At 39.0% G+C, this 72,089-nt stretch overlaps 3 protein-coding genes and 1 long non-coding RNA gene across 6 annotated transcripts in view; 1 reads left to right on the forward strand and 3 right to left on the reverse strand.

Moving 5' to 3' along the window:
• The window catches only part of LOC129724709 (translocation protein SEC63 homolog), a 3,869-nt gene extending 1,082 nt beyond the window's left edge, over positions 1 to 2,787 (reverse strand). The window contains exons 1-5 of the mRNA XM_055679835.1: positions 2,426 to 2,787; positions 1,131 to 1,840; positions 848 to 1,076; positions 365 to 785; positions 80 to 305 (exon numbers count right to left, since the gene is read on the reverse strand). Coding sequence (XP_055535810.1) covers positions 80 to 305; positions 365 to 785; positions 848 to 1,076; positions 1,131 to 1,840; positions 2,426 to 2,549 — 1,710 coding nt within the window. The 5' untranslated portion in view covers positions 2,550 to 2,787. The remainder of the gene's footprint in view (positions 1 to 79; positions 306 to 364; positions 786 to 847; positions 1,077 to 1,130; positions 1,841 to 2,425) is intronic.
• A 22,591-nt stretch (positions 2,788 to 25,378) lies between these two features.
• LOC129725996 (uncharacterized) lies at positions 25,379 to 26,022 on the reverse strand. The gene is made up of 3 exons (XR_008728225.1): positions 25,902 to 26,022; positions 25,781 to 25,836; positions 25,379 to 25,720 (listed from the first exon to the last, which is right to left on the reverse strand). It is a non-coding gene; the product is annotated as an uncharacterized LOC129725996 (long non-coding RNA).
• Positions 26,023 to 34,377: 8,355 nt separating this feature from the next.
• LOC129722588 (mucin-2-like) lies at positions 34,378 to 57,414 on the forward strand. Of its 2 annotated transcripts, XM_055676173.1 has the most exons (3): positions 34,378 to 34,645; positions 53,256 to 53,394; positions 53,575 to 57,414. In XM_055676173.1, the coding sequence occupies exon 3, from the start codon at positions 53,575 to 53,577 to the stop codon at positions 55,855 to 55,857; it is 2,283 nt and encodes a 760-aa protein (XP_055532148.1). In that variant the 5' UTR covers positions 34,378 to 34,645; positions 53,256 to 53,394; the 3' UTR covers positions 55,858 to 57,414. The 2 variants fall into 2 exon arrangements, with proteins under 2 accessions (XP_055532148.1, XP_055532149.1); XM_055676174.1 differs by lacking the exon at positions 53,256 to 53,394.
• Positions 57,415 to 70,891: 13,477 nt separating this feature from the next.
• Positions 70,892 to 72,089, reverse strand: part of LOC129724182 (clavesin-1-like) — a 7,458-nt gene continuing 6,260 nt past the window's right edge. For both annotated transcript variants that reach the window (XM_055678866.1, XM_055678867.1), the window contains exon 2: positions 70,892 to 72,089. This exon is cut by the window's right edge and continues 370 nt beyond it. In XM_055678866.1, the coding sequence (XP_055534841.1) occupies positions 71,486 to 72,089 (604 nt within the window). In that variant the 3' untranslated portion in view covers positions 70,892 to 71,485.

The following is a 72,089-nucleotide window of genomic DNA, read 5'->3' on the forward strand; positions in this document are numbered from 1 at the left end:
GGCATAATATATAAAAATTATTTGATAATTTAGAAATTCTCACACAAAAAAAAAAACAAAAATCAAAGGATATCTGTACCTTATCAGTTTTGTTGGACTGATTTTGAGCCGCAGCGGCAGCTGCTGCTGCAGCCACGGCTTGCCGATGCTGTTTGCTTTTATTGGCGCCGCCTTTACTTTTACTTTTGTGACCACCCTTGCTTGGTTTCGGCTGCCAGGCGGGTTTTTTAGCTTTGGCATTTTCCTTTTCATCCTTGACTGGTTCCCCATCTTCTGCTCCTTCGGCTCCTTCTTCAGTACCCTCACTGGAAAAGATGAACGTGCTTTAGTCAACCCCTCACAAGTAATACCTTAGAAAACTCACGTAATGCCTTGCTTCTCCTTTGCGTTGGTGTCTCCGAATAGCTCACTCATGCTACGCCTAACCAGTTCGACTGTCACGGTGACAATTGCTCCCGCAGTGACAACATTCGAATTTTCATCATCCACCACCTCACACTTAACACTAAAATCGATCAGTGGCATTTTTCCCAAAACTTTCATAACATTCTCAAACTCAAAGTCGCTGAGACTCCGCAAAACCGCGCGACTTTCGTCCGGCGGAAGCTGTGCAAATTGTTGCAGATTTCGAACCGGGCGCTTCTTTGACACGAAGTAACGCAAATGATCGTCAGTAACGTGCGGGAGTTGTAAAAGAGGATTTTTAAACTCCCATAAGCCTTGGATGATCATTGGCGATAGTTTCATGCAGTTTTCAATAGTTTCGATGGTCGGTAACTTAGAAACTGAAATGATAGTATCAAAGTAGTTGATTTGGGCTATCTGCAAACTTTATCTCGATACTTACTTCGCCGGGCGTAAGCTAGCATGATCAACTGATTTACACAGCTGACCATTTCCTGGATAAGATGTGGACATTTTTTCACAATAAACTGGCGATCCTTATCTAAGGTTTGCGGATTGAGCGTCATGCGACTTAAATGTGCGTGCAGGATTGCACGGGCTTTAATAGAATACATGCGGCAAAGAGGTAGTTCTTTGCATTTCTCGTTCAGATTCGGCAATTGTTTGATAAGCTTGAAGTAAAAATAATTGGTGAAATATTATTTTTTTATTTATACTACACTTACCATTGGAACTTCCTCGTTGTCAGACTGTCGTTCTACCACCTGTGCATTGTGTCTCTTATCAAACTCTAAACTGGCGGCCAAAATCATAACCACACGTTTCAGTGCCATGTGCGGAGTTTTATGGAAGAAGTAAAAGTACATTTGTGTTGTGTCAAGCAGTACTTTATCGCCACTGTAACGAATTGATCGGTACCACCATGTGCCCACCACAGTCGGTAGGGCCACCATAAATACTAATGCATACAGGCCAAGTACCCAAACAGAGTTTTCCTTCTCGACGATCCAGGACGGAAGCGCAATACCGAACGACGTTGCTCCTGGACCGTCTGGATTCCCGTATTTCTCCCAATTTTTTCGCGCCTCGTCATCCGTCAGTGCCTGATACGCTTTGGTGAGCTTCATAAATGCCTTCTCGTCTCCGGTTTCTTTGTCCGGATGCAATATGACGGACAGAGTGCGGTACGCTTTCTTGATATCCTTCTGGGAAGAACCCAACGGTACACCCAAGATTTCGTATGGATCGAAGTTCGACATTTCATAATCGAACTGAGAAACCTTGTACGTCAAAAATGCCAGCAACGCCCAGCCACCAATTATAGCGACCTTGGTAAAGAATGCTTTTACGCCCTTGTACGGGTCGGAATGTGATATCAGGATACGTTTCTGCAGACATGGTTTACATTGACACTCTGCTTTGTGCCGCTCGGAATCTGTGAAAATATTGAATATGTAGCAATAATAAACATATTGAAAACGTCATTTAAAAGATAACTGTTTTTTATTTTCCATTACTCACAAGCTTTTAGGTACCTTTAAGGAATATTATTCTGAGCAAAACTTGGATACGAACGAAGAAAGGCTACATTGACACAAAAGGGGAATGTGCTAACGAATTGTACTGATAGTGCGGCAATTTATTCAATCTAAAAGCCACGTTTGGTATGTTTACTTAGTTGATATACTTTTAAAATACATCAACGTTTTATCAACAATCCTAAACTAATGCAAATCTAATTGCTTTGGCGTTGCAAAGTAAATGGTTGCTGTAAGAAAACAAGCATGAAACAATACAGGGCTCTTCGAAACGACCAAATCACGCTTAAGCCACTTACTAAAGCCCACGACAGCTGAAGTTCGCGGTTGGATGACAAACGTCAGTCACGAGCCGAAGCAAGAAAGAAGTGAAAACATAACTGTTAATTTCTCTTTGCAACCATACCCAAAATAGAGCTATTTTTAATTCTGTCCCTATGGGATAGCCTTGGGTCGCAGGTATAATCTATAATGTTACAAACCGTCTTTCTTTTTGCGGGGCCAAAAGTAGAATGTAGCTGGAATTAACACTAGCGCCAGGAACGATAGTATGAAGTAGAAAAACGTTGCTCCGCTTTCATCGTACTGGAATTTTTGTCCACCCATTTTCACTGTAGTTACTTAGCTCTGCCACGGAACAGTATTCTACAATTATGCAGAATAAAACTTGCACTCCAGGCACTACCGATTTACGGACAATTAAATAGAGCAGTCACAATTACAAGAGAAATAAACTTATTTTCTGCTTCTTTTTCGAGTTTCACGCGATATGCAAACTAATCCGGACGGCCGAAGAAATGACTGAAAGCGAACACATCAAGAAAAATAATTTGACACGTTCAACTAACAGCCCTGCGGAGCAGCGAAAGGACGTTTGAAACTTGGCTTGTTAGTTGAATCGATACAATGAGCCAATAGGGATGGCGCAAAACATATCAATCAGAAATGGGCGATACTGACAAAATATGTAACCGTGGTATAATTTGGAAACCAAGTATTGCCCCTCGCATTACTATTTAGACTTTTGTGATAATCAATAATTGCTTGGGGCAAGACACTATTGATATGTTTCCAATATTCGATATTGCAAAGTATTCATCGTTGCATATGATACAGTGATGAGTCGCTCGTTGGATGTTCGTTAGTTGGGGGTTCGTTAGTTGAGTGTTCGTTAGTTGGGCTGTCATCCAACTAAAAAGCACTCTAATGTCAGAGTTCAACCTCATTCAAATGCATTTCAGGAGTCCGAAAAATGAAAAAAAAATTACTAAAATAACTGTATTTAAAAATTTTTTTAAACATGTTTAATTACTACGCTTAATCCATTCAGCATTGATAAGTTTGTTTCTCAGCGCTATTGGACTCTTCTGACATAATCAATCGTGTAATTTAAAAAGTACATGTTATACATTTACAACATTTTGTGTGTAATTTAGAGGTTTATTGTTCGGTTGTTTGTTCTATTATTTCTTCAACGCCTTCACCGGAAATATCCAGCGTAGCGATCGTCCATTTTTTAAGCAAGAAGTAGAGTGATGTGCTTGCGCTTTATCATTTGGCTTCTTGTTGGATTTTTTGTATGAAAAAGTAATGACCAAATACATAAAATATTTACTACAGCAGCAAGACAGATGAGCAAAGTTCATTTTCTTTGACATAGTTTTACCGCAATGAAATTAGAAAAACTTTTCAAAGCAGGAAGATAAACAATCGGTGCTCCCCTTTGAAAAATTTGCCCAGTTGTCAGTTCATCCAACTAACGAACACGATTCGCTAGTTGGGTGGCAGTCGTGTTCCAACCAACGAATTTCGGCTGTATTTATTGTTGATTTGTCACATTGATATCACTCTGACCTATTGAGAAGAGTAAGAAGTCACTCCTCATACTCCGTCAATATTGGGAATTCAACATTAAAAATATTTTTCACGTTATTGTTACGTGAAATTTCCTGTACTTATTCATTTTCTGTCATTTTGCATGATTTATGTGACAAACATAACATCTACGTGAAAATCACATGCATACTATGTTTTATCACGTAGCATCTACGTCAACTTGGCAACGTCAAACAGAATGAAGTATCGCGTGAACTCTCCGTGCGAAAATACACAGAAATCAAAATGGCGAAGCTGTTGTCGGATGTTGTCTTCGAACATGGAAGGAATTCCTCGATAACTTCCCAATAAGTAAGCTTTAAAAAAACCATGAGAATCCGGCATCGAGATTTCACACAGATTCAGTTCAAATTGCGTGGAATTTCCTGAACATAAACAGTTGCAGCTAACAGTGATTATCACCAGCGAATGTCGCAATATCATTTTGCCATTTTGTATGTCGTTTAATTCATTTACGAATTGGCGATTTTGCATGCCCGTGCGACATATATGGATATTTTCTGAAAACTATTCCTAGTCTCTCAAGAATTTGGGAAACCACAATTGAAAATTATACGTTGTATAAAACGTAGAACCTATCAGACAATCAAATGCTTTTCACTTTACCGGTAGTTAAATTCTACGTGAAACTCACATGAAATGCATGTCTACTGAATAAGATTCACAGGATAAATCATCTCACCAGTTCATGATGAACCTAAATGACAATCACGTAAAATCTACATGAAAATGACAGTGGAAAATATTCACATAACTTTTCCGGTAGTTATAACGTAAAAAATATTTTGAGTGAAGGTGTTGTGATATAGGTAAAGGGGTGCCTAAAAATGCAACGATAAATATTCTGTTATATCGAATATTGGAAATACAGTCGCCGTTCGTGACTGCAAGACTTTTAACTGCAACGCTTCTTAACTGCAAGACCGATAACTGCAACAACTTTGCAGTTATCGGACCGCAATCGGTCAAATCTAATGTCAAAGTCATATCTGACATTAAGGTGATAGATCTCGCGGGGGGATTCTAAATGCATTCGAAAATGAAAATTGTTGAATCTTTGTAAACATTCCTTTTCTTTCGATTTTTTTTCGATTTCGTTTACTTGTTGTCTCTTCATTCTAGATGGGAGATTATAGATCTCCCCTATTAATCAATAAGGCAAAATCACCATGTTATGTGGTTCACTTTCCGTCTTTGTTATAAGAGTTTTCTCTTATAGTAATATCCCTTGTGCATTGTTTGGCTAGCTTTCACTACTCAGTGAGGCAGTGCATAGTAGATCACAAACAATATTTTGTGACCATGCGTTAAATAGACCATTTTACGAACCGACAGGTGTCAGGGATCCTGCTGACATTGATGTTGCTTTTACTTGCGTTATGTCAGCGATTCCGTGCTTTCTTTCTAAATTTCAAACATGAATTGAGTTCAGAAACGTCTCGTAAAATAGTTTATTGTAGTAATGAACTTTATTTTCGCCTTTATATTGGTTATGTGAAGAAGTTACTAAAACGCAATAAATTATGATGCGGAAATATGAATATCAAATTGATTAATCGAAAAGCTTGCCTATTTTAGTTTTCTGCTATTTTTGCCACTATTCCATTGAAAAAATACATTTCGACATCATTGAAAACAACAATGGTAGTGACGGACCCCCCTCTAAATTTTGGCATGTGTCAAGTGTTGCAGTTATCGAACGGCATAAGGCAATCCACGGGTGACGTTTTTTTTTGCTTGTACGTTTGTTATTGTTGCTGTTTTTCAAGCTGTAAAATCAAAACACGGCCAAAACCGAAATCTTTTAATGTCGGCAATAATATCAAAAGTGATTTTATATTGTTGTATTTAGGATTGGCACTCGCGATACTAGAGCTACCACTCGGATAACATTTGTTTTTCACGATTCTGGATCCGGATTGCATCCAAGTTGAGACCGATCGAACATACATAAAGCTGTCATAAGTTGAAAACAGACTGAAATCAGCGGATCGCAATTGTCTCGTGGATTGCCTTATTCGATAACTGCAATGTAAACATGTTGCAGTTATCGAACGACGACTGTATTTCGCAAAATACCAATAGTGTCTTGCCCCTAGTATCAGCGGACTTCGATTATTTAACTTGCATTTTCTGAATCTTTATTTTCAATTTAAGGAATATTTAACCATTTTTTTGTTCCATGTAGCAACAAATTTGCAGTAGTACCGGTAAAGTCATCCGTGGACTTATCCGAAAAACACTCTTCAAAATAAAATACATACACGCAATGAAATTAACATTATTTTCTAAAACATATTATTTCTGTCTATTGGTAAGTTACCAGCTTTGAAAGTTTGCCGATTTTTTCAAATGCATTTCGGTTGTTCAAACGTGTAAGCAATATTTGCAAGTAAAATCTTTTCCTCCGTACGTTATTATTACTCGGGTATCGAAAAAAATGTCGTTTGGTAACAATGTCGAACTATACACTTCAATGTTCATTTTCGTTTCACAAAATAGTTAGGTATAAAATTGTAAAATTTTTGCAACAGCTTCTTACCCCGGAAAATCTGCCTCGCAGGTTACGCTTTTGTACAAATTTTCAGAAAGTCTCCGCAAATATATGTAAATCTGTTAAATGTTAAAATCGAGACTAAAAATTTAATTTCTTTTCTCTGTAACTGGATTTAACGGAATAATTTGAACTTTTAAAAATACTACTGAATTTTACTACAAATTCACTAGTCAACACCAGGAGAGTGCTGTCTAAAGCCCTAGAGTTAAAGTTTGGACGACTGTCACTGAAAAGTTCCAATCGAACTGTCAAAACTCGTTCCAATCGAACATAAGAATGTTTGACATGTCAAGTTTGTCTTAGTAGATGGGAAGTATTGTGATTTAGCAATAACAAAATGCAATAAATCTGGAGATGAAACTTGATTGTAACGAAAAAAAAAACATTAAATTCCAAAAATTTTTACGATATTTTATTTTTTAAATGGGTACAAAAATCATAACGCTATAGACCTCTTTTCTACTCTCTCTGATCTTTTGCTCATCTTCTGATCATCTGATTAATTTTGACGTGGGACTACGTCTTTGTTTTCTATACTGGTATTTTTTACAGTATTTTACAGAATATTTGGAAATGAAACTGGCAAATGTTGCGTCAGATTTCAAACGATAAAAACATCATTACCCCATGATGAATAACAATAACAAATATGTTGTTGGATAGATGAAATGTTGAACAATTTTGTAATACGCTAGTTATCATAACTTTTTCATTGCTGAGCGGTTAAAATCGATAAAAAGTGCTAAGGACAAATTTACGCGAACAATGACCCAACCACATGCGGGCATTCCTAGCACAGACGACATGAATAGACACCAACCATTCCCTGTGATAATCTCTGTATCAGTATCAAAAAAAAAAAAAAAAATTGACAGAGTCTCCCCATCCCAATAGGTCAATTTATGTTTGCTTCAATGAACCTAGACTAATTTGATGTCTCGAAGGTAAAAGTTTTTCGAGAAGTTTGAAACAACCCCTTTCCTTGAACAATTTCTAAACCTGCTGTTAGAGCGTAATAAAAACTGATGTCTTGGAAAAAAACATGCTGGTCAAAGCAACAGTACCGTCAGTTTATGTGGAGCAGAGCGCCGCTAGTTTCTCGTCGTCTATCATTTCAGCGGGCACGGCTTCTGATCGCGTGCAATGAAAACAGCAATGCTGCCACTGGTGGTGATTGAAAGTTTATCTCATGAATATGATTACCATAAAAACCATAAACTATTCAACAAGAATTGAACATTTTTGCAACGGTTATAAGATATTTTTATTTATTTTTTATCTTCGATATTACTAAATAATCGTGACCGACATAATATCGAACGAGTAAGTTTCCAAAAATACTAATTTATAGAAGAGTAAGAGCCGGCGAGTGCTTGTGAATTTTTTTGTCCATTCACTAGGATCTATCACAGAGAACAGACATTCAGGTTCATATAAAGAAGTTTGAAAATCGTGTGTAAATATTTGAATCAAAATACGTTAATACACTAATGACATCTGTCTTGTGGTGCCCCAGTTACACTGCATAAATATTGCCGTATCGATATTTCATCGATATTAATGCTCGGTTTGTAAGTGACGAGAGCGCCACATAGCGGGAGCATTAACATTTACTGGTAAATGACGGTTGCAAGTTTCTTCTGGTTCTGTGGATCTATTCAGATTTTTTTTACCATTTCAACATTGTTAGATTTTTTTTTATTTTTAACTTTTTTTTTTTTTATTCTCGCTTATTTACCGTCGGTCTAGTTCCGCCACTGTTGTTGTGCCAACCACCGACGCCCGGGGAGGCGACTCCACCCAGGACCCTAACTCACGACCCGTTGATTAACGGACCGGCGCCAACGGCTTTACTTCCTCATGCGATGGAAGGCGTGATCCCAGAGATTTTTCGCCTCAGAAAATCTCCCGGTGTCGGCTAGAATTGAATCTAGACCAGTTGGGTTGGTTGTGAGTGGATCACGCCACCTCACAACCATCGACACCTATGTCGGCGGTGGGATTCGAACCCAGGCGTCGAGCGTGGTTGGCGGAGACGTTACCAACTACGCTAGGCCCCCGCTCATATTTTTAACTTAACAAATAAACTAATATTCTTATATTAGCTGTCTTCGTGGTACAGTGAATGTAATTGTTGGCAAATGAAACAATTTATGAAGCAAAAAACAAAAATGAATTTTTCTAAACTTTAACTTCGTTGTACCTAATTGTTGAATGTTGCTTGCACAAAAAAACACTACAGGCACAACATCACCATGTGTAAATAAAGTTCTTTCGAGTGTAATTAAATATAATTCTAAAAAAATGAAAGGGAGGCTGAGAATTAAAAAATTAAAAAATCACTAAACAAACGAATTCATTGTGTCTGTAATTACAGTAATTACAGTGTTTAGTCCCACGTCACCATTTCATACAACCCTAGGGCTGTATACCTTGTTGTATTTAATTTTGTTTTTTCTCACTGTTGACAACTGGATGAGATTCTTAGTTACTACGGCTGTTGGTGATACATGGAATTTCGAACGGACATTGGGTAGCTTGTTCGGAGTGACCGTAATCAATTGATATATGTATTATCCGGTGTCTCCAACGTGAATAAAGTGGAACTGCAAGCTCCAAACTTACGCTACAAGCAAAATAGAAAACAGCACTTCATTTTTTCACTACTATATATAGCAATACAAACTGAAATAAAAAACTATGAACTTAAAATACGAGTAGTCATGTAATGGCTTTTATTTTTGCAATGTTGCTAGTTCTCTGAAATTCTAGAATGGCTGCCAGATCGACGGAAATTTAGTGCTGCCGTCAAAATTTTGCCTATCATTCATAAATTCATCATGGAATTTCATTTCAAATGCTTACACACAATATAAGGTATTCATTGAAAGTGCACATTCTACTGAAAATAAATTAATGGCAATTATGGGACGTTTACTCTACGCCAGTTGTTTTATAGCATACCAACCAAAAAGTGGGTTCCAGAATCAAAGAGTGGTAGATGGAAAATGAGGAGTTTGACAGCCATACCAATCCCCTGGTCAACAAAGCTGTGGTGACACTCTCACGTAAGGTGACGCATTTCTACACTGGCTAGAGGCACCAAATTTCACAGGAATGGTTAAAAAGCTATAATCTTTCTAGGGCAGCTATTTCAAGCATCAGGGCAGCATTTTTTCGCTTTTGTCGACCATCGACCAAAAATAAAATGTGTAAAACAATAGACCAAGAAATAAAATTCCACTAATATTTTCTTGAACAGTAAGAAGTTCTCAAGAATCAAAAACCATATAGACTGTTCCGAAAATTATAAATACATCTTCTTTCTTGAATAAAACAAAAAAAAAACAGGATTTTTCGGGTCATTTTATTCTGAAATATAGATAATAAGTGTTTTCTTTCCAGTTTCAATTCAAGTTGGGATTATTTTTCGTAGGATACGCGAGTTTTCTAACTTTTCTCTTAACACTACTAATGAGCTTTTGCACAGTGTGTTCTCCGACCATTTTTACCACTTTAAGCCAATCTCTTTTAAATTTTTCAACATTGTTCGCTGGTTTGACATATTTCCTTCCTCAGCTTTGCCTTGGTCAAAGTCCAAAAAGTTTCAATAGGGCGAATTTCAGGGCAGTTTGGAGGATTCATCTCCTTTGGGACACATGTGACATTATTTGTTTTATACCACCCTAGTGCATCCTTAGAGTAATGGCAGGAAGCAAGATCGGGCCAAAAGATTGGAGGATTGTTATGCTGCTTAACCATGGGTAACAACCTTTTCTGCAAACACTCTTTCACGTAAATTTTACCATTCATTGTGTCATTCGTAATGAATGGACGAGATATTTTCCCACATTCACAAATGGCCTGCCAAACCATTACCTTCTTGCTGAATTTTTCGGTGTAAATGGCTTTTACTGGTCCAGGGACATCCTTTCCCTTCGGTGATGTATAAAATTGCGTTACTGGCAGAGTCTTATAGTCCAGTTTTATGTAGGTTTCGTCATCCATGATTACATACCCCATTTTTTTGGTCAGAAGTTTGTCATAAAGCTTTCGAGCTCTCGGTTTCACAGATTCAGCTTGTTTTGGATTTCGTTTTGGCTGCTTCTGCTTCCGACGGGTCTGCAGACCCATTCTTCTCTTGGCACGCATAACGTTGCTCGCCGAGGTTCCAAGCTTTCTCGCCACATCTCGTACTGATACTGAAGGATGCCGCTTATAATATTCCTTAACCTTTTTGTCCATTGTGGGATCAACAGGCCCGGGTACAACGTCTTGGGGCATCAGTAAATGTGCACTCTTCACAATACTTCCGCAATGCGGTTTGAACTGCTCCGACACTTATACCTTCTTCTCTGGCTGATTTTCTTATAGAAAGACCGCTCACGGTGCCCCATTTGTGCACAATTCACTTTCTTTGCTCGGGAGAAAGGCCACGTATTTTCAAAATTTCGCACTAAATGTTAGAAAAAATGAGAGCATCTGTTTCTTTTGGATGTAAACAAAAGGACGCAGCCAACGTTTGGTTGAATACTGCACGTTATTTGAAATGACGGCTGATCGTAAGTGTATTTATAATTATCGGAACGGTCTATATGGTTTTATAATTCTCCAGATCAAGTAGCAAACGAAGCTGTAGCGCTTGATATCAGATAGGAAAAGAATACATCCAAATACAATACAATACAAATATACATTCAAACAAAAATATTGAATTTTCTGCTCAATACTATGAAAAAGACGATAAACTCTAAAAGTAAATTCCCACGTTTCTAAAAGGGCTCTCTTTCAGGGTTCTTATCACGCCACCTAGTGCGATGAAACCCTATCGGAAACGTGGGAGGGAACACGGTGTGCCGTTGCAAAGGTACTTCCTTTGTGCTCCAAGGTGTATACCACAGAGCACAGACGTTCACTGAAGATCAAAGTCTTCCAAACTCTTGTGTAACTAGTTCAAATCTTTCAAAAAATCAGGCACTGTCCAATAGAATTTAATATCATTGAAAATAGGAGCCTCTATATATAAGTGTTGATAGTGTAGATAATTGTGAGGATGTAAAAAGATACTAACGTTGTCTTATATATCCCAAATAGATTCAACGCTCACAAGTTAATAAAACCACATCTAAGAATGTCTGTTCTCTGTGCCTATAAATCGTAGGCTTCTGTGGATTGCGTCGCTCGCACCGCACGCGGGGTTAACTAATAGTTATAGAACCCGAATGAACTTTACAAACTGTTTGTATGATTCCACGGATCCCGTTATGGACAAAAAATGTCTAGTCCTATGCGCTAGAGCTTGATGAATGCAATTAGTTTAATGAGTGTGTTCCCTTGCGGGGTCCATCCCTTGTAGTTCCACTACTAAGTAAAGAAAAACGATTAATCATTTTCCAAATTAATTGCACATGCGTGGGTGTTTTGGAGGTCGAGGTTCAGTGTGAAACTACGAGCTCGCGACGGAGTAATGAGCATTTAAACAATGATTAGGCGATCGATTGTCTTTAATTAAATTTTCTTCAGATAGGATGTTGGTAGTTTGAATATTTAAGCAGCTATTTCAGTTGTATGAAATGAATCATCAAACCTGCAACGTGTCAAAAAGCATATAGCATGTAGTTGATGTAAGGTATGTAAAAACATCAATTATTGAATACTTCTGCAAAAAAACTCAAACCGATGATCAGAGTGCTTTGTACTAAATAATTGATTGGTTCAGGAACTTTATTTGAAGGTTTCTAATTCGAAAATGCCATAGTAGGGTCATGGTAGGATATGTTTTTCTTGTTGTTTTCGCGAAACGAATATGCGTTTGCAATAATGCAGATATATCAGGTATGTTGGAGTAAATGAGATGATCTTTTGATTTGTTTTGTACGTGACTAATTGCCAACTTCAGATAATCGCTAGGCACAGATTTTCCACTGCTCGTGCTCAACAGAAAATGCTGTTACCGCATGTGCTGTTGGTATGCCATGCCATCTTTATTTACCTTCTGCAGCAGTTAGTTGCCCGTCTTCAAAAACTCGCAGATCGTTGGGAAATTCTCTGATAGTTATAAGGCACAACTGATCAGACAATCGGTTGGTCATGTTTTGGCAATGACCCTTCATACTTACTTTGTTTCCATATTGCCTGCGCGTGAAAGTATGTGACGTGCAACAAAGACGTTAACCTGGCGTAACTCTACTTTACTCGAAGTCGTAACACCAAGCCTGTGCTCTGCTCGGAATCGTATTGTTACTTAGACGGAACTGCAGAATGAGAATCGAGTTGTAAAAATTTACAATTTGGTGGATGAGAGAATAATATCAAGCATATTTTAGATGATCCCCGATAAAAACAAAGGCATCCTCGTTTTTATTTGGTATTGTTGTTTGTTACTGAATAGATGGCAACTATATTTCTCAAAAGACCGTTTTTAAATGTCGAGCCTTCAGTTTTTTGACCCGAGAAAATAAATAAAAATACCCCAAGTTCAAGCTTTAGTTATTGTTATTGTAGTTTTGAAACACATCTTTCAACAATACAAATTATAGGAAAATATCCTAGAAATATCAAAATTTCAACGGAGTAATAAAAACGTATTTTGGACCATCAAGTCTGTAGTTTAGCCCACCTCTATATATATATATATATATATATATATATATATATATATATATATATATATATATATATATATATATATATATATATATATATATATATATATATATATATATATATATATATATATATATATATATATATATATATATATATATATATATATATATATATTTAGAATGGTGTGTGGAAATATTTTAAGCTAATCTTATTTTAGATCATCATTCATATTCTTAGAGTAATCAGTAGATTTGAAGAAGACATCCCTCTGTCGTTAAGTTCTCGTTACTTGAGGCATTTCTCCTAATGCGTCTAAATCAGAACCCAAGTAACAAAGCTGGTTATATTGAAGTTTTTTAGCGCTTTTTGGCTGTTTTGAGCACTATAAACCTTTGATAAAACCAATATTGTTACTTGGGAATTGATTCTATTTCCTCAAAAAACTAATCCAACCAAACCTTTCAAAACCAACAACACTAAGGATGTCATATTCAATGGTTTTGTCTTATTTGGCTCTAATTAAATCAAATTAAATGATTCTTACTCTGAAAATAGTTTCGAAACCGTTACATAAGCTCACTAATAGGGAAACATTAGAAAATATGTCAAACAAAATTATCAATTAGTTCCTTCAATTAAACGTAGCAATCAACAATGATGCCGAAGTTAAAGCTTGAAAATTGTGTTTATTTTTGTTTTGTTTCGTGTTTTAGGAAGCCAGCTGATATACGTATATTAACGACTGGGTGACACCCGGGGCGGAAAATTCCAGTGTCACCCTCACATGTTGTAATAAAATTATCTGGCAACTAATAATTGTAGGTAGTAATACTTAAGCAATCAGAATGAAACCTTCTGAACATCATCAAAAGAAGTTGTTTAATGATGCTACTACATATTTGATATAGTATTTAATTCACTAGTTGAGAAATCTCCCATAACGTTTGCGGTAAAAAATGGACTTTTTTCAGATAGTGATGAAAAAAAAAACTAAGGTAGATAGTTGAGTTGAATAAATTTCCCATTAATGGTAATTATATTATCTTATTTCCAAAAAAAATTCTACGCCCTTGCGAGCGGCTTTCCGTCACTTAACCGGAACGTTCGCCATGGCGGACGAAAACATGCGTGTATTTTTAATTAATTCCTCCTCCGTTTTCACGTCAAAATTGTTGGAATAGATCTTGCGCTTCAAGTTTGCCCAGATTTTCTCAATGGGACGCAGTTGGGGGACGTTGGGCGGATTCGCCGCCTTCGGTACCACATCGATATTCAGCCACTCCATATCCTCCAACAATCGCTTCGAGTAGTGGGCCGACACCAAATCTGGCCAGAACACCGTGTCTTCGCCCTTATGGTATTTTTTGATGAACGACGCAACTTCTGGCAGGCACTTCGTACGATAAATTTCCCCGTTCACGGCCAGCCCGGAGCGAAAAAAGAGTGGCTTTGACATCCCCTTCTCGCTGATTGTCAGCCATAGTAGCACCTTCTTGAAAAATTTGGTGTGTGAAATAAATTTCACCTCGGAGCTCACTTCCTTCGTGGGAGAAGTGAAATACGAAGTACCCTGCCAGTCGTTGCCATCCAGGGTAAGATAGGTCTCGTCGTCCATCACCACTGCCACGTCGCGATTCGCCGAGAAAATCGACTTTACCATCTTATTCAACCGCTGTTGCTGCGTCATTGCCTGCAGCTCCGAGACCAGTGAACGGGACTGCCGCTTCCTGACATGTATGTCCATGTTCTCCAGATACTTTTTCACTGTTTTACCGCATGCACCAACCTCCCGGCCAAGTGCACGCAGCAATTTAGCCACTTTTCCCTCGGTCTTCCTCTCCAGCATCCTTTGAAGCTTCTTGTCGCTCAGGGTCGTTGGCCGTCCGGAACCGGGTTTTCTTTCGATGCTCTGATCGTTGTTCAATTGTGTCAAGATGTTGTAGATGCCGGAACGGGCATACCCGGCGTCCACAAAGTGCCGCACGATGTCCGTTTTTGACGCGGCGGGGTACCGTTCTTTGAACGCGCACACTTCTGAACGGAGTAGCTTCATTTTGTAACCTTCGGTTACATTGCGTGTGCTGGCTCCGCCACAATTGAAACTTCATCCAGACTTGCCCGGTTAAAATCCCCACCTCCCAGATCCTACCCTGGATTCAGAGCACATCTACATGAGTGATATCCCTCCAAGTCTGTCGTTTAACGTCTAGGACGGAGGGGTCTCCCATATAGGAAAGCTTGTCAATAGTATCACCATTACTACTTCAACAGGGTTGAGTGATATCCCTCCAAGTCTGTCGCGTCGCGTCTGGGACGGAGGGGTCACTCATAAGGGTTCGTTCACAGATGCATTGAGGAGACAACCTAGGTATTCGGATCCACAGGGTGGGTCAAAAGGAATGAGTGGCCTACTGAACAGTTCATTACGACTCGGGAGTGTTCGTGGCACTCCCGATTCGGAAATGACAGTTCACATATAAACGACGAGGCAATTCTAAGGGGGTGCTCTTTCGGCTAAAACAGCTAACGATTCAGAGGTGCGCGTATAAAGTTTTTTTCCGTACTTAAGGTTTACGCTATGTGTGAAATACGGGGAGTTTTCGCAGTGATTAATTAGAAAATTGTACTATTAGGTGATTAAAATGTTTTAAAATTGTTATTGTCAAGTTGTTAAAATACTGAAGATGTCAAAAATGTGAATTTGTAAAAAAGACCTAACTGATGTCAAACTTACTATTATAGTGCTAAACGGTTTAAAAAGGTCAGAAGACAAGATTGACAGAAAAACTATACGTATATCTATTAAAACAAGGGAAAAAAGGTCCTCGAGGGGCCTTTTATTCTTGGTTCTAGCTCTACGCTTGAGGCGGTGCCATCCATTGTCAGAGGACAAAGAGTCTGAACCCGCCATTTTTTGGAACGCCAATCCCTCGCATATATATCTTCGAAGGTGCTGTCTGGACGCTATTGGCCCGGCACAACGGTCGAGCACTGCCATTGAACGGAAAATCGTCCAACGCCACGATGTTCGGGACGCCGACTCGTGTTTAGTTATACGGATCCGGAGGAACAAGAACAGTAAACCAAGTAACTTAGGTTAAGAAACAACATGTCGGGACAGGGGAAATAAATTAGTTATGTAAGCTATTTATCTATTGTTTTAAAGCGCGATTTCCCTTGGTTTCACACCTGGTTTTTTATTTCGTTTCGACGTTTTCAAATTTAGTCGTCGCTTAGGTGTTTTACAAAAGTCTCTCAGTTTGTCGGAGTCGTGTGGCAGCATATTGGCCTGGTGGTTCACCCCTGTAAGTTGGTTTGTTTCCCGATGTGTTTTGTGTCGAATGAACTATAAAGTGGTGAATGAAGGCAAGCTGTGGGCTCGTTTCCAAACGTTGCATGACTCTTCCCTCACCCAACACCCACTGAGCAAGCTAGAGGTTATCAATTGGCGCCCAACATACAAAACCCACGAGAATTAACAGAGCTGCGTAAGTAAAAGGGGGAGGGTAAAATCAGATTCCTGATTACGCTTACTTCGTCCTCCAAACGAAGATTTTAATGATGGACATTGAATTTGATTTACAGTATAAGAACCTTTTGGTTCACCATTTGGAAAGAGAGGAAGTGGTATATGAATTAAAAATTCGGGGCATTGAGTTTACAGAGCAGGAAACACGTTCGACGATTGCGAGACGTCTGAAGGAGAGACTAAAAGTCGAGAAATGTAATAACAATGCGAATATAGATTTTGATCGGTTAGAAACGACGGTCGAAGAGGAGATTGCGAATGTAGACAGAAATCTTAAGCAAATTAAAGATTTTCTTTTACATAAAAAAAAATATGAAGGCGCGCGCGTTGGGTTGAAAACGCGGCTCGTACATTACTTTGCGCGTGTGAAACGATTAACGGATAATACGGATAGTGAGGAGGATCTCAGGGTCGTTGGCCGTCCGGAACCGGGTTTTCTTTCGATGCTCTGATCGTTGTTCAATTGTGTCAAGATGTTGTAGATGCCGGAACGGGCATACCCGGCGTCCACAAAGTGCCGCACGATGTCCGTTTTTGACGCGGCGGGGTACCGTTCTTTGAACGCGCACACTTCTGAACGGAGTAGCTTCATTTTGTAACCTTCGGTTACATTGCGTGTGCTGGCTCCGCCACAATTGAAACTTCATCCAGACTTGCCCGGTTAAAATCCCCACCTCCCAGATCCTACCCTGGATTCAGAGCACATCTACATGAGTGATATCCCTCCAAGTCTGTCGTTTAACGTCTAGGACGGAGGGGTCTCCCATATAGGAAAGCTTGTCAATAGTATCACCATTACTACTTCAACAGGGTTGAGTGATATCCCTCCAAGTCTGTCGCGTCGCGTCTGGGACGGAGGGGTCACTCATAAGGGTTCGTTCACAGATGCATTGAGGAGACAACCTAGGTATTCGGATCCACAGGGTGGGTCAAAAGGAATGAGTGGCCTACTGAACAGTTCATTACGACTCGGGAGTGTTCGTGGCACTCCCGATTCGGAAATGACAGTTCACATATAAACGACGAGGCAATTCTAAGGGGGTGCTCTTTCGGCTAAAACAGCTAACGATTCAGAGGTGCGCGTATAAAGTTTTTTTCCGTACTTAAGGTTTACGCTATGTGTGAAATACGGGGAGTTTTCGCAGTGATTAATTAGAAAATTGTACTATTAGGTGATTAAAATGTTTTAAAATTGTTATTGTCAAGTTGTTAAAATACTGAAGATGTCAAAAATGTGAATTTGTAAAAAAGACCTAACTGATGTCAAACTTACTATTATAGTGCTAAACGGTTTAAAAAGGTCAGAAGACAAGATTGACAGAAAAACTATACGTATATCTATTAAAACAAGGGAAAAAAGGTCCTCGAGGGGCCTTTTATTCTTGGTTCTAGCTCTACGCTTGAGGCGGTGCCATCCATTGTCAGAGGACAAAGAGTCTGAACCCGCCATTTTTTGGAACGCCAATCCCTCGCATATATATCTTCGAAGGTGCTGTCTGGACGCTATTGGCCCGGCACAACGGTCGAGCACTGCCATTGAACGGAAAATCGTCCAACGCCACGATGTTCGGGACGCCGACTCGTGTTTAGTTATACGGATCCGGAGGAACAAGAACAGTAAACCAAGTAACTTAGGTTAAGAAACAACATGTCGGGACAGGGGAAATAAATTAGTTATGTAAGCTATTTATCTATTGTTTTAAAGCGCGATTTCCCTTGGTTTCACACCTGGTTTTTTATTTCGTTTCGACGTTTTCAAATTTAGTCGTCGCTTAGGTGTTTTACAAAAGTCTCTCAGTTTGTCGGAGTCGTGTGGCAGCATATTGGCCTGGTGGTTCACCCCTGTAAGTTGGTTTGTTTCCCGATGTGTTTTGTGTCGAATGAACTATAAAGTGGTGAATGAAGGCAAGCTGTGGGCTCGTTTCCAAACGTTGCATGACTCTTCCCTCACCCAACACCCACTGAGCAAGCTAGAGGTTATCAATTGGCGCCCAACATACAAAACCCACGAGAATTAACAGAGCTGCGTAAGTAAAAGGGGGAGGGTAAAATCAGATTCCTGATTACGCTTACTTCGTCCTCCAAACGAAGATTTTAATGATGGACATTGAATTTGATTTACAGAATAAGAACCTTTTGGTTCACCATTTGGAAAGAGAGGAAGTGGTATATGAATTAAAAATTCGGGGCATTGAGTTTACAGAGCAGGAAACACGTTCGACGATTGCGAGACGTCTGAAGGAGAGACTAAAAGTCGAGAAATGTAATAACAATGCGAATATAGATTTTGATCGGTTAGAAACGACGGTCGAAGAGGAGATTGCGAATGTAGACAGAAATCTTAAGCAAATTAAAGATTTTCTTTTACATAAAAAAAAATATGAAGGCGCGCGCGTTGGGTTGAAAACGCGGCTCGTACATTACTTTGCGCGTGTGAAACGATTAACGGATAATACGGATAGTGAGGAGGATCTCAGGGTCGTTGGCCGTCCGGAACCGGGTTTTCTTTCGATGCTCTGATCGTTGTTCAATTGTGTCAAGATGTTGTAGATGCCGGAACGGGCATACCCGGCGTCCACAAAGTGCCGCACGATGTCCGTTTTTGACGCGGCGGGGTACCGTTCTTTGAACGCGCACACTTCTGAACGGAGTAGCTTCATTTTGTAACCTTCGGTTACATTGCGTGTGCTGGCTCCGCCACAATTGAAACTTCATCCAGACTTGCCCGGTTAAAATCCCCACCTCCCAGATCCTACCCTGGATTCAGAGCACATCTACATGAGTGATATCCCTCCAAGTCTGTCGTTTAACGTCTAGGACGGAGGGGTCTCCCATATAGGAAAGCTTGTCAATAGTATCACCATTACTACTTCAACAGGGTTGAGTGATATCCCTCCAAGTCTGTCGCGTCGCGTCTGGGACGGAGGGGTCACTCATAAGGGTTCGTTCACAGATGCATTGAGGAGACAACCTAGGTATTCGGATCCACAGGGTGGGTCAAAAGGAATGAGTGGCCTACTGAACAGTTCATTACGACTCGGGAGTGTTCGTGGCACTCCCGATTCGGAAATGACAGTTCACATATAAACGACGAGGCAATTCTAAGGGGGTGCTCTTTCGGCTAAAACAGCTAACGATTCAGAGGTGCGCGTATAAAGTTTTTTTCCGTACTTAAGGTTTACGCTATGTGTGAAATACGGGGAGTTTTCGCAGTGATTAATTAGAAAATTGTACTATTAGGTGATTAAAATGTTTTAAAATTGTTATTGTCAAGTTGTTAAAATACTGAAGATGTCAAAAATGTGAATTTGTAAAAAAGACCTAACTGATGTCAAACTTACTATTATAGTGCTAAACGGTTTAAAAAGGTCAGAAGACAAGATTGACAGAAAAACTATACGTATATCTATTAAAACAAGGGAAAAAAGGTCCTCGAGGGGCCTTTTATTCTTGGTTCTAGCTCTACGCTTGAGGCGGTGCCATCCATTGTCAGAGGACAAAGAGTCTGAACCCGCCATTTTTTGGAACGCCAATCCCTCGCATATATATCTTCGAAGGTGCTGTCTGGACGCTATTGGCCCGGCACAACGGTCGAGCACTGCCATTGAACGGAAAATCGTCCAACGCCACGATGTTCGGGACGCCGACTCGTGTTTAGTTATACGGATCCGGAGGAACAAGAACAGTAAACCAAGTAACTTAGGTTAAGAAACAACATGTCGGGACAGGGGAAATAAATTAGTTATGTAAGCTATTTATCTATTGTTTTAAAGCGCGATTTCCCTTGGTTTCACACCTGGTTTTTTATTTCGTTTCGACGTTTTCAAATTTAGTCGTCGCTTAGGTGTTTTACAAAAGTCTCTCAGTTTGTCGGAGTCGTGTGGCAGCATATTGGCCTGGTGGTTCACCCCTGTAAGTTGGTTTGTTTCCCGATGTGTTTTGTGTCGAATGAACTATAAAGTGGTGAATGAAGGCAAGCTGTGGGCTCGTTTCCAAACGTTGCATGACTCTTCCCTCACCCAACACCCACTGAGCAAGCTAGAGGTTATCAATTGGCGCCCAACATACAAAACCCACGAGAATTAACAGAGCTGCGTAAGTAAAAGGGGGAGGGTAAAATCAGATTCCTGATTACGCTTACTTCGTCCTCCAAACGAAGATTTTAATGATGGACATTGAATTTGATTTACAGTATAAGAACCTTTTGGTTCACCATTTGGAAAGAGAGGAAGTGGTATATGAATTAAAAATTCGGGGCATTGAGTTTACAGAGCAGGAAACACGTTCGACGATTGCGAGACGTCTGAAGGAGAGACTAAAAGTCGAGAAATGTAATAACAATGCGAATATAGATTTTGATCGGTTAGAAACGACGGTCGAAGAGGAGATTGCGAATGTAGACAGAAATCTTAAGCAAATTAAAGATTTTCTTTTACATAAAAAAAAATATGAAGGCGCGCGCGTTGGGTTGAAAACGCGGCTCGTACATTACTTTGCGCGTGTGAAACGATTAACGGATAATACGGATAGTGAGGAGGATCTCAACGATATCGACACGATTGAAACGTGTATTCGCGGAACGTACAATAATTTCTTTTCCATTTTTTCACCTGAGGGTCAGCAAGAAATAGTGAATCAGATTAATCAATCCATGTCTAACATACAAATTAGTTCAGCAGATCCGAATAGCGGAAATAACGCGTCGGGGTCTAGCCATGATACAGATTTACCATTCGTAACGCCTGGGAGACAAGTGAGAAGACAATTACAATCGGTAGAAAATTCAGCTTTTGTCCAAAATCAGGGACCAAACCAGAATATGTTGCAATCCTTCATGCAGGCATGTGCATATCCGTGGATGTTCGGCCCACCACCTATGCAAATGTGGGCAGCACAGCGGATGTTACATTTTAATTCCGCAGAAAATTTAAATTCAAAACTCACTTCTTTGGGAGATCAGGGTGGTAGAAAGCAAAGTTCTCTCGAAGAAAATGTTATAGACGACGCTCCGCATAGAGGTCGTAATGCTACACGTCCGCGTAACTTAGATGAAACAGATTCTGAATCGGGTTGGTCATCAGATAGGTCGCGCCGCGAAACAAAATATAAAAATCGTTTGCATCGATCGAGCAAAGGTAGGCCAGTATCCGACTGGAGATTAAGGTACGATGGCGCGGACAATGGCCAGTCGCTGATGAAATTTATTAAAGAAGTTGAGTTTTACGCGAAATCCGAGAAAATGTCTAACAAAGAACTATTTCGATCGGCAATTCACTTATTCGGTGGGCCCGCTAAAACCTGGTTTATGACAGGAGTGGAAAACGACGATTTCACTTCCTGGGATCAGTTAAAAAAAGAACTAAAGCGCGAATTTTTAAGTCCGGACCACGATCACTTTTGTGAGACACGTGCTATTAATCGGAAACAAGGCCCACGCGAAAGATTCCAAGATTATTACATGGACATGCAAACGCTTTTCAACTCCCTTACCAAACCTATAACCGAGCGGAAGAAGTTCGACATAGTGTACCGTAACATGCGCGCTGATTACAAAGGACACGTGATCTCGAAAGATATCGACAATCTCGCGGATCTCAAACATTTCGGTAGGCGTCTAGATGCTACTTATTGGTATAAATTTCAAACACCCGCGAACGATAGCAACTACCGCGGGAAAGCTGCCCAAGTGAACGAGGTTCACACCGGGACAAAACCTAAATCGTATCGTAAAACAGAAAATGAACCGCAAAAAACGCGTCATTATTACAACTCCAATTTACAGTCGCGTAGTTCGGATGAAGAAGTTAAAAGAAACGGAAATAATAGTATACCGAAAACAAACCAAACCGGATTAGAAGCTTTGCTTAATGCATACCAACCTCCCAAAGAGGGGTATTGTTTCAACTGCAGACTTAAGGGGCATCATGCCCGAGATTGTGAAAGACCGAAACATAAATATTGCATCAGATGTGGGTTTCCCAATGTGGATACGACCACATGCCCGTTCTGTGAAAAAAACGCGATCAAGACTGTCCCCGAGGGCCGACAAGTCGAGCGTTCGTAAAGACCCTCACTACCAAGGAGCAAATGGCTGCTTTACAATCTTTAGGATTTGATAAAGTATCCCCAAACGATTATTTTGATACCAATAATTTTGAACTGAATGAAGTTATAATTTATCCTGAAAGTGATAATAGGCCTTTCGTAGAAGTATCCGTTTTCGGTAACGTACTGGTGGGTCTTCTTGATAGTGGGGCCCATTTAAGTATACTGGGAATCGGGGCGCTGAAATTGCTTGGAAAGTTGGATTTACGTATATTTCCATCAGACATGTGCTTAAAAACTGCCAATGGACAGGATTTGGAAGTTAGAGGAACAGTGTACCTTCCAATCACTTTTAATGAGGAGACTAAGATTATTGAAACCTTAGTGGTCCCGTCGCTGAAAAGAAAATTGTTGTTAGGAATGAATTTTTGGAATAACTTCCATATTACCCCCACCGTTCAAAAAGCTAAAATCGAAAGCATAGAAAGTAACGAAGATGTAGAACCAGCTATTGATCACGAGGAAACTCGGCTTAGTAACCGACAAAAAGAACAACTTGAAAAAGTCAAAAAAAAATTTAAAATTGCAGATGAAGAGACGTTAGAAACTACGGACTGGATCAGTCATCGAATCGAACTGACCGAGGAAGCAAAAAAACTTCCACCAGTCCGTATTAATCCATTTCCGACCTCCCCGTCCAGGCAACAACAAATCAATGCTGAGCTAGACAAAATGTTAAAGTTTAAAATAATTGAAAAATCCTACAGCGACTGGGCACTGCGCCTTGTCCCAGTAGATAAACCGGACGATACAGTGCGCCTATGTTTAGATGCCCGTAAAATAAACGAACGCACTGTGCGAGATTCGTATCCTCTCCCACATGCGGACCGCATATTAAGCAGACTTGGAGGGTCCGAGTATATTACAACTATAGACTTGTCTAAAGCTTTCCTTCAGGTTCCTTTGCACCCTAGGTCTCGAAAATATACCGCTTTTTCCGTGTTAGGACGTGGGCTATATCAATTTACTAGAATGCCCTTTGGGCTGGTAAATAGTCCGCCTACGCTGTCACGATTGATGGACAGAGTGCTCGGCAGCGGTGAATTGGAACCTAAGGTATTTGTGTATCTGGACGATATCATTATTGTCAGCGACACCTTCGAAGAACATTTGGCGCTGCTTGAAGAAGTGGCCGCTAGACTCAAAGCCGCCAACCTGTCTATTAATATTTCTAAATCGCGGTTTGGCGTGACTGAAGTACCTTACCTGGGGTATATTCTAGGACGTGGGGGTCTTCGACCAAATCCAGATCGGGTATCCGCCATCGTCAATTATGAGCGACCAAAATCCCTACGAGCATTAAGGAGGTTTCTAGGGATGTGTAACTACTATAGGAGGTTTTTGGCTAACTATAGTGAAGTTACACAGCCATTAACAGACTTACTACGGAATAAGCCTAAAACGATTCACTGGAATGAACGGGCCGAAGCCTCCTTTATCAATATTAAAACCCACTTGATAAGCGCTCCCATACTTACTAATCCGAATTTCAAACTACCTTTTGCGATTCACTGCGATGCCAGCGACGTCGCAATTGCCTCGATTCTGACACAAAGTCACGATGGGGTAGAAAAACCGGTTGCCTACTTTTCACAAAAGTTATCGACTACTCAGCAACGATATTGTGCAACGGAGAAGGAAGGACTAGCAGTTCTTAAATCCATAGAAAAATTTAGATGTTACGTCGAAGGTACTAAATTCACGGTCTACACTGATGCCTCGGCCCTAACTTATATTATGCGCAGTAGCTGGCGTACATCATCTCGGTTATGCCGATGGAGTATTGACCTCCAACGGCATGATATGACAATTTTACACCGGAAAGGTTCTGAAAATATAGTGGCAGATGCCTTATCACGTTCTGTGGAAGCAATGGAGGCTACTACTGGCTGGTACGCTGACATGGTCAAGAAAGTAAATACTTACCCTGAAAAATATAAAGATTATAGAATCGAAAACTCTACTCTTAAAAAAATCAGTTCCGCTCCAAGCGACTCATTAGATTATCACTTTACCTGGAAAACCTGTGTACCAGAACAAATGATAGAAAAAATTCTTGTTGAAGAACACGACGACAGTCTACATTTGGGGATGGAGAAAACCTTAGCAAAAATTAAAAGAAAATATTTTTGGCCTAAAATGGGAACACATGTAAGAGAATACATTGCTCGCTGCTCCTTGTGCCGCAAAATAAAACCTGCTAATCGTTCTCAAACTCCAGAACCAGGCAACCAACGAATTACCACCAAGCCCTTTCAAATCATCGCGATAGATTTTATTCAGTCACTTCCTAGGAGCAAAACTGGACATGCACACTTGCTTGCGATTATGGATTTATTTTCAAAGTGGTGCTTATTGGTCCCCGTAAAACGGATCAATGCATCCCAGGTGGTTAACATTTTGGAAGAAAGTTGGTTTCGACGATATTCAGTCCCAGAGTTCCTGATCTCGGACAATGCTACGACTTTCCTCTCCAAAGAGTTCAAGGCTCTACTAACAAAGTATGGTGTACAACACTGGACCAATTCTCGACACCATAGTCAAGCCAATCCTGTGGAACGGTTGAACCGTACTATAAACTCATGCATAAGGTCCTACGTGACACAGGATCAAAAGCTATGGGATACACGGGTATCGCAAATTGAATTTTGCCTAAATAGCACCCCGCACTCTGCTACGGGATTTTCTCCATACAGGATCCTTTTCGGACATGAAATAATAGAAAAGGGGGACGAACACCGGGTAGATCGGGACATGGAAGAGATTGCAGATGACGAGAGGGTAAGGAGAAAGGGGCAGGTGGATGAAAAAATTTACTCTATGGTAATGAAAAATTTGAGGAAAGCACACGAGAAAAATATTAAAAATTATCACCTGCGTTCAAAACAAGCCGCCCCTATTTACTCGGTGGGGCAAAAAGTTTGGCGCAGAAATTTTCGTCAATCTTCCGCGGTGGACAATTATAACTCCAAGCTCGATGCATTATATATCCCTTGCGTCATTCGGGCTCGGGTAGGAACTAGCTCATATGAGCTCGCAAATGAAGAAGGGAAGCCTATCGGCGTCTTTTCGGCAGCCGACCTGAAACCGGAGAGATAAAATAAAATTTGTGACTACTTTCTTGATTGTAATTGTCCATACTTATCGTAGCCAAAATTTATTTATGCGATTCACGTCTTGTTTTGATTGCATGATGGCTGTAATGATGGAAATACTTTGTTGCGGGAGTTCATCTATATATATATATTTTGTTTAACTTTACCTGTTGTAGCAGTCAAAAAGCGATCTCTTAGTGGGCGTTAAATTCGGAAAAATCCAGAGGCCCTTGATAGGCGCGAAAACTACTTTTTTTCCCGTACATAATTGTTCGCGATAGTTGAACGAGAGGGTCTAAGATGCTGACAGTCGGTAACTGAAACTGGATCACTCGCGAGGCGAGATATGCGTTTGACAGTTAAAGCATTAGTGTTAGTGGAGGTGAGTTCTTTCGCTTCTCCGGTTGAAGAAGGGAAGTGAGCTTACAAACACAACGGCACCGATAGGCAGCAAAGGGAGACGAGAATAGTTTGTAACGCAAATTGTTTCTCAGTGTCAAGATAGGGGACTAATGAACTGGCGGAAATCAGGTTAGGAGATTTTTAGACAACTACGAGAGGGGATACGATGGGGTATTGTAACCTTCGGTTACATTGCGTGTGCTGGCTCCGCCACAATTGAAACTTCATCCAGACTTGCCCGGTTAAAATCCCCACCTCCCAGATCCTACCCTGGATTCAGAGCACATCTACATGAGTGATATCCCTCCAAGTCTGTCGTTTAACGTCTAGGACGGAGGGGTCTCCCATATAGGAAAGCTTGTCAATAGTATCACCATTACTACTTCAACAGGGTTGAGTGATATCCCTCCAAGTCTGTCGCGTCGCGTCTGGGACGGAGGGGTCACTCATAAGGGTTCGTTCACAGATGCATTGAGGAGACAACCTAGGTATTCGGATCCACAGGGTGGGTCAAAAGGAATGAGTGGCCTACTGAACAGTTCATTACGACTCGGGAGTGTTCGTGGCACTCCCGATTCGGAAATGACAGTTCACATATAAACGACGAGGCAATTCTAAGGGGGTGCTCTTTCGGCTAAAACAGCTAACGATTCAGAGGTGCGCGTATAAAGTTTTTTTCCGTACTTAAGGTTTACGCTATGTGTGAAATACGGGGAGTTTTCGCAGTGATTAATTAGAAAATTGTACTATTAGGTGATTAAAATGTTTTAAAATTGTTATTGTCAAGTTGTTAAAATACTGAAGATGTCAAAAATGTGAATTTGTAAAAAAGACCTAACTGATGTCAAACTTACTATTATAGTGCTAAACGGTTTAAAAAGGTCAGAAGACAAGATTGACAGAAAAACTATACGTATATCTATTAAAACAAGGGAAAAAAGGTCCTCGAGGGGCCTTTTATTCTTGGTTCTAGCTCTACGCTTGAGGCGGTGCCATCCATTGTCAGAGGACAAAGAGTCTGAACCCGCCATTTTTTGGAACGCCAATCCCTCGCATATATATCTTCGAAGGTGCTGTCTGGACGCTATTGGCCCGGCACAACGGTCGAGCACTGCCATTGAACGGAAAATCGTCCAACGCCACGATGTTCGGGACGCCGACTCGTGTTTAGTTATACGGATCCGGAGGAACAAGAACAGTAAACCAAGTAACTTAGGTTAAGAAACAACATGTCGGGACAGGGGAAATAAATTAGTTATGTAAGCTATTTATCTATTGTTTTAAAGCGCGATTTCCCTTGGTTTCACACCTGGTTTTTTATTTCGTTTCGACGTTTTCAAATTTAGTCGTCGCTTAGGTGTTTTACAAAAGTCTCTCAGTTTGTCGGAGTCGTGTGGCAGCATATTGGCCTGGTGGTTCACCCCTGTAAGTTGGTTTGTTTCCCGATGTGTTTTGTGTCGAATGAACTATAAAGTGGTGAATGAAGGCAAGCTGTGGGCTCGTTTCCAAACGTTGCATGACTCTTCCCTCACCCAACACCCACTGAGCAAGCTAGAGGTTATCAATTTTTTTCGCCATCACAGTTAGAGTTTGACTGATAGAGCTGTCAATTTATTTTGTAACTCATGGGTTACTATGATTAATGATGCATGAGTAGTTTCGTCAATGCGATTAAAGGTAAACGAGGTAAACCCATGAAAAATCGGCAACGTTTTGTCCATTTTTTTACCGTAAACATTATAAAATTATGGTCTGATCATGGTACATTTTTGAGTGGTCCGATCATGATACAACACTCCAGTTTATAATATTTGAAACAAAGCTTATCACATCAAAAACAACAGCATTTGTTTAGTTCAGTTCAGAGACGCATGATTCATAACACTGGTCAAAACAGGTGCACTCCAGAAGCTCAAATCGGAGAAAATGAAAGATTCCTATAGCTATTCAACCATTCCTGTGAATTTTGGTGTCCCTAGCCACTAACTTTCTCGAAAACATAACATTGAAGCGATGCGTTTTGGTAATGGCTTCCGGTTTGGAATACACTTTTTCCGGTTTGAGCTTTTGGAGTGCACTTTTTTTCTATTTTATCGACCAGTGTAATTTTTCTCGTGAAAGGGTGACATTTGAAGATAAAACTCACATAAATTATTCTCATGGATGTTACCCCTTTGAGGGTGACACCCGGGGCGGACCGCCACGTGAAACGGCAGCAAAAGGCGATTACAACCGAGAGGATTTCGGCCGGCAGCTGGACGTCGAAGAATAAAGACGTACGAAATTAGAAGAGTCATACAGTTCCTGGTGGAAGTGCTGGTGACCGGCGAGTCACGCTATCGTTGCGTCACACGTTTTCGACGGTGGGTTCTGGAGGAGAAGGCTCGAAGAGTTCCGGTAGAGCCTGGCCCCCGCTGTTCGAGGCACAAACCGATGGGTTTCTCTTTCGTCTACGAGCACGGTGGATAGAGCAAGATACGTTGTACGACGAGGCGCCGGCCATTGTACAATAGTGCTATCCATCACGGTAAATCTGCTGCAGGTATGTAATTCCGGGTCACTCTCCCTCTCCCTCGCATGCACGTTCCAGTCTTCAGTTTTGTTTGAATATAAGTAATTAGAAATGATTTGTTTTGTATGATTTATCTGCCTTGTATGTCTTGCATGTGTATCTAGTCCTTTTTTTCTTTGAGCCAGGTGAGTAATTGGTCGAAAGTCCTCCTCAAAAAGCGTTGGAAAGCCTAGTTTCCCAAATTTTTGCTTCGGTGGATAGCTTTATTTCGATGCCTTCCATCGCAGTTTAGGAATAATGGGGCCATCCACATACCACGTAGTCAGCTTTGGGGGGGGGGGGGAGGGGTTGGCTAATGTCCATGGTCCATAAAATTTTTTCAAAATTTATATGGGCAGTTGTCCACGGAGGGAGTGGGGGGGGGGTCAAAATCGTTAAAAATCTGTCCACGTGGTATGTGGATGGCCCCAATGTATTTCCTTTTTCGAGTAAAAGGAACAATAGTTGTTTTGGAAAGATTTGCCCTTAACCCCTCTCGATTGAACCATTGAACTGTAAGGTTCAGTGCAGTTTGTATTCTGTTAGAGATAACGCAGTCGTGCTTTCCCTTTATTAAAATCACTACGTCGTCTGTAAAACCAATAGCTTCGAAGCCTTTTTCTATTAAGCTTTGAAGAAGGTCGTCTACGATTAATGACCACAAAAAGAGAGATAAAATCCCACCTTGAGGGTGGTTTTCCTTGTTAGGGACGTGCGGTCGTGTTACTTCGGGACTAATCAGCATGGCATGAGTTCACTTTATTATGTTCCTATCTATGCCATGCCGATCCATGGCTACCTGCATTGAGTTGTGCGAATGCTCCCTCAATGTCAAGAAAAGCTGGCAGGGAAATTTTCTTGGATTGGATATTTTTTTCGATTTTACCTACTAACATGAGCAGCGCGTCAGTGGTTGTTGTATTATGCTTATAAAAACTAGCAAATTGACATTCGCTCAATGGATTGGCTATCATATAGATTGCTTTTACATGCTGATCAATTAGTTTTTTCATAAATTTCAAGAAGATTGAAGTTAAGCTAATTGGCCTTAAGGCTTTCGGGAGTGTTTTATCTCGTCTACCAGCTTTTGGTATGAACATAATTCAAGTTTTTCTCCAACTGGACCTCATCAGTAATCGACTATGATCCTGGGAGAATCTGTGGTGTAAGTGCCATCATTCTTTCTCAGTTTCCCTAAAGCGTTGGAATGTTCTTTAGACTGGGCTTTTTGCAACCTGGCTGCAGTGAAAGTATTTTAGATACTTCACACATTAGCTTTATTTCCTTGTTGTAATTTGTTCCCAATTACCTGTTTGTACAGTTCCTAATTATCTGTTAGGTACGCCTTATTAAACAGATTTCTATAGGACAACTATCGTGAAAAGCATTGAGAATCTTACTTATGATCAAATTTGAGTTGGTCTCCAACTCGTGTTTTGGTCAGGATTTCTCTATCAAATAAATGTTTGTCAGTTATCAGTTTACTATTGTAGAGATCCCAGTTAGTTTTTTTTTTTTCACATAACATTTATTTGACACGGCACAAATACAATTTAATGTTTAACGGCGCCAATTATATCTGATGACTTAAAAGCTAAAGCAAATTTTTTATCCTCGCTGCCGACTACGAGCTGGTCCCAGTTAGTTTTCCTAGGTTGTTCAGTGTTACGTAACTTTAAGGGGGAGTCATGTCGAACGTTACTTATTGTTACATAGGGGGGGATTTTTACCGTTACGTAATGTGTGTACGACACCTAACATATTTTGTTATGAGATTTTATCGTAAAATTAGACAGATTTTCACGTTTCCAACACGCATATCAAAGGAATGTCAAATTTTAATATCATATTTCATTGTGCCTTTCATAAGGTATTTGAATTTATTTTCATATATCTCATTGAAGACGCCTTTTTGTAATTAAAATAGTTTGTTATTCATTATTTATAACATGTTCAGTTATGTGCTCGACGTTGAATAATTGAGTCATTTCATGCTACTTCGCGAATCAATCCTGATTGACCATTTCCGATTTCGCTGAAACTTTTCACAGTTGTTCCTTTTTGATAAAAAGCTTTTTGATAAAAAGGTCATTTTATGATATCCGCTGTTCATGTTGACTCACGACTGCTGTTTGCCCAAAAATATTACTGATAAATAAAATGTTCTAGATCAGAAAAACGGCTTGTTTCATTGAAACGGGGGCTTCAGTAGAGTTGTAGGTAATAAGATTGCGATTCTAAAAAGTCAACAAGCATTTGCAGATACAGGTCGGACTCGATTATCCGGAATTTTAGACTCGATTATCCGGAATTTTATTTTTTTTGATGTCCGTTTTCAATTTTTATTCCGAAATTTTACCTTTACCATCCCTTCTGGCATATTTGTTACCATTTAAGTCACTTCCGGCATGTTTGAGACATGAGCATTCCTAGCACAGACGACGTGAATGGACCAGTGTTATGAAAATGACTGCAAGACAATGACAGCAGATTTTCAACTGATCCGGCTCTCATATTGCACAGCTCTCTCTACTCCCAACACGTTCGGTGAACAGTCTGACAGCAACTGACGACAGCACACATGCAACTCCATACGGACTGTTATTTTTCATCTTTATATGACTGTTGGTATTTCTAAGCTGTCGCGAATGACAGTTTGTAATCTTCCGACATCCTTCAACACGAATCCGAGCGGGATGTCAGGTGATTATGACCACGACAGTAAGGCCGATGAAAGAATGGAAGAGAGATGGTGCGAAGCACGTTTTTTCTTACGTGGGGAATATTATCAACAATGGAAACGGTTTGCTTTGTATTCAATATGCCACTGGCCTGTGAAACGGAGAAACGCAAGTCGACGACAGCCGCAGCCGACCAGCAGGCTGTCAACAGGAACAGGATATCCTCAAAATGAGCAAACTAGGCTGGCATGTCCGAACGAACAAAATACATGCGCAAGAATGAGCTGTCGTACGCAACACAAGACAGTTTCTTTGCCTTGTTTGAGCTGTAGCTGCATGTGAGCTCTCATGAATAGCTCATGCATGAGGCTGTTAGAGTGAAGAGACAGCAAAGTCGTCAGTATAGTGTCGCTCTCCAGTCATTTTCCTAAGCTTGGAATGAACACCATCCGTTCCCTGTGATATTCTCTGTTTCAATATCGAAAAAAAAAAAAAAATGACAGAGACTCCCCGTTCCAATAGGTTAATTTATTTTTGCTTCCATGAGCTTAGACTAATGTGATGTATCGAAGGTAAAAGTTTTCCGAAAAGTTTGAAACAATCCCTATACTTGAACAATTCCTAAACCTGCTGTCAGAACGTAATAAAAACTGATGTCTTGAAAGAAAACATGCTGGTATAAGCAACAGTACCATTGGAGCAGAAAGCAGCAGATCTCTCGTCGTCTATGATTGCAGCGGTACTCTTCTATTCGTAGATTTCAACGGTACACTTCCATTCGTACTGCAGCGCGCGGTACTATTCGTATTGCAGTGGTACACTTCTGTTCGTACATTTCTATTCGTGTGCAATCGAGGAAAAACTACAATGCTGCTGCTGATGGTGATTGACAGTTTATCTCATAAATATGATTGCCATAAATTACTCAACAAGAATTGTACATTTTTGCAACGGTTCTAAGTTATATTTATTATATTTTATATTCGATATTTACTAAATAAACGTGACCGGATAGTATCGCAAAATTGAATTCCCAAATATACAAATTTATAGAAGAGTAAGAGACGGTGAATGCTTGTGAAGTTTTGGTCCATTTACTAAGATTCATTCCGAATTTTTTCTTACATTTCAAAATTGTTAAAATTATAGGCTGTCTTCGTAATACAGCGAATATAATTGTAGACAAATGAAACAAATTGTCAAGCAAAAAACAAAAATGGAATGAAAAATTTTGGGATGTTCCGGATAATTGAGTCCGACCTGTACAATGCGTTGAATTGCATAATGGACAATGTTCTAACGGCCATGTCGAAAGATGTATGGCTCACAAATTGTTTAAAACTAGGAGATGAACTGAAACTCGTCAATTGTAGTGTATGGTATGAATACGGTAGGATAACTATTTGATCACCAACGGTTTTCTATAATTTTAGATGGTTCTGACGCGAATGTCAACCTAAGTTGGTAATGGTCTCAAGAATCCAGCGTTGCTGGGAGTGAAACTGTGTGTGTGCCCCCACCCCGAAATACACCCCGTCAGTTTGTGTAACGCGGGGTCGCCGCTAAGTGGAAAAAGCTGTGCTTAACCGGATCACTGCCAAAAACCCGTCATTGCGTGTCATGACGTGTCGGCGAGGAGGACCGAAGGCTAGCGTTGCACTTTTCATTTCTTTCATTCAATTTATTATATTTTTTCACTGTAGGTACATTGTTGTCTATTTTATTTCATTTTACACCGAATCAAATCAATCAACATAACGCCGCCCGCCGGGGAGAATTCTCCCAGCCATAAGCCGGGGAGTAAGTCGTGACCTACAGTCTCTGGAAATGACACTTCCTTTCTTGTTTCTCTAACCGACCGCAAGGACGAAACCGGCGCCCTTAATAGCAAAGCAAAGCCTTGGTGCTACATTCCGTATCGGAACTCGACCTTCTCTTTATTGTACACAGACTTCGCAGCCAACTGTTAGTGTACAGGACAATTGCGGGGCTAGCGCTACGATCCTACTGACACTAACAGTCTCTCCCAAGTCGAGACTCGAACCTACGACGAATGGCTTGTTAGGCCAGCATCGTACCTCGAGACCAACTGGGAGAGAACCGGCGCCCTTATCGACCTTTAAAGGCAGAAGCTACTGAGTAGTGGTACATTGAAGGTGGTTAATAAATCCCAAATAGCTATCTACGTGATTTTTTGTGCAATTTCACTAGCTTAGAGCAACTACGAAATGTGCGGTTTGATGACCGCTCAAGCTCAAAATTTTAAATTTTTTGAAATAGTGTTAGTCGACACTTTTAAGAGAAATGTACAACAATGCGGTCATAAGATTGTACAATTTAAATATGTTGTGAAACAGTGTGTCGAAAATGTTAATATTGATACTACTAAATTGGAATTGTTTCACAAATGTTATTCGATTATATTTTTTCATTTTAACATGAAGTTCTCCCAGACTCGGTATACTCCAAAATAGCGAAATAACCTTTCATGTCTACGGCTCCATATGTAGGAGGCACATCTGCCTCAACAGATAGTAAGTTGGGCGAAACGCTCTCGCGTGCATTGTCCCTTTCAGCGATCCTAGTGGCGGGTTTCCTTCATACATTATGCATTATTACCGACTGATAGCTTAGCCCCCTGTGAGTAGCATCGATTTGCTACCAAGAAGTTTTCGTTAACTTGAACACTTGAAAAACAGCGCACGAGCACTTCAGTTCGCGCAAGAGCGGAGCCCTCGCGATCGTGAGTTTGCAGCCGGCATCTGAAAACGGCACATCACCACCACTGCGCGCCGGTCGATCGGTCGTCGGTCGGTCGGTCGAAGCACGTGGCTCGTGGCCCACTGATTGTTGGTTGATGTGCGGAGAAAAAAGATTTTTCGCGAGCGGATCGAGTTGATGCTGCACCAAAACAAAACACGCTGCTAGCTTTGAGGATGCCCCTTCTTCTACTGTTTAGTATATAAGTATGGTCGATTGATGGATCCTAAACTTCATTCGCGACAATTGTTCGAACGAGCAAAGATCGGGCGACGGTTTTCGAAACGATTACGATTAGATGCTGATTCTAGTTGGTGTAAACATAAAGATATAAAATCCTGCTGTGCTGTGTTTGAAGAGACTTGTTCAAAGACTGTCGAAGATATGTGCAGTTCGAGTTGAAAAACGTTATCGTTGTTAAAAATTCATGCGTTCAAGTTAAGTGCAGGTTTCCTTTTTGTGGAGATAATTATTGCAGCAATTGACGATTGCGCATCCCCTGTGCCAGATAGTAGCGGTGAGTGTTGCCAAGATCGTTCAGAAATGACATTAAACGTCAGCTCGTGGGTTGAGGGTATTCGACAGATTGATCGTGAGGATCATTTTCGCAAAGTGTTGTTAAGCTACAAAGGTCACAGAATGCTAGACTAAGCTAAACAAAACAAAAAGTATGTGTGTTTCCTTTGTGCTACGATGAGTTTTGAAGCAACTAACGTTTTACAATCAAATGGTGATTTACCTGGCCTAATTGAAAAAAAAAAAATTAATAAAATTTTATGTATTCGCTGACTACTAACGGTAGCAGAAATAGTAATGAAACTATAATTTGAGTAAAGTGAGAATGTGACCATTTTATGAAGTATTGAAGGTTTTTGAAAGGTAGACATTAAATGAAGCATGCTGATTTTTGAGCCAGTATTAATACTGTTTACGGTCTAAATAACTTCATATATTTTAATGAATAATCAATAATTTCTAGCATTTTTAAATGATTGTTGACAAGGTCGTCGAGAATAGCAGAGATAGAACATTTCCCGGTTTTGACCTTTACTTGAGGCATTTCGAAAGGGTATAATTAGTTTTCATTTACAATGTGCCCCCAAGCTGAATGTGATCCTCATTGAAGTCTATTGAAGTACCTTGTTCGATAAAGATCAGTTTATTTTATACACTTCTCGCTATAAGATAATATAATGCACGTTGAGATAAGCTGGATTTAATGTCGTAATACCAAGTATGTTGAATTCGTTAACGAAATTAGTACTATTGGTACTAGATGCACTGAAATCCCCGCAAAATCATAGTAAATAAAAAAAAAACGCATAAAAAGTGTGTAATAGATTTGAGAAGATTCTGTCCACATTAGCAAACTAACAACTTTATCTGGGAAAACTAAAGCGGCTTATCCATGTTTACTTCATTTAGCTGATGCTTTAATGATGCTATAAAAATGATAATAGCTGGTATTTGGAGAGTTTTTATTATTTATCGAAAGATTGAATAGATGTCAAAACTCTTATTTTACTGTTTTCGAAGTTTTTTTTTGAAAATTATTACTGCGTAAAAAAATTATCGAACACTTGAATTGCAAATGGTTAGAAGTCTTTACGGCCGCTTAGTTAGAGAAATGAAAAAGAATCGTTAATGATAATTTCAGGAGAGTCAATGCTGAAAATTTTCGTTTCCTGAAGACGAAAATTCTCTTACCGATTTTTTTCAGTTCAATAGTTTTAAGCTGCAATTTTTACAATACATTCAACATTGAATCAACGACATAAAATGATGCCATACTCTGAAGATTTGTCTCACAATGATATAAAATTGGACTCATAAAGTATAAAGTAAAGAAAGTATCAAACAAGTCTCTCGATAATTCTCTTGGTTTAAACCTCCAAACTGTAAGGCAATTCAATTCTCAATGTTGCATGTACTTCATGTACGGTAGCGAACGGCTTCGTCAGTGGTTTTCTTCGGCAGGTTTTCTACAGCGATCCTAATCAGGAACCTGCCGAAGAAAACCACTGCAAGTAATATACTTGAACACATGCTTTCTGAAATCTGTTCGATTCGCCCCGGCCACAATACCAGTATCTAAATTCCTATTTCTAGGAGACAACACCCCGTAGAACATCCAGCTTTCATTCTTGCTTAATTTTTTCGAAAGAGAAAATTCTCGGTTTGCGTGTGCAGTATCTATCTCACGTATGAAAAAAAATCGAAAGCGCGAAACGAAACAAACAAATCAAAGTAATCGCTAGTGAAATTTTTTTACCATATCCTTTTGAAATATTCGAAAGCGATAGAGAATCAGTTTGGACTACTGATTAATTATCACTTGAACGATTTTTCCCATCCTATTCGATGTTGCTCAACATAATATTTTTGTGGTATGACTTTCCTCTCATCACATCTGTTGCTATAGTAATAAAATACAAACAAAGTTCGCAAATGATTTTGCAATCCTCTTGAAAAGTGAAATGTGACCAAATATTGTTGTTGAGTTATGCAAAACAATAAGCAAGTACATGTTAGAAAACTAGCTTAAGCCTGCTATCTGAATAATATCGTTTTAGACGATTCACAAAAAAATGTACAAATTTCTCAATCAATCTCAACCCGCGCGCATTCTCTGGCAAAATTAGCGGAAAAATTTATATAGGGTATCGTCGTATTTTCGTAGAATTCAAATTTCAAATTTTTCAATTTTACAACATCGATTTTCCTCCTAGTTGTGATCGAAATCAAATTCTTTGAATATTTGCTTGAATATTGGTTTTAAATAAAAATAAGAACAATTGAACAAGTCTGATGATCATACCTACATTTTCGTTTTGATGTTACAACACATTAAAAATATGATAACTCAGCTTTATTGGACCTTTTGATCAGTTTTCTAAGGCAAATGAAGAAAATGGGAGCTATTTTGATCTTGATTTTGACAAGTGTAGCGTGGTTGATGTATTCTGAATATTCATGCTTATAAAACTAATTAATTTGAAACTTATTTACCAAAGAGTTTCAACATGGGCTAGATTTCAATTGACTACGTACATACCCAAATCATAGCGTTACTGTTGAGCAATTCGACAAAAAAAAAAACGGGCAAACAATTTAATCGACCATTTTTGATTTGGCTGAAACTTTGCATAGACGTTTCTATAGGCAAAAGATGCTATTTTGTGTTATTGGTTCAATATTTTGGAACACGGCCCATTTTGGAGAAGTTTTTGATAAATGCTACTTTGGGAAAAGGTTTGTTTGATCGGTGTGACGTCTTTGGCAAAGTCGTAAATAATAATCGAAACATACACTATAAAAAAATATTTTGTTTTGAAAAAAAGTTAAAAGAAAAATTAAAAATTTATTATATAAAAAATCTCATTGTTTTTAAATCAGATTTTTTTTTCATAAAAACTACAAATTTATTACCTAAACAATGGAGAAATTAAGAAAAAAAAGTTATGATTTTTTGAAAACTTTTTTTCAAAAAAACAAAATTTTTTCTGAGTGTATATTTTTTTTGGAAAGACAAAATTATTATCTACAACTTTGTCGAAGACGTCACACTAATCGAACAAACCGTTTTGACCCTAAAAGAATTTGTAATCATACCTTCCCAAAAAAGATCGTGCCGTGTCAAATAAACTTTTTAAACTATACCTTCTCAAAAAAGTATTTTTCAATAGCTTCTCAAAAATAAGTCGTGTTCCAAAAAATGAAACCGATAGCACAAAGTTGCATCTTTTGCCTATAGAAACGTCTATGCAAAGTTTCAGCCAAATCAAAAATTAAAATTAAAAAAAAAATAGTAAAACTGGGACATTTCTTGTGGAACTGCTCTGTTCAGAGTCCTACTAGTAATTACCAATTAATTGAATAGATTTGTCCTCGTTCTTCACAAACCCCAAGTTGTTGGTATAAAAGTGAAGTGAAATGATTGTGCCGCTTCGAGTTTAAAACAGCTCTCTTTTTTGTCTAATCATCGAGGAGATTTATTTTTTGTCGCATCACGTTTTCTGCTTTGGTTGTTACATAAATTTATCATAGCCATTGGACTGACCAGTAGGGGTTGATTCGAGCGCGCTCTTCTCGAAGCCTGGATGAGCCGTCTGTGACTATGATCTATCTCTCCTGGTGTCGGATGGCGGTCTGAGAAAAAAAACCGCAACTTATGCGTGGAATACTTGCGGAAAATAGCACTATGGGCTTTTTCTTATTTTTCCCTCCTTGGTACAATCTATCCCTCAGGTCGTTATGGCTCTGACCGGCGCGATTTTGCTTGGTTCATCTGGTGAGAGTGTTCAAGAAGTTGCAAAAACATGAACGCATCGGCTGTGACTTTCCATCTCGAATTATGTCACATCGTGCGACATGTTATCGAGTTCGGGGATGACCTTTCGCCGCTCAGCTTAATATGGATTGATTGTGGCATTACGTGTGTGGTTCGGGCGGCATCTTCTAGGATGAGTCGAACGGTATCTTCCAGATACTCTCCATAGCCGCAGTGCATAAAAACGGTGTGGTTAGATTTTTTTTTTGCTGACTACTTTTGGAAGCATTGAAACGACGTGAGGTTCTATGAATGAAAATACCTCATCGCTATGTTATGATGTTGTAAATGCGCGTCTCTCGCGAAATAGTAAGCAGTAAAGAGCGGTAAATCAACGTTGTTTGGTTTAGTGGTTTCCGATCACTCAGCGCAGGACTCAAGTGTTGCTGAAATGTCACGCTACGCCACGATGGCTAAAATACTTTGTAAAATTGTGAACCATCAACGAAGAACATAAATCATAACTTGTATGACGAGAGGATTTATTTCGAAGTTGCGAAGAGGTGATTAAACTTGAACTTTGTGACTATGAGAATGTTATTATAATGAAATTATGAATGAAAACACTCTTGTAGATCAACTTACGAAGTTAATAAAAAACATTAGGGACCAGTTTGAATGTTTTTTTTTGCAATTTTCAGCTTCACAATAGTTGTACCACTTTTTGGTTTATTGTTGCTTTCTGATCTATCTAATAAGATGTATGAGGCATACAACTACTACGAAGCGAAAAGACGAAAATAGTCAATAAAAAAGGTAACAGCAATTTCGTGGTGAATAGATCAATTCAGACTTGGTTCGCTATCATTTGCAAATCTTTTGCATCTTGTTGCTTTGATATTTAAAGAAGTCGTGAGTTTGGATAAGCCGGGATGGTGCAAACAATAGTTGTAGGTTATAAATTAAGGTGTGTACAAAATTTGGTACAGCTTCAAAAACGAACCTCACCAAAACGTAAATTTTCTGTTCCGGCTTCAAGAAGCTACTTTAAAAATAAGTAAAATAAACACTATGTTTTCAACAAAAAAAATAACATTTTGTTGACTTTTTTCTTCCCTTGAACCAGAATTAATTCACCTAGTGGTGCAACGTACCTTTGTTATACCATCATATCACTCTATTTTTCAGGTAATGAACGTAAGCGGGGGCCTAGTGTGGTTGGTAACGTCTCCGCCAATCACGCTCGACGCCTGGGTTCGAATCCCACCGCCGACATAGGTGTCGATGGTTGTGAGGTGGCGTGATCCACTCACAACCAACCCAACTGGTCTAGATTCAATCCTAGCCGACACCGGGAGATTTTCTGAGGCGAAAAATCTCTGGGATCACGCCTTCCATCGCATGAGGAAGTAAAGCCGTTGGCGCCGGTCCGTTAATAAACGGGTCGTGAGTTAGGGACCTGGGTGTGGAGTCGCCTCCCTGGGCGTCGGTAATTGGCCACAACAGTGGCGGAAATAGACCGACGGAAAATAAGCGAGAATAAAAAAAAAAGGTAATGAACGTATGCGCAACTATATTCTAAACATCCATCATAAATTTGCGAAATAGAAAAATTCATAAATAAGGAAAACTTATAAACTCAGCAGTTATGAATCCAAATCAATATAAGCTGAAATCTAGGCTGTTAGTTTCTTCTAAAATAAAGTAACTGTGTATAGTTCTCAATTGATTAGCTAAATATATCTCGCAACTGAAATTTCATTGTTTACCCATTTAAAATTTTAATAGGTACTAGTTGAAGGTTCCCGGCGATGCTCGGGATCAAAGGTTTTAAATTTCAGAATCATTTTTTTATAATTCATTACTGCTTCAGCACAACTTACTTAAAAAATATTTCACATCTTATACGTTCATCATCACTTTAAATACTTCAATATTTTGAGAACAGAACACACATAAACTGGAAGTCGCCTTATCGGATTTCCAAACGACGTGTGGAGTTCCACTTTCGGAATTATTGAAATGGTTGGCCAAATACCACTTTAGGTTGTTTTTCTGAGGCCGGAAGTCGCCGTTTTGGAAAATGTTGTGTGGAGTCATCCCAGTTTCGAATATACCTGTACTGGGTGATATTCGGGCTATTTGACAATCGTTTACAGTAAAACCTCTTTTTAGGAAATTAAAGTAAGTAAGAAGAATTGAGCATGATTATTCTTGCTTATTTCTTCTCTATAATGAAATCTAAAGAGATGCTTGTGATTTTTTTCAAAACGAATATGTTTGTTGGTGTCCAAGGAACACGTCTGAGTAGAAGTGAAGGTTTTCTGAAAACTAACAATTGTGCTTTAATCCACAAAACTATGTAGAAAATAAAAAATGACTTTCAATGCTTAAGTCGCCACTTGATCTATGTTCATACCAATGAAATGGGACCTTTCCTCCAGCTAAATGTTCAAAGATCTAGTTTGGGTAAAGGTAAAAAAGTAAATCGAATCCCGTAATGTGTTACTATTCACAAATCTACGAATACATCAGAAATGTAAATTTTTTATGCTCGACTCGCACTGATTCAAAACATGGATTTTTCTGCAAAAAAATATTTGGAAATGTTAAAGAAACAACGAACATTTTATTGAAAGAAAAATCACATGTCATCGTTTTGAATTTTGATTTAGATGCGACTTGAGCTTATGCTTAAAAAGTCAAGGTTTTGCATGCATAATTTGTTTTTAAAAAAAAAATCAAAGAATGTATTTTAAGGTGTTTCTTCGTATGCAGAAAATTATCTTCAAAAACGCTTCGAACATACGTAGTTTTTCGAGTAATATGTCAACTTTTAGCAATTTTTTTTTCTCAAATGTCTTTCCTGAACATTAACTAACATTTTATTGGAAAACAATCACATATCATAGCTTTGAATTTTGATTTGCAGACAAATTGAGCCTAAATATTCATGATTTTGCACGTTTTACTTAGTTTTGTGAATAATATCTACATTTTCAATAATCAGATACCTATCATTTCTTCTCAAATGTCATTCCTGAACATGAACGAACATTTCATTGAAAAAAATCACGTGTTATTGCTTTGAATTATGATTCAGCGATAAATTAAGCCTAAAAATCTTGGTTTTGCTTTTTCACGTAGTTTTATTAAAATTATTTAAATTTCAAATGATCAGGCACTTATTATTTTCCCTTAATTTCATCTTAAAAAAAATCACAGATCATAGATTCAAATTTTGATTTAGAGGCAAATTCAGTATGAAACGTCATGATTTCGCTTGTTTCACGTAGTTTTGTGATTATTATCTCGAGTTTTTATTAAAATACCTGTTATTTTTACTCGAATGTCTTTCGTGAACATCAATGAACTTTTTAATGAAAAAAAAATCACATGTCGTCTCATTGAGTTTTTATTTTGAGACGAATTGAGTATAAAAAGTCATAATTTTGCATGTCTTACGTAGTTTTGTGAATAATATTTCAAGTTTTAGTAATTAACTATTAATTATTTTTACTCGAATGTCTTTCCTGAACATTAGCAAACATTTTAATGAAAAAAAGATCTCATGTCATCGCTTTGAATTTTGGTGTAGAGGTAAACTCAGCACAAAAAGTCACAATTTTGCATGTTTTACGTAGTTTTGTGAATAATATCTCTAGTTTTAGTAATCAGATACTAATTTTTTCTCGAATGTCGTTTCTTAACATTACCAACATTTTAATGAATAAATCGCATGTCATTGCTTTGAATTTTGATTTAGCCGCAAATTCAGCTTAAAAAGTCATAATTTTGCTTTTTTTCTCGTAGTTTTGTGAATAATATCTCAAATTTTAGTAATCAGCTATTAATTATTCTTCCTCAAATGTCTTTCCTAAACATTAACAAACATTTTAATGAAAAAAGAATCTCATATCATCGCTTCGAATTTTGATTTAGAAGTAAATTCAGTATAAAAAGTCACAATTTCGCATGTTTTACGAAATTTTGTGAATAATATCTCAAGTGTTAGTAATCAGATACTAATTATTTTTCCTCGAATGTCTTTCTGAACGCAAAAAACATTTTAATGAAAAAAGAATCATATGTCATCGCTTTGAATTTTGATTTAAAGGCAAATTCAGCTTGAAAAGTCATAATTTTGCATGTTTTACGTAGTTTTGTGAATAATATCTCAAGTTTTAGTAATTAGATACCTATTATTTTTTCTCAAATGTCTTTCTTGAACATCAACGAACATTTTCATGTTCAAACCTACATGTCACCGCTTATTATTTTTGATTTAGAACGATTCAAAATGATGATGATTATTGTACACCTCAAAGACTGAGGGAATAATATCGATAATATCAAGCGTTACGGAATTCCATTTTTATATAGTAGGTTGAAAATTCACGAAAATTTCAAAATGTGTGGAATTGACAAGAACTCGTATTCCGTTTTGAGTTCGTTGAAATTAGACCGACAATTTCTGAGACAGTGATTATTATGTGTATTATAATGAATCGCAGAGGACCATGCTTTCATCTTTTACACACACATAAAGAAAAAGCAATAGAATGTTAGAAAAAGAGATAAACAGGCATGGAGAGAAAGAAAAAGAGAAAAATGTATGTGTGAAAGGGAGAAAAAGATAGGGAGGAAGAGAAAAGGATATTCCAACAAGCAATTTTGATGAGCAACACCCTCTTAAGCTATAGCTCAGTCGAGATCCGCTTAGTAATAGTTGAATAAACTGTAAATCAACAAAAGTGTTTGTTGGGAATAGTTGGGATAAAAAAGAGCAAAAAAATCAGAATCAGAATGAGAAAAAGACAAAAGAGAGTGGGAGTAATTGCGTTTTGATTAGCAGCCTTCAATGAAATCTTTAAAGTTAAATGTTTCAACTGAAAAATGGTGCAAATTTGGAACAAATATTTTGAAAAAAAAAATACTAAAAATATATAGCCTAAGAATTTTATAGTATTTATACTCTTAGTCAATTCAATCTTTAAATTGCATACCTATGTTTGTTTGAAGATTTACATGAAAAAAATCACAGGAGGGTTGTGCGCAAAGCCACCTCCGCAAGACTGAAGTAGAATACTTTTACAAGAAAGATAACCCGGCTGCTTGCGAGTCAGATCCGCTGCAACTAGTGCGCTATCCATTGCTATGCCACAGCTGTGGCCGCTATCGCTGGTATCCACTGCACTACTACTGCTGCTGCTAAGGAAGGACTGCCGTTGTCGCTGTCTAGAACTATTATGAGCGGCTTCTTCTTCTTCTTTTTATTTATCAACGGAGACTTTAAATTTTGTAATTCATTCGTCTCCGTATGAGCGGCTTCGACTGAAACAGGCTATATAAGAGGAATGAAAAACCTATCGATAGTTATCGATAGTAGTAGAAATCGATAAATATCGATAGCCATTTAAGTCGATATTTCCCATCCTTACTCTTACAGACAAATAGCACATTCAAATTGCAAGTTCTATGTTTCTGTCGACTGTGCTTGGGAAGCAATCATATTAACGACTAATCAGATTAATCGAATTTTGCGCTTCAACAAAGATTGACCATTTTCAATAATATAGTAAGTTGTTTGTCATGATTTTTTTTGACAATTTTTAAAAATCTTCTTCTGATATTCTTCTGAACAAAATGATCCAACTTTTCCATTAGAGGAAGTGCCGGCTGATATATTTACTGCTGATGCTGTCTGCTGCAACCGCTACGCTATCCGTAGCCATGCCACAGTTGTGGCCGCTATACGCTATCGCTGGTATCCACTGCACTGCTACTGCAGCTGCTAAGGGAGGAATGCTGTTGTCGCTGTCTAGAACTATTATGAGCGGCTTTGGCTGAAACAGGCTCTTATATAGGCTAAATAGCATATTTTAAGTTGCAAGGTATATGATTCTGTCGACCGTGCTTGGGAAGCAATCATATAACGACCAATCAGAGGTCGAATTTTTCGTTTTGACAAGGCTTGACTATTTTCAGTAGTACAATAGTTCGGATAAAAAAATTATAATTATCTTTATTTGGGAAGAACCTTAAAAGATTTTCCAATCTATTGCTGCAAGAACGAAGGAAGTCCATCGAATACTAACCGATTCATTAGCATTTGAAATTGGACAAATTTTTTATTTTTTTCGGTTTTAGATTTTCATTTCACATCCCTATGTAGCCGAACTTCCTGCGAGAAGTATTCTACTTAAAAAAAAATTTAAAAAAACAAATCAAAGAACAGTTTATTTCTTCAAACATAAATACTTTTGTGCAGTGGCGTAGCCAGATTTTTTTTTCTGGGAGGGGGGGAGGTTATGTTTGGATAAAAAAGAGGGGCAGAGCCTCACCCTGCCATGTAGCAAAACTTTCTAATTCAGTCTAAACAGTGCGCTATCGTCACCCATTTTCACTATGGGTTGCGTTGTAGTAAGGATATGAGTAAGGGATAGTATTGAAAAGGGAGAATAGAAGAAAAAAAGTGGTAGGTTAAGTGTTTTCCTGCTTTCATTAGTGATTCATTCAATGGTACGTTTGTAAGCAACATTCGAATGGTTGTTTATCACATGACATAAACAGTATAAACAGTAGGGTGCCAATGCAGATCGACTTTTCGAATGTTGTTTAGCGGTAACTTTCAAAACTATCGTCTTCTCGAAAAAGTCGCCATGCAAAATTCAGTTTTGTTGTTTTGTTGTGCAGCAACCTCTTTTCTAGAACTAGATATAGTCACAAAATTCAATTTACTGAGACAGACAGACATTTAATACAACCTTCCGTAGCATAATCTGAAAAAGGATATTTTCCCGACAGTCTTTCGCTGAAATAATGATCTGATACTAGACACCTCGTTTCCCGTGGGAGAAATAACGACGGCAGCGAAATGAATAGCCAGTAAAAAGAGTAGCGATAAAGGTTTCTTTTCTTATACTGTAGACAGAAGGGACAAAACCAAGCCAAAGCCAAATTAATACAGAATTTGTTCAATATAATCTATCTAGCAACAGACATGATTTCGGGAAGTCGTTATTTTCTCTGCATGTGGGGGAGACTGTGGAGACTCGATCCCTTCATTATATCTCACAGGCAAATTACAATAAGTTGGTAAATATTCTAGAATAATATACCATTTTACATAAAACAGTGTTCCTTTTATGAAAAATCGGAATGGAAAACACAGGATCTAAAATATACCGAATTTTTTTTGTTCAAATCTCGGATCCTAAATAAACCATCTATAACCACCCTTGAAATAAGAAAATAATAAACATAAGAATAAACATATCAGTGATGTTTGAACCCATTTATTATAGATAACTATTTAAAAAATAAGTTTGCTTAACTAGTTCTTTTGGGTAGACTTCCTAAATCCCTCAAATTCGTTGAAACATAATCCCTTTGTGTTGAAGACAACAAATACCTACAAAAATGAGTTATTCCATACGAATAGTACATGCCACTTGGACACGACCATCACAGATTTGGCTCGAAGTTGGGGAATTATTCATCTACTGTCACCTTGGAAAAATCCTGATTTTGTATTTTTCGGCAAATGTAGCTAAATTTATTTTAAATTTGATAGTTTTATCATATTTTCCGGAAAATTCTACTTGAAAAACACTTATCAGCTCGTGGTAATATGAGCCAATCTCGAGATAATACATTTTTACGAAAAATTAATTATGAAATTTGAAACTTTTTTTGTAAAAATGTAATATCTCGAGATTTGCTCATATTACCACGGAGTGATAAATATTCCTTACGTGAAATTTTCCGAGAAATACGATGAAGCCATCAAATTTGAAATAAATAAATCTGCATTTGCCGAAAAATGCTAATTTAGTTTTAAAATACAAAAATAATCTACCTGGCAACACTTCTTGTCAAAAACAATATTTTATCTGGATTCCTTGGCTGATTTTTCTCGAAATTCACCTATCACTATTTTTCGGGTGTCTTACATCAATAAATTATAAAATAAATTAATTACGAAATTTACAACTATTTTCGTAAAAATGTTATATCTCGAGATTGGCTCATATTACCTCGGAATGATAGTTGTTTCCTACGTGAAATTTTCCAAGGAACACGATGAAATTATCAAATTTAAAATAAAAATGGCTGCATTTGCCGAAAAATGTAAATTTTGTTTTCAAATACAAAAATAATTTATCTGGCAACACTTCCGGTCAAAAGTTTTTTTTTTGGATTCCTTGGCTTATTTTCTTCAAAAATCATCTATCAGATTTTTTGGATATCTTACGTCTATGAATTGTAAGAAAAAGAGAAAAGAGATTTTGAGCAAAAACTGCGTGACTTTGCAATAAAGAGGGGGGTCCAACAGAGCGGGGGGTATTCCAATCGACACCAAAATTGGGATTTTTCCAAGGTGACAGTAGATGAATAATTCCCCCAACTTTGAGCAAAATCTGTGATGGTCGTGTCCAAGTTTGTGCTTTCCGTGGTCACTTCGTATGGAATGACCCATATACACTCTTACAATCAAAACAAATATTACCAGAAGAGTATTGTTTTCCCCCTTGAAATTTTAGATCATTCATGCATATATTTTTTAGACTTTTTCAGCTCGTTGGCTTAGCTTAGCTCTGTAAGTCCCAGAAAGTCAGTTAAAAAAAAACATTTCTTCTTAGATATCCATATCTTGACGTTTCGTGCATTTCTAAACATTTGGTTTAAACAAAATCGATATCTTAAACTTTATGAGCTACCGCTAAGGCGCTAAATGAAATGCGACGATCAAATTATTCCCATACATCCTATTGGCTCCCTAAGAAAACAGTAATGCAAAACCCTGATATTGAATTGAGTTTACAGATTGCAGGCTTCTTACTCCTTATCACCCACCTCGATGATCACTGTTGTATTTTTCGCAAGTGATGCCATTCACACAAAAAATACTTAAATGTTTTAATGCTTTTTATTAACTTACTTACTTCACTTTTTTGGCTAACGGACTTTTTTGGCTAACCGCGTGCGAGGCCTACCACGGAGTCGACGGCCTCTTCCTGGTTCTCTACTGAAGATAGTTTTGGCAGCTCTCTCGTCAGGCATCCTGGCTACATGTTCAGCCCACTGAAGCCTGCCCCGCTGTATTACCTTCACTATATCAGCATGTTTGTATACCTGGTACAACTCGTGATTCATGCGTCTGCGCCACACTCCGTCTTCCAGTTTACCGCCAAGTATCGATCGCAGAACTTTACGCTCAAAAACTCCGAGTACTTGTCGATCAGCTTCCTTCAGCGTCCATGCTTCATGTCCGTAAAGGGCCACCGGGGGTATCAGCGTCCTATACAGCGCTAGTTTTGTGCGAGTTTGCAAACTACGGAACCTTATCTGGTTACGCAGTCCGTAGAAAGCTCTGTTTGCAGCTGCAACTCGTTGTTTCACTTCAAGGCTCATATCGTTGTCACATGTCACAAGCGTACCAAGATAAACAAATTCGACAACCACTTAAAATCGTTCCCCATCTATCTCCACCTCAGCACCAACACCACGGGGACTCCCACGCTCTCTGCCAGCTACCATGAACTTCGTTTTGGCAGAGTTAATGACAAGTCCCAATCTCGCTGCTTCTCTCTTAAAAGGTACGAAAGCCTCCTCCACGGCCTTACCGTTGATACCGATGATATCGACGTCGTCCGCAAAACCAAGAAGCATGTGAGATTTCGTGATGATCGTACCGTTTCTTTCGACGTTTGCTCTTCGTACTGCACCCTCAAGAGCGATGTTACACAGTAGGTTGGAAAGCGCATCCCCCTGCTTCAGTCCATCCAACGTTACTAACGCGGCTGATGTCTCGCCAGCTATCCGCACGCACGATTTTGATCCCTCCAGTGTCATACGACTCAGCTTTATTAGTTTCGTAGGGAAACCGTGCTCCAGGCTGATCTGCCACAGCTTGTTTCTTTTCACTGAGTCGTATGCCGCCCTGAAGTCCACAAACAGATGGTGAGTCGATAAGTTGTACTCCCGGAACTTTTCGGGGATCTGTCGCAGGGTAAAAATGTGATCCGTCGTGGAACGCCCTTGTCGAAAACCAGCCTGGTATTCGCCAACAAAGGATTCCGTTAACGGTCTCAATCTGAAGAACAGGATACGGGAGAGCACTTTATGCCCGGAGTTGAGCAACGTTATCCCTCGATAGTTGCCACAGTCCAATTGATGGCCCTTCTTATAGATAGGGCATATGAGGCCTTCCAAGCAGTCGTTCGGCATTTGTTCGTCCGCCCAGATTCTTAGTATTATCTGGTGGATCGCATAGTACAGCCGCTCGCTTCCCGCTTTTAGAAATTCGGCCGGGATACCGTCCTTCCCAGCGGCCTTGCCGTTTTTCAGCTCACTAATCGCCTTTTTCACCTCCTCCTATGTTGGTGGCTCCACAGCTTGTTCGTCACTCATAATCGTAATTTTGTTCCTGCTCTGCTCATCCGGCACCTCACCGTTCAATAGCGCCTGAAAATGCTCCTTCCACCTGGCTGCAACCGTCGGTTCATCAGTAAGCAGGTTGCCGTCCTTGACCACTCCACTGACCTTGTCCACATGACCGGCACAGGGAAATTCCTGCTTCTGACTCTGTTGACAGTTCTATAGAATCTCCGCACGTCGTTTTCAGCATAGCTGCCCTCTGCGCTGGCGAGCACCTGCTCCTCGTACTCGCGCTTCTTCCGACGGTGGGTTCTATTTTCGGCAGCTCTTGCCACCCTGTCCCTCTCTCTGTTCTGACGCGTAGCCGCAGTGAGCATGCGGCTCCTGGCACGGTTCTTCTCATCTGTCGCTCTCTGGCACTCGGCATCGAACCAGCCGTTAGGCTGTCTTCCACGCGTTGTACCTACCACCTCTCTCGCAGTCGTTTCGATGGCGCCGTGAATACTGCTGCACAGCCCATTTATGTCTTCCACTCCTTCCTCCTGCTGTTCTGCGATCCGTTGATCCATCTCTCTGGCGTATTCTGCTGCCACGCCATCAGCTCTCAACCGCTGAATGTTGAAACGCGTCGTCCTCTCTATGCGAGATTTCAGCACGTTCGACAACCGTGCGCGGATCTTACAAATGACGAGATAATGGTCAGAGTCAATGTTTGGTCCCCGAAAAGACCTAACATCAGTAACATCCGAAAAGTGCCGACCGTCAATCAGTACGTGATCGATCTGGGAGCAGGCTTCTCCATTTGGATGCCTCCAGGTGTGTTTCCGAATATTCAAACGTGGAAAATAGGAGCTACATATGGCCATTCCTCTGGCCGCGGCAAAGTTTATCAGCCTCAGGCCGTTTTCATTGGTTGACGAGTGGAGGCTATGCCTTCTAATGACCGGACGGAAGAATTCCTCCCAACCTGTGCGTTTGCGTCTCCGATGACGACTTTTACGTGGTGTTTTGGGCACTCGTCATAGATCCGCTCAAGCTTGTCATAGAACTCATCTTTGACTTCATCGGATTTGTCGTTTGTAGGTGCGTAGGTGTTGATTAAAGTGTAGTTGAAGAATTTGCCATTAATCCTCAACACGTATATACGGTCATCTACGGGCCTCCATCGGATGACTCTTGTTTTCTGATTTCCCAGCACTACGAAACCGACGCCCCGTTCCGCTGCTCTACTGCACGAAATTCCCTTTCTCCGGAATTCGGCCACCGAACCTCCTGAATCGCTGCCTTTTCGACTCCCTGCCGCTGTAGTTCTCGATCAAGCAAGCCAGCCCGCGCCGGTTTATTGAGAGATCGGACGTTCCAAGTACCCAATTTCCAATCGTTTACCTTAATCTTTTTCCGTGTTCGTAGCCTAGGTCTATGCCGATTGATCTGTTCCGTATTTCTAGATTCGTTGTTCGTGGTCGATGAAAAGTTTCGGTATGCTACCTTACCAGGGTCGCGATACCTACATCCTGCTGATGGGGCTGCCATCTTAGGTGTAGCTGGCGGGATACAACATTCCATTATTCAGCCGCCCGCTTCGGGTCAGACGCTGTTGTACGCCGCCCCTATGGGGATACAGCCGCGTACGACCCCTTTCCCAGTCAGCATACGACCATAGTTTCCACCGGGGTTGGTTACCCGATCTCCGCTAAGGTTACTCGTATTCCGGTCGGCACCACGTGGAGGTTGGGATAGGAGTTGCTGGACAGAGGTGAATGGCCACATTAGGGTCTCAAGTTACACGTGTCCAGCCAACCTGCTTTTTATTAACTTTATGCACAATTCCTCCTGCAGGCGATAGATTGACAGACGGTAAGGTTACCGGAGAATCTGTGCCATAATCTTTAAAACGAACGTGTAATCGATCGATGATCATGGTTCATTCATTGACCTATCTAAATTGTACTCTACGCACGAAAAATGTGTTCTAGCAGGTATATTTCAAATTTAATGCAGAACGAATTCAAAAGTGAAAAAAAACTTATACTACACAATTTACTTCCGACATTGAGCAACGGTGTATCGTTCGCGTGCTTCACGAAAAACCGTATCCACTCCTTGCGCAGTTTTGAAATCGATATAAGTGGTGATCCAAATGGGATCTTCTACTACGTCCGTATTTGTACGCTTTGCACTTTGATTTGAATGTTCACATGAGTATTCTAGGTAATAACAGGTGAAATCATAAATAAACCATAAATCGGTACAACAAAAATATGTTGTTCAACAACACTGCCAAAATAAAAACAGTGAGCCTGATGACAAATTTCAACGCACCCGGGGTTTTCAATTTTAACCAATCAGCGAATGGTTCCCAAAGTGGATGCAAATCTGTACCTACTTGTCTCCCGTTAGGTTAAAACCTACCCCTACCCCCATGCCTACTTCATTGTTCCTGTTAATTAAAAGTTCTGATGTATTTTCATTTTGAAAAGGTTTCCATACATAGGTGTGGCCAAGATTTAGCCTAGATTTGATTTAGTGGGGAGGGGTAAGCTTTTTGAAAGGGGGTTTAGAAAAAAAGGAAGGTCATTGAATTAAATCACTAATTTTTTGCACTAATATCAAGAGTCAGAGGCTATCCAGGAAAGCACTTGATTTTTGAGAATACCAATGAAATGTGAGCAATTTTTACACGGACGGGTTTGATCTTGTTTGCGTGCAAAGCTCGGACCTCCACTCGCTGGCTTCCATTATTTAGGATATCTTGTAGATACCTTTCGGTGCGATATCAAATAACTTCGTATAACCTTGGAGGCAGTTCATGCCATTTCGCAAATCAATGCTGATCGATCATTTCCAATTTCGTTGGAACTGAGAAAATTTTGTTATTCTACCATGTTTAAAAAAGCATCAATAATGTGTAGTATTTGTAAAAAAAATCAGATCTTTAGAAAGTGGAGTTTTGGAGATATTCAATTTATAATTAGGCCGTTACAAATTTTATTTTTATTTTATGTCACCCCCCTTTCAAAAATCTTGAATATTGGAAGGGGAAGAAAAAAAAAGCTCAAACCGTTTTTTCATTTCATTGGTTTCCGAACAGCATAAATACTCAATTTAGCAACAAACAAGTCAGGTGAAAGCGAGAGTGTCGTCGAAAGGCAAGCGAAATAAATACTAATAATAATAAAGTGTTATTTTTCAACATTTATCTGAGTGCAAGTTACAAACGTCATAACTTGCACACAAACTTTGATCAAAGATTATTGATTTTCCATCCGTACGCAGTACTTTTCTGTGCCAATGTTTACAGACGATGTAAAGCTTCATATATTCAATCTAGAATTACTGGAATGTCTGTGGATTATTTTGCAAAATTGGTCTAAAACTAAGGCTTTGTTGGCTTAGGCTTTATCCACATTAATGGCAAACTGATTGAATCCTTGAATCAGGCTAATAATCTGGGACTAATTTTCAAGCAAAGTTTAACTTGGGATTGTCAAATTAATTTTCAATGCAGATACATCTATGGAACCTTGAAGCGGCATAATCTTGTTATCTGATCTACTACTTAGTGCGACATGAAACAGTCTTTGTTAGAAGACAAAATAAATTTTGGACGTACAATTTCCTAAAAACCATGTGTTGACAACTTTTCCCTAACTTTATTTAGATATATCTATTAATAAAAAAGGTTCAAACACTTCATGTCTTTTCGAATTTTAGTCTAGATAATTTTTCGAAAGAAAAATATGCAAAATTGATTAGTTTAGTAAGACCTACAATACTTTCCACAATATTTCGTGAAATTTTGAGACGGTGTTACTAGCTTCTCAGTCAAGTTGGCGCGAAATCCTTCTGTACCATTACGGCTAAATAAGCAGTATAGTATATAGCTAACAAGTTGACTTCTAACAAACTGGACTATATTCTAGAAAGTACGATTAAGGAGGGCATGCCCTTGCATGAAATTCGCTTGGGCCGAAAGCATTCCATCGCTGTTTCGTCTAGTGTTTTGGTTTCGCCAAACGATAGCCACATCATCGCCATCATCAGGGTGCGAATGGCACGAACCGAAATTCGTGCAATAGCTGAGGTTTTTTCTTCTTCTGTGCCTGAGCGGGTCTTAACGAGATGCTAAACGCTCGTTAAGTGTTCAAGCGCAACGACAAGTAACAAGTTTTAATAGCGCTCTCGTGGTTGTAAATGGCAGACATAATTTGATGCGCTTTGCCTCGGTTGATTGGAGATAGTAAAGATTTATAGGAAAAGTAAGAGATGCCGAACTAAGCTACACTGTTTTTTTCTGCACACTATGGTTAGGTTAAATTTTAGAATCAATTCAATGTAATTTTTATCAATAGTCTGCTTCCAGATGTTGCCTAGAGAATAACACACTGTTTCATTTCGAATAAATGTTGTTGTGTTTTCTCAAATGTAATAAAGTGAGATAATAATTAGGAAAATTATCTGTTGTATTTCACAGCTTGCATTCCCGAAGCCTGCAGAAACCCGGCAGCAACCACTGGTTTCGATTGCGACCAGATAACGATGATCATTACTTGAAGCCCGCACAGACCCATACTACACTTTCTTATTCGCACAGTGAAGGGGATCGTCAGAAGGTGACTATTACGATCTGACTTTCACGGGAAAACCATCGTTAACTGTGTCAGACCGCCGCTGCTGTGCGGTGACCTCAAACACTAACGATGGTCATCTACGGCTTAGATTTATACCAAGCCTAAAAGGTTAGAGTTCTCGTTTGATAATTCGTGTTTCGTTTCTTCTTGGTCTAATTTCAGATGTTACAGTTGCTAATATCGGCCTGTCTGGTGACGTACGGCGTCTGTAGGCCTGATGTTTCTCACATTTTAAAGCAAAACAGAACGGGTAAGGCGTTTCATCCACTGGACTATTTGGCTGAACAGAAGCTCGATTCAGGCGGCAAAGCCGCTCAGCGAAATGAGTTCGGTATCTTCGATTATTTTTCTGCTTTTAATGAATCAGAGGTTAATAACCTTGGTGTAGGTTTACCGTTAGTGGCCAAAACTGGAAGTGATCGAAATGCTTGGGGTAGAGGGTTTAGAAATTCAATAAAACCTTCCCCTTTCAAACGAAATGTGGTGCAAAATGGCTACACTTACGAAAAACCAGCAAATCCTTTGCCAATAAAACCAAGTGGACCGTTGGATTTTCCCATTAATCCCGATGCGAATCTGATAAAGCCTGTGTCTACCCAGGCACCAGAATATTTACCACCTTTGCAGCAGCAACCAGCAGCTGGCACTACAATTGGCTCTTCAACAACCGCCAGCACACAGACTCTGAATACAATAAATGACTCAAGTATCCAGAAGCAAAGTGCTAGGACACCATTAACCGATAATACTGAAAGTGGTTATGATTCAACAACCACAGGCATCGAAAATCAAGAATCTGATAAATTCACATCTACTACAAGCAGCTATAAACCGCAGGAAACAACACCGAGTGCAACAGCTCAACCTTTGAATGTTGATGGTTCACAAAACGTTCTAAATATGAACGGATATCCAGGACCTAACGATTCAGAATCATCTACCGAAAATGTATTCACTGGATACCCCCGCGGGCCTACAACTCCAAGTACAAGTCCAGTCGCACAAAGTTCTTTTAGTGATTTCTCCCAAGAAACGACAGTAGTTCCGTATGATACTTCTGATCCGACGGGAAGCTCTTCAACTGCTCAGCAAAAAAATGATAACGACCAGGGCTATAACTACAATAAACCTGTTATACCTCCAAATCTGAATGATGTAATCGGTGAACCTGGTGATATTAATGAACTAGCAACTACCACCCAAAGCACCACAACTACACGCAAGCTCAATGGCTTGTTCATCCCTCCTAAGCCCGTACCAGGATTAGTAGTTCCAGAAACGCCAAGTACCGAGAAAACTCCAACGGTTACAACTGCAACAATGAGACCAGCAGTAGAAACAACAACAGGTTTTATACCTGCCCAGTCTATGTCCACTGCTGCTCCTGAATACCTACCGCCAGGCGATTCATCGGAAACTAACGCACCATATGATTCCACGCAACAGTCGTCCACTGATTTAACACAGTCTACTGTAGCATTTGCTACGAGATTGCCTGGTTCTGAACCTGCCACTCCCGCTCAAATGACAACCAACACAATTTTCAACATGGAGAGTACTCAGACGGAAGGTTACACGAGTCCCGATGAAGACGTGTCACCTTTCAGCGGCTACTCAACCAGTAGACCTTCATCAGTCGGTTATACCCTTCCGACGTCTGATATTCCAAGTTACTCTACAACAATTCATGTCTCTGAGTCATCATCTAGTCACGAGCAACCGGAATACTCTACCACTGGACATTCTGCAGGAACCACTGTTGGTGATTTCTCTTCGCCATCCTTTGCCAGCGAATCAAAGAGCGAACCACAGTACTCAACATCGACGTCAGCTGTAGGACAGTCATCACTTTCTACAGCAGCTCCCGAGTATCTTCCGCCGGATGCAGACGGTACAACAGGTTACTTTTACCCACAAGCGAACACCTCAACAGTTTTTCCAGAGTACCGACCTGAGCGAACGGATCTTCCCCCCAGCAATCAACCAAGTTTGGAAAATCTAGCCGGCTCATCAAAACCCTCAATGGAAGCAATGCCAATCATTTCCGAATGCAATAACCTAGCTCCGGATATGAATTCTCAGCCCAACTATCTGCCTCCCGATATGGAAGATAACACAGGGTTGCGGATTGTAGTTGAGGATTCGCCACTTAACGATGGCAGTGTTATTTTACCCCAGGAAAGGCACTCGAGCACCGCTGCTGATACGATAACTACGTACCATCCGACAACATCACCACGGACGACCGCCGCTATCGAATCCGAAGCGGAGGGCTCAGAGCTACAACCTCAACTAGCAGCCGCAGCTTCGGACACTAATGAGGCAGGCTACAATTACCAGGTTCCAGGAGATAAGCTTCCGCCGCCGCCCGCTCCTGTGGTACCATCACACACATTGGATGATAGCGGATATCACTATAAAATCCCTAGTGTTCCTTTTCAGTAGTTCTGTTACAAACAGTGGACGCTCCCTAATTCATGTAGGTCAATAAGCGCATCGAACCATTCACGCATGTAAATCTTTGGGATGCCTTATTTCGATAGAGAAAAACTACGTGTGCATCAATTCAGTCGGCAGAATCATTAGTACTCAGTAAAGCCTCGTTTTTTGCTGGAACAACAGACGAACGTTTAGCGCCTCATAATTTATTTCGTTTGCATCGGCAATATTTTTCTAACGATAATTGTTTTTTTTTTCACCATGTGGCTACAGCTACGTTGCAACTGGAGGCTGGAATGGGTGATGGGTGCTCTTGGAAGAACGATTGTCATCTTTGGCGGCGCGCGGTGCCACCGTGCGCTTCAGTCACCACTTATGTAACTCGCAGTAAAAATCGAACAATCGAATTCGGCGGCAGTTCGATCGTGTCTTCTTCTTTAATTGAAAGGTTTTGTTTGGGTACATCGGCACTGTGGGTGAAAAATGTGTTTTCAACTCAGCTTGATGGATCAAGAGAAGCCGCGGGTGAAGGGAAAAGAGAAAATTGCATACGATCGTTTACCTGAGAGCTGTTTTGAGCGGGCTTTTACGAGCAACGACACTGCTTTGTCATGCTTAAGCGAAGGTAAGTGTTATGGGAATCGATGGCTTGCTTGAGTCTAGAGCGTGGTTATGAGCATTACTGACTGGGAATTGGCTCAGATTGCAATGTTGTTGGGACGCTTTTTTTTAGATAAAATTGCATGTCCCTGAATCAGGAACTGTCAATTCAGTTACTAGATAATTAAATGCAAGCCACCGGGATAGGTAGAATCTGCTAATAAGGCATTTCATAGATCATACACCCAAGAAGCATACAATTTACGAGATATAACTAACATGCTATGAATGAAAAGTGAAGTAAAAGTCAGTAACATGTAACTGAATGAATTTTCTGATAAACCAAATTCGAAACAGTTGCTGCTGGTAAACTTTTTGTCAGCAAATAGAGTAATAATGTTGTCGTAAATGACATTTTAAGCAAATCAACAAATTTATCTTTATGGGTTGCTATTTCAAGTACTAAGTACCTAAACAATAAAACATCTGACAGACATTGAATGCATAATAGATCGTTAGAAAAAGGTTTTTTATTCTCTTCGGCGTTTTCAAGCTGTGTGTGAAGTTTTAGAAAATGGCATGATTCATGAACACAAGATTAAAAACTTTTTCGGTTGAAACCAGCCGTTATGGGCAAGAAGGCCATTAAATTGTCAATTAGATTTAACTGCTCTGTCCTTGCCATTAAGCTTATTTAATTGATTAAGATGTCGCCCAAACATTTTTCCAAGTAGCCCGACAATTGCATACACTTTAAGTAGCGCTTTGTAATGCAACAGCGTCGCAGCACTCCATGTTAATACCCATAGCAACCGCTACCCGCACCATCGCGTCCCTCAATGATACTCGGCTCGTAGACAGAAATTACGCATGAAGCCGATTGTAGCGCCGTTAAAATGATAAATCATGCACCTTTATAGACCAAACTCATTTACCAGCATCGTCCATCCCATCCCTTCTAGCTCGTACACTATTCTACTGAATTTAAAGTTAGGAAAGCGATCGAAGATGTTGAATAAAAACTATATAATAACGAGTTTGCGTTTCATTTCGGCACCTTACTATTCCCGCTTCTGTTTTGTTTTTATTGACCGCTTTGTCAAGTGCATTATATATAAATTCGTATTTCTTCGTCGAGAAAAGATGGATAGTTATGACCATTCCAGTGGCCAGTATGTTATTGCTCCACCCATCGAGGCAGTCGATTGTTTTCATTTGATCGCAGACCACTAGAAAAGCTGAGCCGGTAAGTGTTACTCATCTGTGTGATTGCTCGTTTGGGGTGTACAGTATTGAGTAAGTTTAAGATTTACGCCGAATCGTAAAACAGTCTGGTGAAGTACGGTAATGAGACACGGCTAGAATTTGTAACGAGCTACGAATGATACATCTATATTTATCTTGGAAGAATTCAACTATTTTTTGCATCGTCTGACGTGAAACCTTGATAAACGGAAATAGAGTGGTGGCAGTTTATGAAGTTAAAAAAAGAGATTAACCCAATGGAATTATTTCAAATAAACACCAAACTCAGTTACAGTTTTTTTTTCATACGATATTTTCAAAACGAAAATAATATTGAGTATTAAGTATTCTAGCAGTAATCTATTCAGAACACAAAACAAATATCAAATAACAAACGTAATGAGCAATAAATGTTGGTTACAAATATAATTGTAGATTTCACGTTTGTTCTTTCGTTGAACATTTAACTAACCTTTAACTTAACGCTTCAATATTCATCAATAAGGTATATCTATCAACTGGTTGCGATAAAGTTCAAATAGCTTTGAAAGCAGCTGCGCCTTTCAAATGAAATCTGTTGGGTAGGTATAAATACATTCGGACATTTTCGAGATAAATACAGTGAAAGCCGTTTACTAATTAGTTACCATATGTGACAGACAACCACCTACAGCAGCGGTTCTCAACCTTTTTTTGTTCGTGTACCCCTTGGCGCTATTTTTCATATCGACTGTACCTCCAGGCTTGGAATGTTTCCGCAGAGTGGGAGAGAGTAGTGGTAGATCATGTTGTGGTAGTTTTCTTTAGGTTTCAAATTGAACTATGGTTTGTTTGATTGCTACAGTCATGTTTTTAGAGCAAGATTGAAAAACAAATGAAGTATTTTAGAGAAAAATTGCTTTGTCCGCCATTACTGATTTTTCTTTCGCGTACCCTTCTGAAGGCTTTCGAGTATTCCCAGGGGTACGCGTACCCCAGGTTGAGAAACGCTGACCTACAGTCATTAGATATTCTTTAAATTTTTATGTCGGCACGTTTACCGAGTACCCACAATAATTTTTATTAGCAATTAGCTTTTGTAACCAACACTAGTTGTTCTTGACAAGCTAAAATAGAAAAATAATGAAAATAAATAAACGGCTCAAGGAAAATTTGTTTATCCGGAAAGAAATATTTTTGCCTTTGCACAACCACTTCTACGAACGGTACTGAACGAATATACCGTACGCATTAGCAACTGGAGTGTTACGTATACCTGCCTTTATGCTAACGGCCTTCGCTTAAGCGCCATCGGTTTGTTTTAAGAACCGATGCGAAGCCGCATGTTAGGTATTCCCGGCTAGCCTCTCAGGGCGGGTATTACGGACGCGAATCACTCTCGAACAACTGGCGGAAACAAAAAAAAAGATACGGAATCTTAACGACACCAATATGGCCAACTGTAGTTCTAGAGGAAATCAACACTCGAGGGACTCTACGCAATCATCACTTCGTCTAACAAAGTCATACAAACTCACTGACTTCAACTTTCATATTAGGTGTACAATTTTATTCATGTTACGGCTAATAGGCCAGCTTTTCTGTGGTTAGCTAACTTAGGTTTAGTTAAAGATAATAACATTATTGGAAGATCTGACCTGTCTATTTCGCGGCATACTCAGCAGCAAGCGAAGCTTTCTGTTCTCCGACGTCGGACCGATGAAGGAAATCTTGTAGATATCACCAGCGATTCGCCGGTTGCAAATAGAACTGACGAACTGGAACAGGCGGGCGGTCACTGATTACACTAGTACGAACACCACTGGCGGTCGGGGTATCATCCCTATATTCCTAACTGCTTTCCGATCGCCCTTTGACTCAGGGATGGTAATGAGGGCCCCTACGGACGGATCGAACCGGTGAGCACGGTTTGTAAATTGGCCGAGGCCAGTTACACTGACGGTTGCGTCCACTAACTCAAGGCAAAAAACGGTGGTTGCCTCTACGGACGATTCACTGTGCCGGGACAAACGTTGAGCGTCGGATGCCTCTTACTCGGGATCGTAGCGGAGATCCTTACGGCAAGACTGGTCGGTGAGCACGACCACGTGTGCGATAACTGTGATCTAGCACCTTCGATGTCACAACGATTGGGTCCAATGACTCGGAAAACGATGCGTGGTTCCCCTACGGACGCTAACAGGGACACTGAGCGTGTCGCTTCCGAATTCTTTCCAGAAGCACTTTCCGGAACGCCAAATCCGAATTCTGGAATGGAACATAAAAACCTTCGCCTGAAGGTTTTATCCTTCGAGCGACGACACGTGCATTTCACTAAATTTGGCTTGCCCGTTATTTTCTTGGTTAAACCTACCTGGTCTCTACTTTTACAATATTTCTTCAGATCTTTCCTTGCAATGAATTAAATTCTGTAGGGAGCAGACTTTATAAAAATTGTGTATCAGGATTTTGTGTTTAGGCTCACTTTTTTAGTTAACTCACGTGTTCTCTATTTATATTTTACGGCACCGTAAGAATTAGATTTCATTCGCGACACATCTGTTAATCTATCTTAACATTAGAATTAATGAGTTTATGGTACACTTTTTAAACGACTTTTAGTCATACCTATTACACGTGGTTGGTGTGATCTTGTATAATGTATAGTTCACTTCCACTAAACTGGAGTTGATCTGCTCCCTCCGAAGGTCAGTTTGCAAGAGATCGAGTCTGATCGTGTGGTTGCAACTCCCACCGATGGTATCAGGAAACCAATCTCCGCATTGTTCGTTCATCCTTTTATTTGATGTGTGAGAGCGATTTTTATAGCAAACTAATTATAACTGTTCGAATTGCAACCTACATGACAGGGCTGTTGCATTTTTAGGTATCGTGCGCCTTTTGAACGCCTTCTGCTATATGCGCTGAGAAATACTGTTACAAAATCTCCGGATAATCGAGCCCGACCTGTATAAAATTCTCTGCAATTTTTCAGGTGGTATTCAGTAAAAAAGTGATCTTTTCATTTAAGACCAATTTTTGATTAAAAGTGTAGTTTAAAACCTAACAGCATATGAGCAATTTCCGCTGAAACCGGCCCACCATTTACATTTTGGTGTTGAAAACGAATTAATTTACTTTTGTATGAGAGCTCATGTTGAATAAGTAAAGAAACAGCATTTGATTAAACCAATGCACACTGGGCCAGGAATGGAATCTAGAGGAAAGACATTATTAGCGCTCTCAGGGTTTGACCAACCGGTTTCCGATCTTCTACAAAGTTTCTTGGTACACGCAAAAGTTGGAGTGTGCGTAACCAGATCATTTATGAGCGAAATTAGCGCATTTACCGATACAAATTGGAACCAGTACAACGCATGTGCATCAGCCAAGATGTTCAGAAGCATCAAGCATCAGCCGATGTTCAGAAGGTTGGCATCGTTAAAACAATGCAACCAGCAATCAATACTGATAAGTTGGGTACTGACTCCATTGAAGAAATTATTGCCTGATCGATTCACTTTCATGAATCAGGTCATTTGAAAACATCATTCAATCATTAACAATAAACAAAAACATGAGATTAGTCCAAAACATTTTGCATTTAATTATGACTCTGGTTTCATTCACATGCATTCGGTTCTGCGTCACTGGCACCAGCGTCAATAACCTCCGCGGCAACAAGGCTCTCTATTGGCTGTTTCTGTTGCTGACGATTTTTAGGGATGCACGAGCTGTTGATACGCACCGGCTCGCGAAAGTAAAGAACGGTTTTTTGAGCGCCTTGAAACTGATCGTTCGCCCGAAGCCGAAGTTTACCGAGACATTACGATTTTTGTGTATATGATGCATATTCTGATTTTGATCTCTGTCAATGTATTCCTTGTACAACTTTTGCGTTATGCGTATCACGCATTGGTTGTGCGAAGTCACAGCAAATTCTGTGCGAATTGAAAGGACACATTGGATGATTAAAGCTTGAACTTTTGCGTGTATAGTTAGGGCTTCATTTTGGATGTTTGAATTAGTTCGGAATTTAGCCGCGAAGGTGACGTTGCGATGCCAACTTCTTTCCCTTACACACTAGAGCTTTGAAGTTTTCGGCAAAGTTGTAGATCTCTGAATTATATGAATCTTTACAGAATATACAAAATTTCTAACTCTTCAAGTTTCAGAGATCTACGTGTTTTTATAAAATTTGTCTGAATGTCACGTTTTATTGTGATAATTTTATGAGTTCACTCGAAGTAATTTCTTACAATTTTTTCCTCGAAAGAAATTGAATAATTAGGTCGTTTTCTCCCGAGTACAGAAGTTTTTGAAGTACTCAAATGAAAATATTACACAAAATTTGAAAAAAAAACATAATTTTTTGAATTAGATATTTCATAGGTTAGCAAGTATTTGCAAAGTTTTAGATCATAAAATTTTATGTAACTTCGTAGAAGAAACAAAATTTCTGTCTCTTTGGGTTTTTACGAGTTTTTGATGAATTTGTTAGCGTTTCACGTTTTTTGTAATAGTTTTGTGATTCGAAACATTAAAACCACCAAAGAATATGCAATTTTCTGAATCAGCATACTTTGGAACGTTTGAGAAATTTAGCTGAAGACTGCAAATAGGTTGGATAGAGTATCAGAGTATTGGGCCGTGTATTCCATGCAATAAATACATAGCAATTGTATTTTTACATGAAACCTACGGTTATATTCAAACTGAAATATCACAAAAACACATAAAATAAAGATTTTTTGATAGACAATACAAAAACTTCTGTACTCGGAAGAAAACGATGTAATTATTCAATTCCTATCGAAAAAAAATTTGTAAGAAATTAATTCGAGTGAACTCATAAAATTATCACAATAAAACGTGAAATTCGGAATTTTTTTATAAAAACTCGTAAATCTGTGAAACTTGAAGAGTTAGAAATTTTGTTTATTCTGTAGAAATTCATAGACTTTAGAGATCTACAACTTTGTCGAAAACCGCAAAACTCTAGCGTGTAAGGAAAAGAAGTTGGCATCGCAACGCCACCTTCGCGGCTAAATTCAATCATTCAAAATGAAGCCCTAACTATACCACGAAGCTTTGTAGAAGATCGGAAACCAAATGGTCAAACCCTGAGAGCGCTAATAATTCCGTTCCGCTATATTCCACTACTGGCCCAGTGTGCAATGGATGAACCCCTCGTTGAGGGGAAATTAATACTTTTTTTGGATCCTACGTTTTTCGTCGAAACTGGGCTCACCAGAATCGCTCCAAGTTTTGAATTTGTTTGTAGAATTACTCAAACCAACATATTGTTAGACAGAGCCTTGTTTTGCAAATTTCAAAGTTGGTGGTCGTCATTTTGAATTCGCCCACCATATTGCATTTTTTCAGGAAAAGATTTTTAAATGAGTCTACTAACCTACCTTTAAAAATACTTACGCCTTTCGAAATTTTCTACATAAAACATGTTAAATTTGGAGATGTATGTCTTCTCAAACGGAAATTATATTAAAATTACTAAAATATGTTTGACTCCAACGTTTGTTTTTTGCCTTTCTCCTAGAAAGGTATAGCAATCACTGGAAAAACCAAAGGTATAAAAGTGGTCCCAATGGCCGAATGTCATATACCACTCGACCCCTTTCGACGAACTGAGCATTTTCTGTATGTATGTATGTATGTGTGTATGTGTGTGTGTGTGTGTGTGTGTATGTGCAAATTTTTTTTCTCACTCGCTTTTCCCAGAGATGGCTGGACCGATTTTCATAAAATTAATTGCAAATGAAAGGTCTAGTTGCGCCATAGGTTGCTATTGAAATTCATTGTAATCGGAGTTTTAGTTTAGAGGTTATGTATCAAAATGTAAAAATCACGAAACATCAATATCTCAGAAACTACCCAACCGATTTCAATAAAACTGATTTCAAATGATCGGGCTGTCTCTAGAATCCTCAACTTTAAAATTTCGTTATGATTGAACATATGGTTCAAAAGTTTTGTAAAGAAAAGTTATCCTGAGGTTGTTTAAACTCACTCATTTTTCTCAGAGATGGCTGAACCGATTTCCACAAAATTAGTGTCAAATGAAAGGTCTCGTTGCCCTATAGGTTGCTATTGAACTTCATTACAATCGGAATGTAACTTTGTCCGTTGTTCATAAAAATGTGAAATCACATAATGAAAGTAAACATATTGACTTTCGCCTAACGATCACTGGCTAATTAAAAGGTAGAAAAGTGATCCAAATGGCCGAATGTCATATACTACTCGACTCAGTTCGACGATGTATGTGCACATTTTTTCGCACTCACTTTTCTCAGAAATGGTCTGGCCGATTCTTTCTATTTTGGTGTCAAATGAAGGGTCTATTTGCCGTTTAGGTTGCTATTGAATTTCATTGTAATTGAACTTTTAGTTTTGGCGCTGCGTCATAACGTGAAAATCGCTCTTATATCTCAGAAGCTATGAACATAGTTGAATTCAAATTAATGGGCTTTTAAATCTTGAAACAATGAATTACATAATGTTTAAACATGTGGTTCGAAAGTTATAGAAAGAAACGTAACCCGCAGACTGTTTAAAACTATAGCTACGATCAAAATATGTGGCCTCAACATCATTTAAATTTAATATTGTTCTATTTCAATATTTGCGGCCTTGCTCAGGATTGAAGTTGAAATTAAAAGTCATTTCTATCATTTCACTTTTTGCCTTTCTCCTAGATAGGTACAGCAATCACTGCAAAAACTAAAGGTATAAATGTGCTCAAAAGGGACGAATGTCGTATATCACTCGACTCAGTTCGACGAGCTGAGCATCTTCTGCATGTGTGTGTAACACTCTCCCAATCTCACTTCTCAGAGACGGCTGAACCGATTTCAATGAAATTAATTGCAAATGAAAGGTCTAGTTGCCCTAAAAGACCCTATAGAATTTTAAGGTAGGGTGAAAGCACCGGTTTTGGCCATAGTATGTTATTAATGAGAGATATTTGGCCTGCTTCCTTCGAAAAATATGTTATTGAATCAATTCAACGAGGAAATCGGATAAACTCGTCTTCATTTTTCACTAGCATTGAGTTTAAATAGTAAAATTAAGTTATTTTGTTGGTATATTTTCCAACTAAAAAACTTCTACTTTCTAAACCCAGTTTAGAGAACGGATATATTATACGGAACGGATATATTTTTCCAAGTAGCGGAGCTGTAGTAATACAATCTTTCTTATCCAAAACCAGTTTTGTGTTTTCACGAATCTCATGCGATATCTTATGACAGCCCGAAAAACTTCGTACTTTTCATGTTTTGCATCAATGTTTATACGTTACCATGGATTTGTTTACATATGGCCAATATCAGGATTATGAATTATGGAATTGCTTTGATATGTGGCCAAGAATTGTTTTTGGAAGCTTTTGTTATTTTTGATATTGCAGAGAAAAATCATATCATAATGCCTATTTTTTTATATCCATGTGCTGTAATAAGTTGTGCCTGATGCTGGTAAAAAAATTTGCTATAGAAATGAACAAACTTAACTAAGATTATGCTCTATCAAAAATAGCTTGCAAATTACCTAAACGTTAGACTGTACAGTGAACCTGGGAGAGTATAATTAGTTCCTTTATTAAAAGTGAAATACGCATATTTGTTTGCTACAGTAAGTGATGTATTTGTCGAATAACATCAGCAGTTTCAATAGAAGACTTCGAAATAAGAGTAATTCAAGATACTTCTTCACAATTATCAATATTATTTTATCATGGCCAAAACTGGTGCTATGGCCAAAACCGATGCTTCTACCCTAATCTGATTTCTAGTTGAGAGGTTATGTATCAAAATGCAAAAATCACGAAACATCAATATCTCAGAAACTACACATCAGATTTGAACAAAGTTGGTTTTAAATGAACGGGCTACCTAAAAACCCCTTAACTTTTGAATTTTATGAAGATTGAACATGTGGTTCAGAAGTTATGGAAAGAAACGTGTTCTGGAGACTATTTAAGGGGGGAACCTACTCTAGAAGGTCGAAAAATCATGAATTTTCATATTTTTTTTGGCTGTCTAGAGTAAAGTGAAGTGTTTGGCTATTTTGGCTATTGATTAAGGTATATTTGAAGATGTATTTTCCATGTCGTGAATGTAAATATAGTGAGTATTACACTGTTGGCAGCAGGGAACGTGGATGCTCTCTCTAAATCAGTACCTAACTGGTGGTAAGTTTTTCTCAGCTTCTAGTAGACCGATCGGGCTGAAATTTTTTTTCAGTATATAGAAACATATTATCTATCTTGTTACGTAGCCGTTTTTGAAAATTCCAAAAATTGCCAAAATGGCGCCCATTTTAGTAAAAAAATTGTTTTTTTTTTCATGAAAAATCACTATTAAAAAATCATAAAACATTGAAAAGCTCAGATATCAAAAAACGGCTACGTAACAAGTTAGATACTCCATTTTTACATGTTAAAAAAAAAATTCAGCAAAATCGGTACAGTAGATGCTGAGAAAAATTTACCACCAGTCGAAAAAACATGGTTTCGAGAGAAACGCTGCTTACAGCGTAATCCTCACAATATTTGTATCCAAAACGTGCAAAATTTATCTTCAACTATACCTTAATCAATAGCCACAATATCCAAACACATCACTCTACTCTAAGCATCAAAAAAAAAAAAAAATACGAAAATTTATTATTTTTCGACTTTCCAGAGTAGGGTCCCCCCTTAATCTCACTCATGTTTCTCAGAGAGTGCTAGACCGATTTTCATAAAATCAGTGTCATATGGAAGGTCTAGTTGCCTCATAAGACCCTATCGATTTTTGCAATCGGACTTTTACTTTGCCTGGTATGTTTAAGAATGTGAAATTCAGCTATGAAAAGAAACATATTCCGAGTAGTCACTTGGACTCACTCACTTTTCTCAGAGATGGTTAACCCGATTTCCACCGAAATAGTATCAAATGAAAGGTCTAGCTGCCTCATAACACCTTATTGAATTTTGCTGTAATCGGACTGTAACTTCGTCTGTAATGTATCGAAATGTGAAAAACACGAAACTTCATTATCTTAGAAACTACACAACCGATTGGATCAATATTATTATCAGATGATCGGGCTAGTTAAGGGTTAATTTATGAATTATGATCGAACACGTGGTTTCAAAGTTTGGCTGCCCTATAGATTCCCATTTCATTTGATAATAATTGAATATAAGCCACCGTTATGTATTAAATTGTTAGTTAAACAACGAAAGTCTATTATCTCAAAGATTACATGTCTTATTTGAACATAACTAGTGTCATACGAACGAGTCATCTCTCAAACTTACAAATAACAAACTTCATAACAATTTTATATGTGGCTCAAAATTTATGGAAAGAAAAGAAATACAAAGACTTTTTAAAACTATACCTGCTTTGAACGATATATGTGGCCTCAACATAATTTAAATGTGATATCGTACTATTTGAACGTTCCAAATTCATTGATTCCTTGCGATGTGTCTTACAATCTAAAATGTTGCCTGAGGTCGATTATGGAACATATTGGTTACCTCTAAAAACATTCACCTGCCAAATTTGGTTCCATTTAGTTGGTTAGCTCTCGAGATGTGCAGAAATTTGTGTTTCATTTGTATGGAACCCCTCTTTTCCAGAAAAGGGAGGGGCGTCCAACTATTATGGTCATATTCGTTACCTTTTAAAACATCTACATGCCAAATTCGGTTTAATTTGCTTGGTTTGTTTTTGAGTTGTGCAGAAATTTATGTTTCGTTTGTATGGGACCCCTCCTTTCCAGAAGAGGCAGGGGTCTCAAACTATCATAAAAACCTTTATCGGCACCAAAAACCCCTACATACAAACTTTCACGTCGATCGGTTCGGTAGTTTTCGAGCCTATATGGATCAAACAGACAGACCGGACTGCATTTTTATATGTATAGATTACAACATCAATATTTTAGAACCTAAAGAGTGAATATACATTCATTGGATTGAAGCGTTCATATAAATCTTTTTTTACAAATCAAAGTTTGAATGAGAAAGGCTGGGTCTGACCGCTAGGTGGATTAATTTAGGTTTTTTTGTTCAATCCTCTCTCACTAAAATTGCTGTTATACATATTATTTTCCATACACTCCAACCGACCCGTCGTTAAAAAGAGGACATTTTTTACATACAAACAAACACATATTTTCTGGCAGAGTATAAAGTTTTGTTGGTATATTTTGTTTCATTGTTATTGGTCTTTCTATTGGGACTTTGAGAATGTTCTTGTACTTCTGAGCAATATTCGACGTGCTCCTTCCTCGATTTAAGTTGGCCTACAGCTTCTTCAAAGTCCAGATCACGTACAAAATTAAATCCATCACATTTGACTAATTTTCCAGGGCCGAATCAAAAAATGTTCTGGCATCGATGATCAGTAGCCTCATAAGCAGCAACAGATATTTTGAGGGAACCTAATAATGATGTTTTACCTTCGCCGTTGGGTAATATTATGGCAATAATTTTTAAGCTGATTTGAAAAACTAACAACAAACTCATCTGAAGGTTTGAAAAAATCGACCATTTGGTAATTATTACCCACTCCAATCCAACTTTGAACTCTCGAAATTCAAGAGCAAACTCAAGAAAAAGCAGTCTGGCTGGCCGAACAAATCAGATAATTTCGTATCAGTTAGGTTGCTGATGAATTCATCACTATTAACAACGCTTGACAAGCTCGGAAGCCGCTATACTATGTGTGCCACTTTCGCTTACTAGCATGCACTCTTCCGGCCGAAGTCTAGCAAAAATTGAGGTGCCAAATTTTACCTCAGGATAAGTTTCACGAAACATTGAGAAAAGCTCACTAAGAGTTCCATGCAAGATGTCGGTTCGGGAATATTATGTGTAACAGAAATTTTAGTGAGGGATGATTGAACAAGAACAAACAAACGGTCGAGTTGAACATGTTTTGGTGACTTCAATATAATTTCAGTTTGAGAAGACATACATCTCCAATTTAACCTGTTTTATGTAAAAAAGTACAAGCTTTCGAATGGCGTAAGATTTTTTACGGTAGATGGATAGGTACCTGATCAAAAATTGATTTTCCTGAAGAAATCCAACATGGCGGTCTAATTCAATATGGCGACCTTCAACTTTGATATTTGCAAAAGAAGGCTCTATCTTGTACCTTTCCCACAATATGTTTCCCACAATACAAAGAATTTCAAAATTTAGAGCTATTTTGGTGAGCTAAGTTTTGACGAAAAACGTGAATCGTGTTCAAAATGACATCGTAACCAAGCTTTGCGCAAGCGCATTGTGCAGTTATAACTAAACTGCTAAAAATCCGGCAAAAAGTTCACGGTTGGTACACCATTTTAAACCCGAAAATGTTTCGGTTTCAAATGTGCATACTATCCCACAAATCTCAACAACAATTCGTAGTGAAAGACCGGTCAAAATTGCGATCAAAGAATTTCGTTGTTCTTGTCAAAAACATGGTTCAATCGTAGTGGTTTGGAACAAATGTTTGAAGAAAATTTTGATTTTATTTCTTCAAAACACCTTGCTAATAGAAGGTATGTCTTGGCTAGATAGAGCATCATCGAATTGCGCCAAAAACACAAAAGCTACTTAACAACCACTTAACCCCATTGGTACCCAAAATACCCAACCTCAATGTCGCCCAATAGAAAATATTTTTGGGATTTTGAGTTCCTTGGTGTGTGAAAATAATTGGAGAGCAACAAACCGAAAACTGGTAGAATCAAGAGATGCATTCGAAAAATCGACGTTATTTTTAAGTCATTGTATCTTACGTACCTAATCATTTTTTTTAAAGTATTTGTAGACTTTCTACGTAATTCATGAAATACTTTGCGCCCTAAGAAGGAAATTGTTACGTATCATCATACGCCTCCATTAAATTCATTAGAATAAGTTTTTCAGACAAGTCTACACTTCATTTTAGAGCCCCTGGCTGCGAAAGCTTTAAAAGCGACAGCGTGCTGAGTAGCTGCAGGGCTTTTAAGCACGGCCATTTGTGGGACGCACAAGCGGCAGTAAAATTCTGTCTAATATGTTGTGTAGTGTCATGTAAACTCAAAATTATTACTCATCTTCAGCTCAATTGATCGTGGGTGTACTTAGGTCAAGTAGCCAGAGGTTAAAACGCCTGTTGTTGAACAATCGAGATCACTGTCGGGGCAACCATTAATGATACTTTCAATGGTTATGTAATTATTGCATTAACGCCATCAGATGTCTTCATTACAAGGAGTAGATGAAAATATACGGGAAAGAATCCAGTCGTGATTACTATATTGGCATGGATCGATTATGTTGCTGGCTGGTTAGAAAGTGCTGGTGGTCATGTTGGATGAGTTGACCTGATGTGCTGAATAAGCGTGTGTGAAGTGAATGCGTGCCTCTGCGGCTCGTAAGATCAAGCGCCCGCTGCAGCACTCATCAATAGCAGCGACGCTGCTTGACTTTGTCAGGTGTTGTTCGAAATAGGTCGCCGAAAGCATCATCTGCAGTATACTGCAAGGCAAGTTTCCCGCTGTTGAAACCCATTTTTATTCAGTGTTTCTATGATGCAACCATCATAATTTGATCAAGCTGTGCGATAACTGTTTTGCGTTTTATGCAAATCATAACCTAAGTGACGCTGCTACCAAAGGCACACTGATGTGATTAGTTGTGAAACATGATGTTCGGGTTGTTTTCTAATCACAATTGTTTGATCTAATCCAATCGTATTGATATTATTTTTATGTAGATAGTATGCTCCACATTTTTCGCTGTTTTTGATCTATAATACTGAGCTTCAAATTTGAAACTAATAATAATACACTATTATTTTTTGTTCAGTGAATTAAACAAAAATATGTAAGCTTAACTCACAAGTATTTATATTTCTCTATCCATTTTTATGGCGATAGTTTTTTTTTACAATGCGAATGCTGCTCAATTTATTATAAGAAACGCCATTTATAAAAATAGATTAAAAATTGACCTTTTCGAATCTGTTGTGATTTACCTAGTTTTCGTATCAATTTCGAGCTTCGTCCGTAGCGGACAGTAGCTGTTGTGCCACACATTTGTGATTTCGCCCATTGACTGATCTTAGTCTTATATTTAGCATCTCACTGGTACCAGTTTGAATTGAATCCGAATCAGACGAAATAAAAGCTGTAAAAGTGACATCATAAATCATACACATCGTTCAACAATTTAAACATGTTTTTGTTTATTAATTTTCCTGAAGTTTTGTTTTTTCATGAGCCTAACGTGGAATATAGCTCAACGCATACAAGCGAATAAATGGGTTGGAAGTGGGTTCAGTAATCCTATAACATTCTAGAAGGTTTTCAAATACATGATTGACAATCGTTTCTGAATGGATACTATTTAGAAAACAATTAATGCCAATCGAATCGAATCTGCAAAGCTGCTCAGTTTATCATCACAGTACATAGTTTTGTTGAAATTCATCTAGTTTGTAGGTAATGGGTAAGTACTTGTATTAGCTAAAAATAATTAGAGTAATGGAAGAGCACGCGCCAGTCCTTTAGAACGCTCCAGAAACTTTTAAATACTTTATTCACTGATATATTAGACTTTTGGTAACTTTGTTCCACCTGTTTGGAGACAGAGAAGTGTTCCAGTTGAATTCATCTCTTTCTATCGTATGGATTATAATCTTTCACTATAATAAATTGTTTAAAAGTTACCGCTTAGCACTCTTATGTAATACAATTTTGAAAATTTCGAAGGAAAATTTGAGATTTTTTAGGGAAAGTTTCTATTGTAGGAAGCCTAATCAACTTCCAGCTTACGGAAGCTGCCGATTACCCCAGCGGCTATATCTGCGTCGCTGCTGTCTGCCCAGTACGGCGAATTTTTGTTGATTTCGATCTGCATTTCGTCGAGAGCCACTAGCTGATCTCGTTTCGACTTGAGCAGTTCCTTGAACTGGGCAATGCAGTCGGCCATGGGAACGGTTCCGCCATACTCTTTGGGCAGTAGCTTTGGGTTGATCTTAGTTTTCAGCTCGTCCATGTTTTTGTGCACAAACACACGGTTCTTCAGCTTGTCACTCAGCACAGAAAGAATAAACTCCGACAATTTGTTGGCAAATGGAGGCAAACTGACGAAATGATTCTCTTTCTGACGCATCGGCAGCGAGTTCTGAACACAGTGAGCCAGATTTTTAATATCAGCGAAGGACCAAATTCCAAGGAATCCCATTGAAAGTTCGGAATCATCGATCACGTGAACATAGCCGGCAATCTGGGACTCTTCCTCATCTAGCAGAGCTTCGACTACTATCGAATGGATGCGGATCAGTTGGGCCGCCGTGAATCGGTTAGTGTCGAATTTGCCTGCACTGGAGAACACAATTTTGCGTCCCCGTTCGTCA

Source organism: Wyeomyia smithii, chromosome 2 (assembly GCF_029784165.1).
Source record: "Wyeomyia smithii strain HCP4-BCI-WySm-NY-G18 chromosome 2, ASM2978416v1, whole genome shotgun sequence".
Lineage (NCBI taxonomy): Eukaryota > Metazoa > Arthropoda > Insecta > Diptera > Culicidae > Wyeomyia > Wyeomyia smithii.

Bases quoted from the DNA above. Each gene is read 5' to 3' on its own strand.
- LOC129722588 (XM_055676173.1), top strand. From the start codon at position 53,575: ATGTTACAGTTGCTAATATCGGCCTGTCTGGTGACGTACGGCGTCTGT.